This window comes from Trichomycterus rosablanca, chromosome 21 (genome assembly GCF_030014385.1).
Source record: "Trichomycterus rosablanca isolate fTriRos1 chromosome 21, fTriRos1.hap1, whole genome shotgun sequence".
NCBI lineage: Eukaryota > Metazoa > Chordata > Actinopteri > Siluriformes > Trichomycteridae > Trichomycterus > Trichomycterus rosablanca.
Window position 1 is genome coordinate 279,054 of NC_086008.1, and position 68,447 is coordinate 347,500.

The 68,447-nt window shown below is 41.3% G+C and overlaps 2 protein-coding genes across 2 annotated transcripts; one reads left to right on the top strand and one right to left on the bottom strand.

Annotated features, from left to right (window-relative positions):
• Positions 1–14,146: 14,146 nt before the first annotated feature.
• LOC134335432 (protein HIRA) lies at positions 14,147–48,124 on the bottom strand. Its single transcript, XM_063017957.1, has 25 exons — positions 47,825–48,124; positions 46,900–46,962; positions 45,737–45,847; positions 45,126–45,216; positions 44,057–44,151; positions 43,260–43,355; positions 42,491–42,651; positions 41,195–41,362; positions 40,491–40,604; positions 40,299–40,369; positions 40,109–40,214; positions 39,799–40,005; positions 38,739–38,824; positions 24,812–25,003; positions 24,387–24,554; positions 23,385–23,655; positions 22,562–22,660; positions 20,400–20,548; positions 20,154–20,315; positions 19,277–19,335; positions 18,744–18,846; positions 18,431–18,553; positions 18,183–18,346; positions 17,568–17,656; positions 14,147–15,100 (listed from the first exon to the last, which is right to left on the bottom strand). The coding sequence occupies exons 1-25, from the start codon at positions 47,859–47,861 to the stop codon at positions 14,984–14,986; spliced, it is 3,102 nt and encodes a 1,033-aa protein (XP_062874027.1). The 5' UTR covers positions 47,862–48,124; the 3' UTR covers positions 14,147–14,983.
• A 1,339-nt stretch (positions 48,125–49,463) lies between these two features.
• On the top strand, positions 49,464–59,611 carry slc2a11b (solute carrier family 2 member 11b). The gene is made up of 12 exons (XM_063018270.1): positions 49,464–49,526; positions 50,217–50,315; positions 52,877–53,037; positions 53,125–53,249; positions 53,561–53,690; positions 53,767–53,915; positions 54,004–54,191; positions 55,358–55,468; positions 55,561–55,662; positions 55,936–56,011; positions 56,117–56,244; positions 58,980–59,611. Exons 1-12 carry the CDS (start codon positions 49,464–49,466, stop codon positions 59,169–59,171), a joined length of 1,524 nt encoding a protein of 507 aa, XP_062874340.1. The 3' UTR covers positions 59,172–59,611.
• The last annotated feature ends 8,836 nt before the right edge of the window (positions 59,612–68,447 follow it).

The following is a 68,447-nucleotide window of genomic DNA, read 5'->3' on the forward strand; positions in this document are numbered from 1 at the left end:
GACACTGCTTTGGTGAAACAAGGGGTCTCGCAAGGCTCTGTACTGGGGCCTCTTCTTTTCATTATTTACATCTTTCCACTTGGTTCCATCATACGCAGACACGGTCTTAACTTTCACTGCTACGCAGATGATACCCAACTCTACCTTGCCTTCAAACCATCCATCTCTTTTCCTCCCTCCTCGCTCACCTCGTGTATCCAGGAACTTCAATCCTGGCTGCATTCAAATTTCTTGCTGCTTAATCCCCTTAAGACTGAGCTTCTTTACGTGGGCACTAAAACTTCACTTTCCTCTTTCACAAACTCTCCCCTCCTCATTGGGAATGTTTCCATCACACCTTCCAGCTGTGTACGCAATCTTGGTGTTCTGTTTGACCCTCTGCTTTCATTCGGTCCTCATGTGAAATCACTATCCAAATCAGCCTTTCTTCAGCTTCGCAATATCCCTCGTCTCCGTCCCTATCTTTCATTTGAGGTGGCGGAAACACTGATACACGCTTTTGTCACCAGCCGCTTGGACTACTGCAATTCCTTATTGCACGGACTTCCCGCCAAAACCCTTCGTCCCCTGCAAACTATACAAAATGCAGCTGCTAGGGTTGTGACATTTACCCGAAAGTTTGACCACATCACCCCTGTTCTGGAAGAACTACATTGGCTGCCAATTTCCATGCGCACTAAGTATAAAATTCTGGTCTTGACTTTTAAAGCACTTCATGGTCTCGCTCCCGCCTATCTTACTAAACTCCTCACACGTCACACACCATCACGCAGACTAAGGTCGTCAGACACAAATCAACTCTTTGTTCCTAGATTTAGGATGTCCACTATGGGTGGCAGGTCCTTCAGCGTTGCCGCCCCAACACTCTGGAACTCTCTGCCCTCGACTCTTCGCTCTATTTCTTCTCTTTCTGCTTTCAAGGTGTCTCTAAAAACCCATCTCTTCTCACAACATTTTCATTCTACTTCTTGAACTTATATCTCTAACCTATCCTTACACTATCCTTTGTTTTTGTTTTGTTTTGTCTTTTTTTGCGTGTTGTCGTTTGTTTTCACTTTTTATTACTGTACAGCGACCTTGAGCTTGGTGAAAGGCGCTATATAAGTTGAACTTATTATTATTATTATTATTAATGTTTCCTTAAAGTGTTTAGCTAATCCTAAAGTAGTTAATATGTTTTAGTTTTGGTTATTGAAGCGCATTGTTGTTGCCATCTGTGAGATGACTTACATAGGTGTCTGGCAACCATACTCCCATTACACTGACCATAGACCTGGCATTACACACATCTGACAGTGATTTATCATAAAATAAATACAGTAAAATGTCATGGTATCATGTTATCGGCTATATAGAATGCCAGTTATATTGTCTGTAATCTGTATTTTGTCAAATTCATGAGATGACTTGAGACCTTTACCATAAAGCACCATTATATTCACTGTGGTGGCTATATCACATGGACACAATTAAAAATCTGTACACTATTTTGTTCAGGATTTTCGTCTCTTACAGTGTATATAGGGCTTTTAAAACTAAGAACCAGGAGGAGCTGAGGAGCGTACAGAAGGAGCTCAAAGTCTGCTGGAAAGTGGAGCGGAAGCTGCAGGAGAACAACATCAGGGAGGTCTGGGATGGTATGAGGACCATTACAGGTTATGGGCGAAGTAATGACCGAGCATCAGATGGTAACGTGGAGAAAGCGAACGAGCTGAACCTCTTCTTTAATCATTTTGACTGCTCTGTTCCAGCGCTAACCGCTAGTAACTGTCCAGTCCTCAACACCTTACCCTCCCCCTGCCTGACGACTGCTCCAACTACTACAACTACTCCAAATGATACAGTCAGTAACCCCTCACTTCCTGAAACGGCTATGGAGGCACCCCCCCCTCAGGACACCATCACAGCTCCCCCTCCTTCTATCATTACTGCAGACCAGGTTAGACGTGAGCTGAGAAAAATCCGCACTAGAAGATCTGCGGGCCCAGACAAAGTATGCCCAAGACTTCTGAAGTCCTGTGCTGCTGAGCTGGGTGAACCCCTTCAGCACATCTTCAACATGAGTCTGCGATTGGGAAGAGTTCCTACACAATGGAAAACATCATGCCTCATCCCACTGCCAAAAAAGAGGTGTCCAAGTGAGATGAGTGACTTCAGACCTATCGCACTCACTTCACACATTATTAAAACCATGGAGCGACTGCTACTTCACCTACTTCGACCCCAAGTTCAACATGCACTGGATCCACTTCAGTTTGCCTATCTGGAAAAGATTGGTGTTGAAGATGCCATCGTGTACCTTCTTCACAGGACCCACTCTTATCTGGACAAAGGAAGCTGTGCTGTTAGAATCATGTTTTTTGATTTTTCCAGCGCTTTTGACACCATACAGCCTCTCGCACTTAGAGATAAACTGACCAGTATGGAAGTGGACCCACACCTGGTATCATGGATTACTGACTACCTCTCTGGCAGACCACAGTTTGTGAGGCTAAGGAACTGTACATCGGAGACTGTTGTCAGCAACACAGGAGTACCACAGGGGACTGTACTTTCCCCTTTCCTTTTCACAATCTACACATCAGACTTTAACTACAACTCGGAAACCTGCCATATGCAGAAGTTCTCGGATGATACTGTTATTGTTGGGTGTGTTAGAGATGGACAGGAAGAGGAATACATTAACCTGGTAAGAGACTTTGTTGGATGGTGCGATGTGAATCATCTACAACTCAATGCATCAAAGACAAAGGAGATGGTAGTGGACTTTCGCAGGTCAGATTGGCCTACGCAACCAGTATCCATCGAAGGGAATGCTGTGGAAGTTGTCAGGAGCTACAGATACCTAGGGGTGCAACTGGATGACAAACTGGACTGGTCAGTGAATACTGACACTCTATACAAAAAGGGACAGAGCCGGCTCTATTTTCTTAGAAGGTTAAGGTCCTTTAATGTATGCAACAAACTCCTGAATATGTTCTACCAATCTGTTGTAGCCAGTGTTCTTTTTTATGCGGTGCTGTGCTGGGGTGGCAGCATTAAAAAGAAAGACGAAGCAAGACTGGACAAACTGATTAGACGAGCTGGTGCAGTGGTAGGCATTGAACTGGAACCACTGGTAACAGTGGCAGAAAAGAGGACACTGTGTAAACTCTATTCTATCATGGACAATGTCAGTCACCCACTGTATACAGTGATTATTAAACAGAGGAGCATGTTTAGTGACAGGCTGCTGTCTCAGAGCTGCTCCACGGACAGGCTTAGAAAGTCATTCGTACCCAGAGCCATTAGGCTCTACAACTCCACCAGGTAGGGACGGCTGACTGTAGCTAAAGACTGAGGGTTTCTAGTGTAGCCATGTGTGTACGTACTCGTATGCACTTGTATGCACTTGTGTGCATGTGCAGGTGTATATATATATATATGTATGTATATATGTGTGTAGGTATTTGCATATGTGTACATGAGTATATATGTGTATGTATTTGCATGTGTGAATATGTATGTATATGGGTGTATATGTGTATGTATATATTTGGCTATATTGGCCTCATTGTGCAATATTGTCACATGTCACTTTACTATTTAATAATTTAATTACTATTCAATTTTTACACTAACAATATACCTCATGCATCATTACAGTTACCAGTTATTCATTTTATGTTAATCACAAGAAAGACTCTGTTCTATTTTTACTTTTCTGTTTGCTTTTGTTTTGTTTTGTACTGTTAATTATTTGTTGTATTATGCTACTGGGGCTTTAATTTCCTTCGGGATCAATCTATCTATCTATCTATCTATCTATCTATCTATCTATCTATCTATCTATCTATCTATCTATCTATCTATCTATCTATCATCTATCTATCTATCTATCTATCTATCTATCTATCTATCTATCTATCTATCTATCTATCTATCTATCTATCTATCTATCTATCTATCAATCATCTATCTATCTATCTATCTATCTATCTATCTATCTATCTATCTATCTATCTATCTATCTATCTATCTATCTAATCTATCTACAGTGTATCACAAAAGTGAGTACACCCCTCACATTTCTGCAGATATTTAAGTATATCTTTTCATGGGACAACACTGACAAAATGACACTTTGACACAATGAAAAGTAGTCTGTGTGCAGCTTATATAACAGTGTAAATTTATTCTTCCCTCAAAATAACTCAATATACAGCCATTAATGTCTAAACCACCGGCAACAAAAGTGAGTACACCCCTTAGTGAAAGTTCCTGAAGTGTCAATATTTTGTGTGGCCACCATTATTTCCCAGAACTGCCTTAACTCTCATGGGCATGGAGTTCACCAGAGCTTCACAGGTTGCCACTGGAATGCTTTTCCACTCCTCCATGACGACGTCACGGAGCTGGCGGATATTCGAGACTTTGCTCTCCTCCACCTTCCGCTTGAGGATGCCCCAAAGATGTTCTATTGGGTTTAGGTCTGGAGACATGCTTGGCCAGTCCATCACCTTTACCCTCAGCCTCTTCAATAAAGCAGTGGTCGTCTTAGAGGTGTGTTTGGGGTCATTATCATGCTGGAACACTGCCCTGCGACCCAGTTTCCGGAGGGAGGGGATCATGCTCTGCTTCAGTATTTCACAGTACATATTGGAGTTCATGTGTCCCTCAATTAAATGTAACTCCCCAACACCTGCTGCACTCATGCAGCCCCAGACCATGGCATTCCCACCACCATGCTTGACTGTAGGCATGACACACTTATCTTTGTACTCCTCACCTGATTGCTGCCACACATGCTTGAGACCATCTGAACCAAACAAATTAATCTTGGTCTCATCAGACCATAGGACATGGTTCCAGTAATCCATGTCCTTTGTTGACATGTCTTCAGCAAACTGTTTGCGGGCTTTCTTGTGTAGAGACTTCAGAAGAGGCTTCCTTCTGGGGTGACAGCCATGCAGACCAATTTGATGTAGTGTGCGGCGTATGGTCTGAGCACTGACAGGCTGACCCCCCACCTTTTCAATCTCTGCAGCAATGCTGACAGCACTCCTGCGCCTATCTTTCAAAGACAGCATTTGGATGTGACGCTGAGCACGTGCACTCAGCTTCTTTGGACGACCAACGCGAGGTCTGTTCTGAGTGGACCCTGCTCTTTTAAAACGCTGGATGATCTTGGCCACTGTGCTGCAGCCCAGTTTCAGGGTGTTGGCAATCTTCTTGTAGCCTTGGCCATCTTCATGTAGCGCAACAATTCGTCTTTTAAGATCCTCAGAGAGTTCTTTGCCATGAGGTGCCATGTTGGAACTTTCAGTGACCAGTATGAGAGAGTGTGAGAGCTGTACTACTAAATTGAACACACCTGCTCCCTATGCACACCTGAGACCTAGTAACACTAACAAATCACATGACATTTTGGAGTGAAAATGACAAGCAGTGCTCAATTTGGACATTTAGGGGTGTAGTCTCTTAGGGGTGTACTCACTTTTGTTGCCGGTGGTTTAGACATTAATGGCTGTATATTGAGTTATTTTGAGGGAAGAATAAATTTACACTGTTATATAAGCTGCACACAGACTACTTTTCATTGTGTCAAAGTGTCATTTTGTCAGTGTTGTCCCATGAAAAGATATACTTAAATATCTGCAGAAATGTGAGGGGTGTACTAACTTTTGTGATACACTGTATCTATCTATCTATAAATCACTGTCATGTAAAACACTGAGAATCAGGAGCTTTGTCTTAAACAGGCATTGCAAGTGATTGGAAATCAAATGTAATTATCAATCATTTACTTTAATTAAAAAAATTCTCCCATATGTTTATTTCACAGTATTGACATCTAAGATCTGTTTTCCCCCCCTAAAATAATCATCATTAAAAAAGGAATCAAATGAATCTGTATTTATTTAGTAGACCGTTCAGTCTCTGGTTTCAAAAGGCTTTTATTCTCAAATCTGTTTCCAAGCGCCGTCTACTGAACCAAGACTTTACAAAAGAAATGTGGTTTAACACTGATATGTAGATTACACGATAGAGCTTAGATTTAAGGATTAGATATATTTTCACTCTGCAGTTTTTAAACATGTTTATTTTTTAATGTAAATGCTCGAGTATGCTGCAAAATCTGTGATGTACAACCTTTTCTATTTTGTTTACAACTTGCAGTTACATGTGGTTCATGATGTTCTCTTTAAGAAAAGCACAACCCAAATTAGCCCCGCCTTTGAATCCACATGCAAATCAACTCATTATCATTAGAACATGTAATAATTCAATTCTTGATATCAAGAAAAGGAGGATTAAAAGCTAAAACGGCTTGCCATACTTGTGGGACATTAAATATAGCGTTCTCGTTGGAACGCAACATCTATATCGATATAGACGATATTGTCTTATCCTTATATCGTGTATGAAAATATATCGATATTTTATAAAATAATACAGGTATATACAGGTATATACAGATATATATATATATATACACACAGATACATACAGGTATATACAGGTATTTACAGGTATATACAGATATATATATATATACACAGATACATACAGGTATTTACAGATATATATATACAGGTATATACAGATACTGTATATACAGGTATATACAGGTATATACAGATATGTATATACTGGTATATACTGGTATATACTGGTATATACTGTTAGGGTACCTGCGGCGTCTGGTGAACGCACCACCTGTTCCTAGCGTAGCAGGTGTTACAGAGCACAGAATAGCAAGGCCTCTAATAGGAGGCCGCCTAATTAGTGCAACGACCTGCAGCTCTGCTCGCTCTATTCAAACGAGCCTCGCATGACTGCAGGCGTCGCACCTTCTCTCTTGTTTGTTCATGTATGGCTGTGCAGTAGCACCCTTTATCAGGGCCAGTTCGGTATCCCCGAGCATTCCTATGATGTTTGGTGTGTATGCTGAAAGGCAGAGGTAAATAGGGTTTTCTTTTCCTGATAGGGAAAGATCAGTGCGACTCCGCGCAGCCCTCGCGCTGCTGTTTCGTTCAGCGTTTTTACCAGACCTCCCCTGTATCCGTTAGCCTAGCCGTCGGTACAGCGGAAAGGTCTTATCCGCTAACATAGGCGGACCCTTCAGTGCCCGTTTAGCCTAGTGGGCTAAGCGTCTGCTGGTTGCGCTGTCTGCACCGGTTTGAATCCGCGCAGTAAAATATTAAATTTGTGCTCTCTTTTTTTTCTTAACAGATCGGCTTCCTCCCAGCTCAGCGGTGCGAGGCTGGTGACAGCGCTGATCCGGGAAACTACCGCTACCGATTTCGGTTTCTCTTTTTCCCGTCTCCGTTTTCCGGGACTTTAGTCCTCTGCGCCTTTTAAGCCTCTTTTTTCCTTTTCAGTTGCCTGCGGCATCAATTCTCCGATGTGTTTTTTGTTATTCTTTTCCATTTTTGTGTTTTGTAACTAATATATATATATATATATATATATATATATATATATATATATATATATATATATATATATATATATATATATATATATTTATATATATATTGTAAAATAAAAGATATTTCTCTGCATTCTTGGGTCCTCCTCTCCTTATAACATATACAGGTATGTACAGGTATATACAGATATATACAGGTATAGGTAGTATACTTTAAATATTACACATTTTGGTACAGCTAGTAATATTATAAATAAAAATTATTAAATACTTAAAAACTTTTAAAACTCTGTAGAAATCTCTGTAAAACAGCTGATTAATTCTACAGTATAATTCTGTACTGAAATATTTTATTAAATATTTTCAAACAACAAAAAACTAACAAAAAAAAAACTAATTTAAAAAACACGTTCCTACGAAACTACATCCAGCTTTAGTACTAAAATAAAAATAATGCTCACTGATTTTATTACATATTCATTGTGTTTTCTGCTCTCAGAATTAATTACATCAAATAATTACATTAAATCCACTTAAACCACATTTAATTTATTTGTAAAGAAGAAAATAAATAAATTTAAAACACTTTAACCTAAAAATGTAAACAAAAAAACTTTACTGCCTTAAATAAAGCCTTAATAATTATTTATAATTTATAATACAGAAAAGTACTTTATTATTCACTTCCTGTTTTTATTGTTTCTCTTACCTGTAAGCAGCAGGAGGATGAAGAGTCTCGTCTCCATGTGATATTAAACTGTTGGTGTTAGTAAAATGTTGGTGATGAAGATGTAAACGATAAAGGTGTTGGTGATGGAGAGGCTGATAGTGTCGGCTAATGTTGTAAATGATGTAAGATGAAGTAAATAATAATTATTAAATGGTAGAAACAGATAAAATGCTGCTGTATATGAAATATTAGTTAAATGATAAGAGAAGTATGAACTGTAAGGTACCTGTAATTAGAAGGAGAAAGAAGAAGGACGTCTCTTTGTTTCTTCTGATTTCTGACCAGTTCAGCTGCTCTTCAGACCATTAAATATTTTACTTTCTCCATTTTATACAGGCAGCTGATTGGATAGCACAGATTTACATTCACATTTTCATGAGCATCATCATCATCCTTTAAGACTTTAAGTGCAACATCACATATTCAACAATCTATTAACCATCACATTTACTGACCTCATGACCACTGGGTTTAAATAAAGACGTGTCACTGCACCTCTCTCACTTATTACACTGTTTTATTATTTATGCTGATCAGAATGATTTAGGGTGATCAGGGTCTGGGTTCTGGTGAGAGGTTTGGGTTTGTTTTGACCTGTAAATCCTGCATGCTAAGCAGTTTTTTAAGTAACACTCGGATGAAATGAAGACGCTTGTTGCATCACTATTTAAATAAAATAAAGATTATGTTTCATGATTAAAGCTGAATTTTATAAACTCGTTACTGTAAAAGATGTTGAGGAGAAATGTACAGGTAATGTGATTAATGATGTGAAGATACAGACGTGTTTGTGCTTTTAATATCTGATAAACATTAAGCAGCGTTTATTTCTTGAACTGAGTTCTTTCTATTTTACATTTTGCTGAACCGACTCTTTTTCTCTTTAGATTCTCTCAGATTCTTACGGAGTTCCCTCGCTCTCCTTTCTGCTTTTACCAGTAGTCTGGATCACCTGATTGTAGTACCGAGTGTAGGAAACCTAATTTTAATGTCCTACACCCTGCTTAGCAGATGATTTCATACTTTTCTTTTACAATCCCTTACTCCCATAGTCCAAAGACATGCAAGTGAGGTGAATCAGAGACAATAAATAGTTAATGACTGTGTTGAATATAACCTTGTGACCTGATGAATCTTGTGTGATGAGTAACTACCGTTCCTGTCATGAATGTAACCAAAGTGTACATGACGTTAAAATCCTAATAAACAAACCCTTCTTCACTCTCTTCTCTCCGTCCTGCTCCTGGGTTCAGACACCCTGAGTAACCAGTCCTCACATTACAGAAGGACAGGGTTTCTTTCTGGAAGCAGCATAAACAAATCCTAAATCAGATCCTCATTTAGCTGCAAATATTGTCAGACTGATTTGATTGCAGCTGCTTTTCTGGAGCCCTCATCCACCAGTGAGCTTCTAGGACCAGAATTATTCCACTACCATCCCAAACCCCACCTACACACACCTGAGTGCTTTAGTGAAGATCCAGCTTATTTAAGGGACTCACTAGCATTTGAGCTTCGGCCCTCAGGGTTTATGAATGAGCAGTTGAATGTAGTCCAAAACATCACCCATCTATCGGGTCAGGTTCAGACCTGGGAGACCACATTTTGGGAGAAACAAATCTCAGAGAACACCCAAGTGTATGGCGTCACATCAATGTCAAAACTAGAGGGCGCAACTTTGAACATTTCGCGTGTGTAAATATCCCTCTCGCGAGCACAAAAAGAGGAATTGCGTGCACACTGATCATAAAATCGCTCTCAAACTGTCTTTTTCACTCTCCTCTTTTTGACTCCGCCCCCAAACTGTCAAAACCGCCCCTTTGATAACGCGAGCGCAAAATCTTCTCTCGCGCAGAAAGAGCAGCCGAGCGTAATTTGCTTTCGCGCGCGCGCACAACAATGAAATCGAGCAGAAAAACAACATTCGAGAGTGAAAAAGACAGTTTGAGAGCGATTTTATGATCAGTGTGCACGCAATTCCTCTTTTTGTGCTCGCGAGTTTCACATTTGCACTCGCGAGAGGGATATTTACACACGCGAAATGTTCAAAGTTGCGCCCTCTAGTTTTGACATTGATGTGACGCCATACAAGTGCTTCTTTTCCAGCTGAGAGGCCCTCAGAGGTGGTCAACCTGTTTACGGTCCACCTGGAGTCCCACCAAACCCTGGTCCTAGGCTTTACCAATTCCTCAGGCGTTTTGTCAGAACTTTAGTACCATGGCTTTGCTGCTCACCACCTTCACAAAAAAGGCATCTGGTAGCTTTTGATGGATGCCAAGGCCCATGATGCCTTTGATGAACTCAAGAAACGCCTTATGACCTCTCCAGTTCTATAACAACCCGACCCAAATTTCCCTTTCATCAACGTAGCAGTTGGGGTAGTTTTCTCCCAATGTGAGGATCCTAACAACACCCTGCACCGCTGTACCTATTTCTCTTGTAGATTTACTCTGTCCAGCAAAAAAAACATGATGTTGGGAACAGAGAATTGTGATCTTTTAAGCTCACATTGAATGAATGGAGACACTGGCTAGAGGGCACCAAACATCCTCCTCTGATTTGGCTGGACAAAATTAAAAAGCTTAATGCTAGTCAGACCAGATGAGCCCTGTTCCTCTGCTGCTCCAATTTTTTCATGTCTTACAGAGTCGACATTAATCCTGACACCCTATTCAGGCAGTGGGAGTCTCCAAACCTCTCCCCCCTAGCAAGCCCATCATTCCAGGATCCTGTATCCTTGCCCCTCTTTGATCAAGGCCTCAAAGAGACTATATGGGAGGTGTAGGACCCCCCGTGAACTATTTGTTCCAACCTCAATCCATAAATGAATTCTACAGTAGAGCTACTCTACCCCTCAACAGAACACACAAGTTCTGCACTGACAATTTTGGAGATGTCGATGGATCGGGAAGTACAGGAGTACTTGCATCCCCTTCTGATTTCTGTCCCGTCCCTAATTCCAGCTGTCCCTTGACTTTGTGATGAGACCATCATCCTGGTCATTGTGGATAGGCATTCAAGTTTATCACCCTGCCTAAACTGCTCTCGGCCTAAGAATGAAAGTAACGGCAGCCATTCTGAGAAATGATGGAGCAGAACCTGTGGAGTGACACTGATTAATCATGTCAGCTTCAGGAGAAGAGATAACAGAAACACAGGACTTCATAAGAACTGTAGGAGCAGGGTTGGGAGAGCAGGAGGTGGAAGATTATTTTGAAATTGTGTAATATGGACGGTCAGACTCAGTGTTATTAGGGAAATGCTAATGGATGTTAATTTTTCCCCAAAAGTAGTGCTAAAATGACCCTGAATAGAGGGAATGGGGGGTAAATACTTTGTGAGGTTGAGGAAGTTTATTGTTTGATAATGGTTGAGTAATAGACAGAAGGGCTTTGATTAGGGCGTCCAGGTACAAGTAGCTCCCCGAGTGATGGAAGTCCTGTTCTCAGTAAAAGCACACAGGATGCCAAACATTGGGCTCTGGGATCAGGGTGAGGCAGATGCGCTGCAGTGAAGCGTACATGCAAAGTCTTTTAAACAAACACTGAACCTAAATTCAGGCTCATTGTTTTAACAAATGAGCCACAATCTCATTTACGCTCATTTACATTCATCTGATGGATTTGTTTCCTCACCTGAGTGAAATCCTGACGAACCCACAGTGTGATTAGCACCGTGTACTTTAGTGGGCTCAGTATGCTCGGTTGTTTTCAGACTGTAATTCGTCAATACATTTTATGACATGAGCCGAGTTAAAAGTTTCATTAGTGAAATGAAAATAATAAACAAATTTACTCAAATCAGTGTTTATGAGGTCCAGGTGTTTTTGTGCACAGAACCCTGACATCAACCCACCAAAACCTTTAAGATGAACTGAAATATTGGCTTTATACGCTTTCTAATTCAGCATCAGTATCTAACCTTATTAAGGCTCTTTCCACAAAATGGGTACAAATTCCCACAGACACACTCAAACATCTTTTCTGGATAAGTGAAGATAATAGGTGCAAAAACTGATGAACTCTGATATATTAACTGACTGTAATAACTGTTATTACACTGGGGGGGTCTGAATCACTACCCACAGTTTGGAATGGGATCTCTGATAAGCTCATGGTCTGGTGTCCACATACTTGTGACCTTCCTACAGCTTAGATGTCAGTCAAATACTGAGCTCCATCAGGGAAAAGCTGATAGATTTCCCACAGTAGTGGTGTAATGTGTGACGCTGGATAGAGGAACCAGGAGTAGATACCTCCAGAGATTAAAGAACTTTATGGTCCTGAGCTGCAGCCTTTAATATTGTTTCTTTTATAAAATGTTTTAAATGATTTTTAATTCTTGCTCAATTAACGTTTATAATCTACAAACAGACTGAACAGTGCACCTTATGTTGTGTGTGTGTGTGTGTGTTGATTGATGATCTATTATTTGTGTAGTAAACACCACGTCTGGAACAGGATGTGACTGTGTGTACCACGCTAGCTGAGATCCATTTGCATAAACAAGGCAGAAGCTAATGAAGTCCGAAACAGGGTCAGTAATTAATGAAAACTTATGCAATATAAACATGAGAAAGGCACGAGGAGAGCTTTATTAAGATTGTCTGAGTTTAAAATGGAATTAACAACAAATTTAAGTTTAAATATGAAAATTTTTACAAATGTGCTTACAAATGTGGACACATGCAAATAAAGCAGCTTAAATTAAACTGATAGAGACGTTCAGATGAGAAGCGTTCAGCAAATAAAAAAAACATTAAATCCTCACTGAAAGCATCGACTTGAATGTACGTGTAGCTGCATTTTTCCTCACTGTGTGGTGGTTTCACTTTCAACGTGTTAAGATAAGATTCCTTTATTGATCCCCATGGGGAAAATTCAAGTGTTACAGCAGCTCCAGTACAGTGTGAATACAGTAAATAAAATAAAAATAAGAAAATGTAAAAAATTTTAGCTATGAGATGAAATTACTATTTTACGTCTATATTGTAAAACAGCATAAATTCTATACAGCAAGAAGGTCCAGGGTTCGATTCCCAAATAGGGCAGTCCGGGTCCTATCTGTGTGGAGTTTGCATGTTCTCCCCGTGTCTGTGTGGGTTTCCTCCGGGTGCTCCGGTTTCCTCCCACAGTACAGAGGCGTGTAAGTGAGGTGAACTGGAGACACTAAATAGTTCATGAGTGTGTTTGATATTAAACCTGAACTGATGAATCTGGTGTGAGCAGTAACGACCCGTCCTGTCATGATGGAACCACAGTGTAAAACATCACGTTATAATTATAATAAATAAACAAACTTATTCGTTCGTACCCCCTCATATCAAACAGTTTGTCTCATTGGAGGCTCAGTAAAAAGGTCAGCGGTTGGTCAAAGTTCAATTAGATTGAGCAACCCAGCGAGCCAATAAGGCGCAGGGGCTGAGGGGCACCAGCACACGCCATTCTTTTCTTTATTGTAAGTGCTCAGTGGTCCATATTTACACTAAGCAACTTACAGGACTGTGACAGTATACGTACAGTCTAAACAATTTAGGATTAAGGGCCTCGCTCATGGGCCCAACAGTGGCAACCTGACAGTTGAACCAGCAACCTTCTGATTACTAGTCCAGTACCTTAACCACTAGGCTACAACATCCCTGGTCCAGTAAAACCAGCTTCCTTCCTCTCAGAGTTTGTGTGTAAAACTCCTGAAATGTGGAACATCTGTCCTCACTGCACATTTAACTCTCAGTTCAGCTTCACCAACACCAACGTACTCCAGTACTGACGCTTCTTACAGCACAGACGAAAAGTGTCATTAATTATAATTATTATTATAAATACAGCAGGGTATTTTATTGTTTAGGTACAGACCTCAGAAAACACAGTGGACCAACACCAGCAGATGACATGGCACTCCAAACCATCACCGACTGTGGAAACTTTACACTGGACTGGGTTTATTATAATTATTAATATTTATAATTACTGTTAGAATGTGAGTGAGACGTGAACACGTGATTGCAGAATTATGTATCACTTTATTTCATTCATTTCATACAAATTAACAAAAATGAAAAAGTTTACAAATATGTACAAAAGAGACGCGGAGCTTCAACAACCAATCAGCACTCAGATGCTTCCCTCCATCCATCCCAAACCTGTCTGTCTCACGACGTGTATGTCTGTACTGTTTTAGCATTTAACTGCTACCCAGTGGTACTGCAATTTATTTAGTGTATAATTATACATGAGACAAAGAGTGACACAGAGGGTGAGACAGACTGTAATAGAAGGTGAAACAGGGGGTGAGACAGAGGGTGAGACAGGGGTGAGACAGAGGGTGAGACAGACTGTAATAGAAGGTGAGACAGGGTGAGATGGGGAGGGACAGGGGGTGAGACAGAGGGTGAGACAGGGTAAGACAGACTGTAATAGAAGGTGAAACAGAGGGTGAGACAGAGAATGAGACAGAGGGTGAGACAGACTGTAATAGAAGGTGAGACAGGGTGAGATGGGGTGAGACAGGGGGTGAGACAGAGGGTGAGAGGGTAAGACAGACTGTAATAGAAGGTGAAACAGAGGGTGAGACAGAGAATGAGACAGAGGGTGAGACAGACTGTAATAGAAGGTGAGACAGGGTGAGATGGGGTGAGACAGGGGGTGAGACAGAGGGTGAGAGGGTAAGACAGACTGTAATAGAAGGTGAAACAGAGGGTGAGACAGAGAATGAGACAGGGGGTGAGACTTTAGTTACTTCTCTTTGTAAATCTGTATTGCTACTCTCACATCTACACTACAGAGCCCGGGTGAGTGGGCGGGGTTATATCAGGTCAGGGCGTGGTCATGGGGGCGTTACTATTTAAGGCGGAGCAGCTCCAGTTGGTCCTGATACTCAGTGAAGAGACGCTGGAATCTCAGGTTCTGTCCCACCACAGGAAGCACGTCCATCAGCAGCTCCCTCTTCCTCAGACCCTAAATATATACACCCTCGTTATATACACCCTCGTTATATACACCCTCGTTATATACACACCCTCGTTATATACACCCTCGTTATATACACCCTCGTTATATACACACCCTTGTTATATACACCCTCGTTATATACACCCTCGTTATATACACCCTCGTTATATACACCCTCGTTATATACACCCTCGTTATATACACACCCTCGTTATATACACCCTCGTTATATACACCCTCGTTATATACACCCTCGTTATATACACCCTCGTTATATACACACCCTTGTTATATACACCCTTGTTATATACACCCTCGTTATATACACCCTCGTTATATACACACCCTTGTTATATACACCCTTGTTATATACACCCTCGTTATATACACACCCTTGTTATATACACCCTCGTTATATACACCCTCGTTATATACACCCTTGTTATATACACCCTCGTTATATACACACCCTTGTTATATACACCCTCGTTATATACACACCCTTGTTATATACACCCTCGTTATATACACACCCTTGTTATATACACCCTCGTTATATACACACCCTTGTTATATACACCCTCATTATATACACACCCTCGTTATATACACCCTCGTTATATACACACTCGTTAATACACCCTCGTTATATACACGCTCTTTATATACACACCCTCGTTAATACACCCTCGTTATATACACCCTCGTTATATACACGCTCGTTATATACACGCTCGTTATATACACGCTCGTTATATACACCCTCGTTAATACACCCTCGTTATATACACCCTCGTTATATACACCCTCGTTATATACACACCCTCGTTAATACACCCTCGTTATATACACCCTCGTTATATACACCCTCGTTATATACACCCTCGTTAATACACCCTCGTTATATACACCCTCGTTATATACACCCTCGTTATATACACACCCTCGTTAATACACCCTCGTTATATACACCCTCGTTATATACACCCTCGTCATATACACCCTCGTTATATACACACCCTCGTCATATACACCCCCTCGTCATATACACCCTCGTTATATACACACCCTCGTCATATACACCCTCGTTATATACACACATATACTATTTACTATTTACTACATTAAAAGCAAAGAGCTCTCTCAAGACCTTCGCAACCTTATTGTTGCAAAACATACTGATGGTATTGGTTACAGACGTATTTCTAAACTTCTGAATGTTCCAGTGAGCACCGTTGGGGCCATTATCCAGAAGTGGAAAGAACATCATTTCACCATAAACCGGCCACGACCAGGTGCTCCTCGCAAGATTTCTGACAGAGGAGTCAAAAGAATAATCAGAAGAGTTGTCCAAGAGCCAAGGACCACTCGCGGAGAGCTTCAGAAAGACCTGGAATTAGCAGGTACAGTTGTTTCAAAGAAAACTATAAGTACAATGCACTTAACCGCCATGGCCTTTATGCACGCTCACCGCGCAAGACTCCATTGCTGTAGAAAAAGCATGTTGAAGCTCGTTTAAAGTTTGCTGCACAACATTTGCACAAGCCTATAAAATACTGGGAGAATATAGTCTGGTCAGATGAGACCAAAATACCAACTCTTTGGATGTCATAGCACACACCATGTTTGGAGGGGAAATAGAACTGCACATCACCCCAAAAACACCATACCAACAGTGAAGTTTGGAGGTGGGAACATCATGGTGTGGGGCTGTTTCTCAGCATATGGTGCTGGTAGACTTCATGTAATTGAAGAAAGGATGAATGTAGAAATGTACCGAGACATTCCTGATAAGAATCTGCTGCCATCCACCAGGATGCTGAAGATGAAACGAGGGTGGACATTTCAGCAAGACAATGATCCCAAACACACAGCCAAGGAAACTCTCAAGTGGTTTCAGAGAAAGAAAATAAAGCTGCTAGAATGGCCCAGTCAATCACCCGACTTGAATCCAATTGAAAATCTATGGAAAGAACTGAAAATCAGAGTTCATAGAAGAGGCCGCCAGAACCTTCATGATCTGAAGACAGTTTGTGTTTGTAGTTTGCGTTTGTTTGGGGGGTCGCGGACTTTAACTAACAGATGAGTCCACGGTTCAGCTTGTAAAAGACAAAAAGGACCATCCGGACTTTTATCAGTGAAAGGTGCAAAGCACCGTCAAGTCATGGCAAGAACAGAGAAAAATTCCACTTACAAACCTGCAACCATTAGTGTCCTCAGTTCCTCACACATTAAAAAGTAGAAATTAATAGGAACGCTGATGGAACACAGGGGGGAACACAGGGGGGAACATGCCCTCATCCTGACTTTTTTGGAGTGCATTACAGGGATCAAATTCTAAACGTGATTCTATTTACAAACTACAGTGAAAGAGAATGAAACACATCACACATTCTTCTTTTACTGCCTTTAACTAAACGCCCCAACTTTTACTGGTAATGTGGGTTTATTACAGTTTACATTCTAAACTTACCAGTACAGTCGGATTCCATGACGTGTTGCTGGATTTATGAACTGGACCGAGTAAATCCTTACACAGCTCCCTCAACCTCTGTTCATAACCTACACACACATTATACACACACACATTATACACACACACATAATAAACATGCTGCGAGGACTGGGGGTCTGTATGGGTCTGTAACATGGTTCTTCAGTGTTGCCCCAAACAGCCCTGACTGAGCCCATCTCACTCTGAGCTGCCCTATATTACACACCAGGTGTCCAAACAGTGGTGTGCTTTACACCGGTGTTGTGTAACGTTAATTTTCTATCCCTCCACCTTCCATCCATCATCCATCCATTACACCCATCATCATTTACTCTAGCATTCATCCTCAACTTACTGTCAGTCCATTCATCCACGCTTACTTATCCCACCACCCTCCCAAACCCCCTTTACCTCCATTTCTCCATCCTTACTCCACCTTCCACTTTCCTCAAAATCTCATTACCTCTGTACATCATTCCTTATATATCCTTTAATTTGCATTCCATCCATCAGTGGTCCATAATAATTCTTTATTCTCTTGTTATTAATCAATCATGCATCACGTCTTCCTGCTCACTCTCCATCACTTCTCACCTTCGTTAACCAGGAAGCGGGTGTAGATGAGGAGCCAGTGTCTGTACTCGTTGGCAGACTGCAGGATGAGGGTGGAGGAGAGCTGGTTCTCCAGGAACGAGAGCGTCATCAGCTTCTGGATGTTGTGTGGGGTGGAGGAGAGACCGCACGCTAACCTCCCCGCACTGAAATACACAAAGAGACGCAGTTACATCAGTTTCACCTGACCAATGGGTAAGCATACTCTAGCCCAATCAGAGAGCTCGTACCTAAGATTACGTCCCTGAGTGGTGGCGAGAGGGCCGGAGGAGACCAGTGGATCATGGGAAGAAACACAGTTACTGAAATCTGCACACTGAACCAGAGAGTCCTGCTTATCCACAATCAGGTTCCTAAAGGAGACCCACAAATATCCATCAATGTTTACAGCAGGGTCAAAAGTTTACATACACCTGTAATAAACAATGGCTGGGATAATGATCTGTTCTTCTCTGTGGATTATAAAAGCATGTTAATGGGGGGTTGGGGTTAGAATGGGGGGGGGGGGGGGGGGGGGGTAATAATGATCTGGAGGGGGTGTACCAGGTCTCCATGCTGGAACTGTAGCAGTAAGATTTCCCATTCGAGAGAGAGACGACAGGAACTCCACGATCAGTTAATAATGAAAACACCACCGTATCAGAACCTGAGAGACACAGACACACACAAACAAATCAATCAATACATACAGACAGGTACAGGTACAGACAAATAAATAAACAAATTAATAAATACAGGTACAGACGGACAAATAAATTCAGGTACAGAGAAACAGAGACAGGTAGAAACAGACAGAGACAGACAGGTACAGACAAATAAATACAAATACAGACAGACAGAGACAGACAGACAAATGAATACAAATACAGACAGACAGAGACAGACAGACAAATGAATACAAATACAGACAGACAGAGACAGACAGACAAATGAATACAGATACAAACCTGTACAGATAGAGACAGACAGAAATAGAGATAGAAATACAGACAGGTACAGACAGAGGTACAGACAGAGGTACAGACAGGTACATCCTTTGTGGATTAACACGGGTTACAGTATATTAATACATTTACCTGCTAAGATGCAGCTCAGAGATTCATTTTTCACCAGAACCACCTGATTCTGTACATCCCTACACACACACACACACACACACACACACACACACACACACACACACACACACTTAACACTGTGTACAAGCTCTCTTTGATAGTAAAGCAGCTCTTATTCTTCCCCTATAACACCTAATAAGTTTGGAGAATACACAGCAAGAAATTTGAGACCCTTCCTCTACACAGTCTCTCCACAGATCGACCAGGGTCCAAGTTCCTCTCCTGTACATGATCCACTTTAGCTGAGGAGAAGGAGACTGAGCAGCCCTACAGCATCACAGACCCTCCACCATACTTCACAGAATGTGTCAGGTTATTTTTAGTGTAGTTGTCTGTTTTATGCCAAACCCACACTGAGTGTTTTTCTTTTTATCTGACCGTAGAGCGTAGTGTTACTCGACTCCAGGTTCTCAGGTTTGTGCTTTTATACAGGAAAGACTTTTTCCAAGCAAAAAATAATCTGTTGGCATGAAGGTGGCATCTGAGGGTGGTTTCAGAGACCTGGTGACCCCAGGTTTTCTGTACCTCTTAGTGATTTTTGGGGATGATTTTTGGGATGATGTGTAGAATAATCCCAGTGTTTCCTCTGCTAGTAAAAGTTTGGTTTTATAAAGAAATGCTGACCGAATTATTAGGGCGTGTTTTTAAAATTGTAATATTCTGTAGCATTATTAATAATAAAACTTTTAAAATAAGAAATACATTAGATCATCTCTTATTCATTAATCCCATTTACAGTTGCTATGGTAACCGTGTGCATCATGTGAACATAACCTAATTTAATTTGAATAAAATCCACACAGTGATGTCATGTAAAAGTGGGCGTGGTCGGTACCAGACGGAAAGCGTGGCCGAGGCGCTCAGCGCCATCACGTAGTGGGTGGAGCAGTGCAGGGCTGCGATTGGTGCAGACAGCATGATCGGCGGGACCAGTCTCCGCCCACAGCACGAGAACACCGTCAGGGTCCGATCCTCGCATGCCACTGCAACCACGTCACTATGACAACAGAAAAGCACCACGATGAAGTTTGGGCTGATTATGACGTCACAACGTAATGCAGGTGTGTGTGTGTGTGCGTACCTGCTGGCTGTTGCTATGACGACACGGCTAGTGAACACCGTGTTCCAGTCACGGCCGGACGTGTTGTAGCGGAGCTGACTGATCCGAGAACCGGCAACCACACACACCTCGTTCTCCACCTCCAGGTACACAGTGGGGTCCGAACCCACCTACACAAACACACACACACACACACACACACACACATAAGTCTCTGATGGATTATTACATAAACAACAACATGTACGCACAAACCTCAATTCCAAAAATATTGGGACGCACAGGGTTCTATCCAATTTGTTTAGACAACATTTACAAACAACATGATGGTTTACAGACTGAGAGCACCACACTGATCCTGTACCGGGTTGAGTAATTGATGAATGAGTGTGTGTGTAGTTGTTGAATGTGTGTGTGTGTGTGTAGTTGATGAATGTGTGTGTGTGTGTGTAGTTGATGAATGTGTGTGTAGTTGATAAATGTGTGTGTAGCTCTTGAATGTGTGTGTGTGTGTAGTTGATGAATGTGTGTGTGTAGTTGATGAATGTGTGTGTGTGTGTGTGTGTAGTTGATGAGTGTGTGTGTAGTTGTAGAATGTGTGTGTGTGTGTGTAGTTGATGAATGTGTGTGTGTAGTTGTAGAATGTGTGTGTAGTTGATGAATGTGTGTGTGTAGTTGATGAATGTGTGTGTGTGTGTAGTTGATGAATGTGTGTGTGTGTAGTTGATGAATGTGTGTGTGTGTGTGTAGTTGTAGAATGTGTGTGTGTGTAGTTGATGAATGTGTGTGTGTAGTTGATGAATGAGTGTGTGTAGTTGATGAATGTGTGTGTAGTTGTAGAATGTGTGTGTGTGTAGTTGATGAATGTGTGTGTAGTTGATGAATGTGTGTGTGTGTGTGTGTGTGTAGTTGATGAATGTGTGTGTGTGTGTAGTTGATGAATGTGTGTGTGTGTAGTTGATGAATGTGTGTGTGTGTGTGTAGTTGATGAATGTGTGTGTGTGTGTGTGTGTGTAGTTGATGAATGTGTGTGTAGTTGTAGAATGTGTGTGTAGTTGATGAATGTGTGTGTGTAGTTGAATGTGTGTGTGTGTGTAGTTAATGAATGAGTGTGTGTGTAGTTGTTGAATGTGTGTGTGTGTAGTTGATGAATGTGTGTGTAGTTGATGAATGAGTGTGTGTAGTTGTTGAATGTGTGTGTGTGTGTAGTTGATGAATGTGTGTGTGTAGTTGATGAATGTGTGTGTGTGTGTGTAGTTGATGAATGTGTGTGTGTGTGTGTAGTTGATAAATGTGTGTGGTTGATGAATGTGTGTGTAGTTGATGAATGTGTGTGTGTGTGTGTGTGTGTGTGTGTAGTTGATGAATGTGTGTGTAGTTGATGAATGTGTGTGTGTAGTTGATGAATGTGTGTGTGTGTGTGTGTAGTTGATGAATGTGTGTGTGTGTGTAGTTGATGAATGTGTGTGTGTGTGTGTAGTTGATGAATGTGTGTGTAGTTGATGAATGTGTGTGTGTAGTTGATGAATGTGTGTGTGTAGTTGATGAATGTGTGTGTGTAGTTGATGAGTGTGTGTGTGTGTAGTTGATGAATGTGTGTGTGTGTAGTTGATGAATGTGTGTGTGTAGTTGATGAATGTGTGTGTGTGTAGTTGATGAATGTGTGTGTAGTTGAATGTGTGTGTGTGTAGTTAATGAATGAGTGTGTGTGTAGTTGTTGAATGTGTGTGTAGTTGTTGAATGTGTGTGTAGTTGATGAATGTGTGTGTGTGTGTGTAGTTGATGAATGTGTGTGTGTGTGTGTGTAGTTGATGAATGAGTGTGTGTGTAGTTGATGAATGTGTGTGTGTGTAGTTGTTGAATGTGTGTGTAGTTGATGAATGTGTGTGTGTGTGTGTAGTTGATGAATGTGTGTGTAGTTGATGAATGTGTGTGTGTGTGTGTAGTTGATGAATGAGTGTGTGTGTAGTTGTTGAATGTGTGTGTGTGTAGTTGTTGAATGTGTGTGTGTGTGTGTGTAGTTAATGAATGAGTGTGTGTGTAGTTGTTGAATGTGTGTGTGTGTGTGTGTAGTTAATGAATGAGTGTGTGTGTAGTTGTTGAATGTGTGTGTGTGTGTGTGTAGTTAATGAATGAGTGTGTGTGTAGTTGTTGAATGTGTGTGTGTGTGTGTGTAGTTGTACCTGAGTGCTGAATGATTTCTGTAGTGCAGGTTTAGGCAGTTTCAGGGTGGTTACAGGTGCTGGAGCTCCTGATGGTTCCTTCTCCACCGGTACTGAAGTCTGAAACACAAACACAGCATTTAATGGCAGTTAAGGGCAAGCAGTAGCCTAGTGGTTAAGGTACTGGACTAGTAATCCGTAGGTCACTGGTTCAAGTCCCACCACTGCCAGGTTGCTGCTGTTGGGCCCTTGAGCAAGGCCCTTAACCCTCAATTGCTCAGATTGTATACTGTAATAGTAATGTAAGTCGCTTTGGATAAAGGCGTCTGCTAAATGCTGAAAATGTAAATGTAATGCCCCGCCTTTCATTTACCCCCACCTAATCTACCCCCGCCTTTCATTTACCCCCACCTAATCTACCCCCGCCTTTCATTTACCCCCACCTAATCTACCCCCGCCTTTCATTTACCCCCACCTAATCTACCCCCGCCTTTCATTTACCCCCACCTAATCTACCCCCGCCTTTCATTTACCCCCACCTAATCTACCCCCGCCTTTCATTTACCCCCACCTAATCTACCCCCCCCTTTCATTTACCCCCACCTAATCTACCCCCGCCTTTCATTTACCCCCACCTAATCTACCCCCACCTTTCATTTACCCCCACCTAATCTACCCCCGCCTTTCATTTACCCCCACCTAATCTACCCCCGCCTTTCATTTACCCCCACCTAATCTACCCCCGCCTTTCATTTACCCCCACCTAATCTACCCCCGCCTTTCATTTACCCCCACCTAATCTACCCTCACCTTTTATTTACCCCACCCCTCTGTGTGTGTGTACCTGTGTGTAGACCTGCGGTACACTCATGAGCAGCTTGGTGTCCTTCCTGGGTCGCCCCTTTTTCCTCTTCTCCACCACCTCTAGGGTGGAGGCGTCCAAGTCGTTTCTGCGCTTGACCAGAGTGGGCATCATTTTCAGCACCATTTTATCTTCACTGTCACTGCTGGAGTCCTCCCTCACCTTCAGCTCCTTTATACCACTCCCACCAGCACCACCAGCACCAGCTCCAACAGCTCCACCAGCAGCAACCACACTAGTGCTGTCCTTCACCCTGAGGACCAAGACACAACAGTAAAGCCTGGTGAACATCACCTACACACCTCCGTCAGGTCCACCTACACCATCATCACCAGATCACAGGGTGGTGCCAACTCTGATCTTAGCTACTCAGGTAACAGACACCCAACTCCGAGTCTTCAATAATCAATCAATCAGGATCTAACAGTGGAGTACAGGCGTGTAATAATTCAGGGCTGGGTCTCAAAGCACACACTACTGACTACACAGTGTGCCCAGTGTAGTAACCTCACCATAAGTGGGGATCTAATTCAGGGTGTATATAGAGTATACGATGATATTTGGGACACAGCAACTTTCAGTAATATACAAACATAATTTTGGTAAAGCAGCAAACACACACACATGAATACACACACAGACACACGAATGACTACACACACACACACACACACACACACACAAACAAACAAACAAACACACATACACACAAATGAATACATACACACATACACACACGAATGACTACACACACACACACACACACACAGACACAAACACACATACGCAAACACACACACATAAATACACACACACATACATACACACACACACACAAATACACACATAAGTTCATACACACACACACATATGAATATCTTATACACACACAGTACAGAAATCCGTTGATGATCAGATTCTGTGTGCAACAATCAGACTTTTTAAACCAATCAGAATGTGAACCTGCAGTGACATCATCAGTACCTGTCCAGGGCGGGGGCGCTGGAGGCTGCAGGTGAACCGCTGACCGGTGGCGTGACCTTGGAGCGCTCAGTAAAGCGTGAATCCAGAGCTCTCATTGGTTCGATTTTGGAGACGGAGGTGAGGAGCAGGACGGGCTTCAGACCAGCTGAATTCACTGATGGAGAAACGCTGAGGGACAGAGAGACACAGGAGGTGAGACAGGTCAGAGGATACGTCACTCCTTCATCTCCACCTGCTGTAATGGTGAGGTCCACATCCTCACACCCTCATCATCAGTGAGAACATCAGAACTGCTGCAGTATTGAATGTTTAATGTTACTGAACTTCAGCAGTTTGAGGGTTTACACCACTGTTGGACCCCTGAGTAAGAACTAAGAACTGGTTGAAAGGGGTCGAGTCTCAGTACAGATATATTAGCGCAGTACCTGTCCTTTATGTCGGGTGTGGTTTTGGACTGGGGCGTGGTGACTGGTTCCTGTGATGGTTTGGGTTGAGCTGCTGGTTCATGTGAGACTCTGAGACTGAGAGAATTGGTCGTGTTGGAGTCAGATGAGAGCTGAGTGGACGACGAGCCGGGCATGATGGGGGTACTGTTAAAGAGAGCGGGCGAGAAATCCCTAAAAACACACACACACACACACACACACACACAAACACACATGTAATGTATACAGTGTGTGTATATAGTGTGCATAACGTATGTCTGTGTATGTGTGTGTGTTGTGTGTGAATGAGTGTGAATACTGTGTGTATATAATGTGCAGGTGTGTGTGTACGTGTGTGTATATAATGTATAGCTGTGTGTGTGTGTGTATAATGTATAGCTGTGTGTACGTGTGTGTATATAATGTATAGGTGTGTGTATATAATGTGCAGATGTGTGTGTACGTGTGTGTATATAATGTATAGGTGTGTGTGTGTGTGTACGTGTGTATATAACGTATAGGTGTGTGTATATAATGTTTAGGTTTGTGTGTACGTGTGTGTATATAATGTTTAGGTGTGTGTGTACGTGTGTGTATATAATGTATAGGTCTGTGTATATAATGTATAGGTGTGTGTACATGTGTATATAATGTATAGGTGTGTGTGTGTGTACGTGTGTGTATATAAAACATAGGTGTGTGTATATAATGTATAGGTGTGTGTGTGTGTGTACATGTGTATATAATGTGCAGGTGTGTGTGTACATGTGTGTATATAATGTATAGCTGTGTGTGAGTGTACATGTGTGTATATAATGTAAAGGTGTGTGTGTGTGTGTGTATAATGTATAGCTGTGTGTACGTGTGTGTATATAATGTATAGGTGTGTGTACGTGTGTGTATATAATGTATAGGTGTGTGTGTGTGTACGTGTGTATATAACGTATAGGTGTGTGTATATAATGTTTAGGTGTGTGTGTAAGTGTGTGTATATAATGTTTAGGTGTGTGTGTACGTGTGTGTATATAATGTATAGGTCTGTGTATATAATGTATAGGTGTGTGTACATGTGTATATAATGTATAGGTGTGTGTGTGTGTACGTGTGTGTATATAAAACATAGGTGTGTGTATATAATGTGTACGTGTGTGTATATAATGTATAGGTGTGTGTGTGTGTGTGTACATGTGTATATAATGTGCAGGTGTGTGTGTACATGTGTGTATATAATGTATAGGTGTGTGTGTGTGTACGTGTGTGTATATAATGTATAGGTGTGTGTGTGTGTGTGTGTACATGTGTATATAATGTGCAGGTGTGTGTGTACATGTGTGTATATAATAAATAGGTGTGTGTGTGTGTGTACGTGTGTGTATATAATACATAGGTGTGTGTATATAATGTGCAGGTGTGTGTGTACGTGTGTGTATATAATGTGCAGGTGTGTGTATATAATGTATAGGTGTGTGTGTGTGTACTTATGTGTGTATATAATGTTTAGGTGTGTGTATGTGTGTGTATATAATGTATAGGTGTGTGTGTACGTGTGTGTATATAATATATAGGTGTGTGTATATAATGTACAGGTGTGTGTGTGTATGTGTGTGTATATAATGTACAGGTGTGTGTACGTGTGTGTGTATAATGTATAGGTGTGTGTATGTGTGTGTATATAATGTATAGGTGTGTGTGTGTACGTGTGTATATAATGTGTAGGTGTGTGTGTGTACGTGTGTGTATATAATGTATAGGTGTGTGTATATAATGTATAGGTGTGTGTGTACGTGTGTATATAATGTATAGGTGTGTGTGTGTGTACGTGTGTGTATATAATGTATAGGTGTGTGTGTATGTGTGTGTATATAATATATACAGTAGGGGTGTGTATGTGTATGTGTGTGTATATAATGTATAGGTGTGTGTGTATATAATGTACAGGTGTGTGTACGTGTGTGTGTATAATGTATAGGTGTGTGTGTATAATGTATAGGTGTGTGTATGTGTGTGTATATAATGTATAGGTGTGTGTGTGTACATGTGTATATAATGTGTAGGTGTGTGTGTGTACGTGTGTGTATATAATGTATAGGTGTGTGTATATAATGTATAGGTGTGTGTGTGTGTGTGTGTACGTGTGTATATAATGTATAGGTGTGTGTGTACGTGTGTGTATATAATATATACAGTAGGTGTGTGTATATAATGTACAGGTGTGTGTGTGTGTGTATGTGTGTGTATATAATGTATAGGTGTGTGTGTATATAATGTACAGGTGTGTGTACGTGTGTGTATATAATGTATAGGTGTGTGTATGTGTGTGTATATAATGTATAGGTGTGTGTGTACGTGTGTGTATATAATGTATAGGGGTGTGTGTGTACGTGTGTGTATATAATGTATAGGTGTGTGTATATAATGTATAGGTGTGTGTGTACGTGTGTATATAATGTATAGGTGTGTGTGTGTACGTGTGTGTATATAATGTATAGGTGTGTGTGTACGTGTGTGTATATAATATATAGGTGTGTGTATATAATGTTTAGGTGTGTGTACATGTGTGGATATAATGTATAGGTGTGTATATAATGTTTAGGTGTGTGTGTACATGTGTGTATATAATGTATAGGTGTGTGTGTACGTGTGTATATAATATATAGGTGTGTGTATATAATGTTTAGGTGTGTGTACATGTGTGGATATAATGTATAGGTGTGTATATAATGTTTAGGTGTGTGTGTGTACGTGTGTGTATATAATGTATAGGTGTGTGTGTACGTGTGTGTATATAATATATAGGTGTGTGTATATAATGTTTAGGTGTGTGTACATGTGTGGATATAATGTATAGGTGTGTATATAATGTTTAGGTGTGTGTGTACATGTGTGTATATAATGTATAGGTGTGTGTACGTGTGTGTGTATATACTGTATAGGTGTGTGTATATAATGTTTAGTTGTGTGTGTACATGTGTGTATATAATGTATAGGTGTGTGTATATAATGTTTAGGTGTGTGTATATAATGTTTAGCTGTGTGTGTACGTGTGTATACAACCCCTGGCAAAAATTATGGAATCACCACTCTTGGAAGATGTTCTTTCAATTGTTTAATTTTGTAGAAAAAAAAGAAATCACAGACATGCCACAAAACTATCATTTCTCAAACTGTCAACCCTCTGGCATTAAGAAACAATAAAAAAAGAAACAAATATAATAGTTGTGGTCAGTCACAATTGCTTTTTTTTAGATCAAGTAGAGGAAAAAAATATGGAATCACTCAAATCTGAGGAAAAAATTATGGAATCATTAGAAAACACTGCACCATTATTACTTTGTTGCACCACCTCTGGCTTTTATAATGGTTTAAACTCTCTGAGGCATGGAGTTAACTAATGACAAACAGTATTCTTCATCAATCTGCCTTCAACTGTCTCTTGCTGTTGCCAGATCAGCTTTGCAGGTTGGAACCTTGTCATTGACCATTTTCTTCCATTTCCACCAGAGATTTTCAAATGGATTGAGATCCGGACTATTTGCAGGCCATGCCATTGACATTATATGTTTTCTTGAAGGAAAGTTTTCACGTCCTTTGCCCTATGGCAAGATGCATTATCATATTGAAAAATGAAGTCATCATCACCAAACATCCTTTCAACTGATGGAATAAGAAAAGCGTCCAAAATTTCAATGTGGACTTTGGCATTTATTGAAGACCATCTCCCCTGTGCCTTTACCCGACATGCAGGCCCATATCATCAACAACTGTGGAAATTAACATGTTTTCTTTAGGCAGTTATCTTCATACATTTCATTGGACAGACACCAAACGAAAGTTCCAGCATCATCACCTTGCCCAATGCAGATTCGCGATTCATCACTGAAGATCACTTTTATCCAGTCACCCACAGTCCACGATTGCTTTTCTTTAGCCTACTTTAACCTTGTTCTTTTCTTTTTAGGTGTTAATGATGGCTTTTGTTTGGCTTTTCTGTATGTAAATCCCATTTCTTTTAGGTGATTTCTTACAGTTCAGTCACAGACATTGACTCCACTTTCCGGCCACTTGTTTCTCATTTGTTTTGTTGTGCATTTTCTGTTTTCAAGACATATTGCTTTAAGTTTTCTATCTTGATGCTTTGATGTCTTACTTGGTCTACCAGTATGCTTCCCTTTTACAACCTTCCCATTTTGTTTGTACTTGGTCCAGATTTTAAACACAGCTTACTGGGAACAACCAACATCTTTTGCGACATTCCACAATGATTTATCTTCTTGAAGGAGTTTTATAATCCTCTCATTTGTTTCAACTGACATATCTTGTGTTGGAACCATGATTCATGACAATCTGCTTTGTGCAACAGCTCTTCGAGGTGTAAGCACTCTTTTTAAACTGAAGAATAATTAGCAAATCTAATCTGCTGCAGATGTTTTGTTTTTAAACTGCAAATTACAGAGTGATTCCATAATTTTTTCCTCAGATTTGAGTGATTCCATATTTTTTTCCTCTACTTGATCTAGAAAAAGCAATTGTGACTGACCACAACTATTATATTTGTTTCTTTTTTTTATTGTTTCTTAAAGCCAGAAGGTTGACATTTTGAAAAATGATAGTTTTGTGGCATGTCTGTGATTTATTTTTTTTCTACAAAATTAAACAATTGACAGAACATCTTCCAAGAGTGGTGATTCCATAATTTTTGCCAGGGGTTGTATAATGTAAACGTATGTGTGTAGGTGTGTGTATATAACAAATAGGTGTGTGGATATAACATTGTTGTGTGTAGGTGTGAATATACTATATGGGTGTGTGTATATAATGTTTAAGAGTATGTGTGGGTATGTGTATGATGTGATATAACATATAGGTGTGAGTATATAACTTATAGGTGAGTGTATATAACATATAGGTGTGTATATAACATATAGGTGAGTGTATATAACATTATAGGTGAGTGTATATAACACATAGGTGAGTGTATAGAATCATAAAACACAGGACGTGATGGTAAACTTGTCCATTGTGCCAATAAATGGTATGCACATGAGGTTTGCCTTGGTGTTGAGAGTGGTGTGAGAGCTATATCTCAGACATGGAAAGATGTAAATTTCAGGACACATCATCAGTAGTGTACCTTTGAATCAAGGGGTGCTTCGGCCTTTCAACCCTAAACACCCTCATCAAAGGTGGCCAGCTACAAGGTGATCAAACCTGAGCTTGTGTCCCATGTCCAATCATGAGAATTGCCTGGTTATTTAGTCCACGGGACTATGCAAGGCAGGGGGGTGTCCACTTCCCTGAGTCAAGCCTAGCGCTAATCTCATACCTTGTTCATTCTCCTCCTAGAGGCTTGTGACCTGGGTTCTCTAATGGGATGGGGTGGGATTAGTGAGCGGGTCCTGTCGATGCTCTTTGAGCCCAGCAATGGTCCTTCCGCTTGATCCATATCCACTGGCTGCTTCTTTCGGCCGCTTCAGAAACTGATCTAATTGTTTGTCGCAGAGCCTGTCCATGGATGCCAAGGTCTTTTAGCAGCCTGATGGTGGAGGAAGCTACAAAACCTCTGCATCCCACTTCAACCGGATAGACTTTCGTGTTCCATCCTCGTTGCTGAGCATGTGCTGCCAGTTCTGTGTAGCGCAGTTTCTTGCGCTCATAGGCCTCTTCTGTTAAATTCTCCCATGGGACTGTGAGCTCTATGATGTAAACAGACTTCAGTGAAGGGGACCAGAGTACCAAATCTGGCCTAAGGGTGGTGTCTGCAATCTCAGGTGGAAAAATTAGTTGCTGGCCAACATCGACTAGCATCTTCCAGTCCCGGGCCATGGCTAGCTGTCCAGCTTCTGGTTTCGTAGGGGGATGGTTAGACTTTGTCTGTCCCTCCCGAATGAAGATTGGGGCTGTAATGAAATTGGTTGCTCTCTGGGGCAAGGAGTTGATGGTATTCCTCTTGCTCTCAAGAGCTGCTGCCAGACTCTTGAGGACCTGGTTGTGCCTCCATGTATAGCGGCCTTGTGTGAGGCTGGTCTTACAGCTGGTCAAGATGTGTTTGAGAGTCGCTGAAGTTGGGCAGAGGGCACAGGTTGGATCCTCACCATACCACTGGTGGAGGTTTTTTGGAGATGGGAGCACATCATATGTGACTCTGATATATATACAGTGTATCACGAAAGTGAGTACACCCCTCACATTTCTGCAAATATTTCATTATATCTTTTCATGGGACAAAACTATAGACATGAAACTTGGATATAACTTAGAGTAGTCAGTGTACAGCTTGTATAGCAGTGTAGATTTACTGTCTTCTGAAAATAACTCAACACACAGCCATTAATGTCTAAATAGCTGCAACATAAGTGAGTACACCCCACAGTGAACATGTCCAAATTGTGCCCAAATGTGTCGTTGTCCCTCCCTGGTGCCATGTGTCAAGGTCCCAGGTGTAAATGGGGAGCAGGGCTGTTAAATTTGGTGTTTTGGGTACAATTCTCTCATACTGGCCACTGGATATTCAACATGGCACCTCATGGCAAAGAACTCTCTGAGGATGTGAGAAATAGAATTGTTGCTCTCCACAAAGATGGCCTGGGCTATAAGAAGATTGCTAACACCCTGAAACTGAGCTACAGCATGGTGGCCAAGGTCATACAGCGGTTTTCCAGGACAGGTTCCACTCGGAACAGGCTTCGCCAGGGTCGACCAAAGAAGTTGAGTCCACGTGTTCGGCGTCATATCCAGAGGTTGGCTTTAAAAAATAGACACATGAGTGCTGCCAGCATTGCTGCAGAGGTTGAAGACGTGGGAGGTCAGCCTGTCAGTGCTCAGACCATACGCCGCACACTGCATCAACTCGGTCTGCATGGTCGTCATCCCAGAAGGAAGCTGACGCACAAGAAAGCCAGCAAACAGTTTGCTGAAGACAAGCAGTCCAAGAACATGGATTACTGGAATGCCCTGTGGTCTGACGAGACCAAGATAAACTTGTTTGGCTCAGATGGTGTCCAGCATGTGTGGCGGCGCCCTGGTGAGAAGTACCAAGACAACTGTATCTTGCCTACAGTCAAGCATGGTGGTGGTAGCATCATGGTCTTGGGCTGCATGAGTGTTGCTGGCACTGGGGAGCTGCAGTTCATTGAGGGAAACATGAATTCCAACATGTACTGTGACATTCTGAAACAGAGCATGATCCCCTCCCTTCGAAAACTGGGCCTCATGGCAGTTTTCCAACAGGATAACGACCCCAAACACAACCTCCAAGATGACAACTGCCTTGCTGAGGAAGCTGAAGGTAAAGGTGATGGACTAAACCCAATTGAGCACCTGTGGCACATCCTCAAGTGGAAGGTGGAGGAGTTTAAGGTGTCTAACATCCACCAGCTCCGTGATGTCATCATGGAGGAGTGGAAGAGGATTCCAGTAGCAACCTGTGCAGCTCTGGTGAATTCCATGCCCAGGAGAGTTAAGGCAGTGATAATAATGGTGGTCACACAAAATATTGACACTTTAGGCACAATTTGGACATGTTCACTGTGGGGTGTACTCACTTATGTTGCAGCTATTTAGACATTAATGGCTGTGTGTTGAGTTATTTTCAGAAGACAGTAAATCTACACTGCTATACAAGCTGTACACTGACTACTCTAAGTTATATCCAAGTTTCATGTCTATAGTGTTGTCCCATGAAAAGATATAGTGAAATATTTGCAGAAATGTGAGGGGTGTACTCACTTTCGTGATACACTGTATATATAACATATACAGTAGGTGTGTGTATATAACATATAGGTGAGTGTATATACCATATAGGTGTGTGTATAACATATAGGTGTGTGTATATAACATATAGGTGTGTGTATAACATATAGGTGTGTGTATATAACATATAGGTGTGTGTATAACATATAGGTGAGTGTATATACCATATAGGTGTGTGTATAACATATAGGTGTGTGTATATAACATATAGGTGAGTATATATAACATATAGGTATGTATATAACACATACTGTAGGTAAGTGTATATAACATATACTGTAGATGAGTATATAACATATAGGTGAGTATATAACATATAGGTGTGTGTGTATAACATATAGGTGAGTATATAACATATAGGTGTTTATATAACATATAGGTGTGTTTATATAACATAGGTGTGTATATAACATATAGGTGAGTATATATAACATATAGGTGTGTATATAACATATAGGTAAGTGTATATAACATATAGTTGAATGTATATGACATATAGGTGTGTGTATATAACATATAGATGAGTATATAACATATAGGTGAGTATATAACATATAGGTGTGTATATACAACCCCTGGCAAAAATTATGGAATCACCACTCTTGGAAGATGTTCTGTCAATTGTTTAATTTTGTAGAAAAAAAATAAATCACAGACATGCCACAAAACTATCATTTCTCAAACTGTCAACCCTCTGGCATTAAGAAACAATAAAAAAAAGAAACAAATATAATAGTTGTGGTCAGTCACAATTGCTTTTTTTAGATCAAGTAGAGGAAAAAAATATGGAATCACTCAAATCTGAGGAAAAAATTATGGAATCACTCTGTAATTTGCAGTTTAAAAACAAAACATCTGCAGCAGATTAGATTTGCTAATTATTCTTCAGTTTAAAAAGAGTGCTTACACCTCGGAGAGCTGTTGCACAAAGCAGATTGTCATGAATCATGGTTCCAACACAAGATATGTCAGTTGAAACAAATGAGAGGATTATAAAACTCCTTCAAGAAGATAAATCATTGTGGAATGTCGCAAAAGATGTTGGTTGTTCCCAGTAAGCTGTGTTTAAAATCTGGACCAAGTACAAACAAAATGGGAAGGTTGTAAAAGGGAAGCATACTGGTAGACCAAGTAAGACATCAAAGCATCAAGATAGAAAACTTAAAGCAATATGTCTTGAAAACAGAAAATGCACAACAAAACAAATGAGAAACAAGTGGCCGGAAAGTGGAGTCAATGTCTGTGACTGAACTGTAAGAAATCACCTAAAAGAAATGGGATTTACATACAGAAAAGCCAAACAAAAGCCATCATTAACACCTAAAAAGAAAAGAACAAGGTTAAAGTAGGCTAAAGAAAAGCAATCGTGGACTGTGGGTGACTGGATAAAAGTGATCTTCAGTGATGAATCGCGAATCTGCATTGGGCAAGGTGATGATGCTGGAACTTTTGTTTGGTGTCTGTCCAATGAAATTTATGAAGATAACTGCCTAAAGAAAACATGTTAATTTCCACAGTTGTTGATGATATGGGCCTGCATGTCGGGTAAAGGCACAGGGGAGATGGTCTTCAATAAATGCCAAAGTCCACATTGAAATTTTGGACGCTTTTCTTATTCCATCAGTTGAAAGGATGTTTGGTGATGATGACTTCATTTTTCAAGATGATAATGCATCTTGCCATAGGGCAAAGGACGTGAAAACTTTCCTTCAAGAAAACATATAATGTCAATGGCATGGCCTGCAAATAGTCCGGATCTCAATCCATTTGAAAATCTCTGGTGGAAATGGAAGAAAATGGTCAATGACAAGGTTCCAACCTGCAAAGCTGATCTGGCAACAGCAAGAGACAGTTGAAGGCAGATTGATGAAGAATACTGTTTGTCATTAGTTAACTCCATGCCTCAGAGAGTTTAAACCATTATAAAAGCCAGAGGTGGTGCAACAAAGTAATAATGGTGCAGTGTTTTCTAATGATTCCATAATTTTTTCCTCAGATTTGAGTGATTCCATATTTTTTTCCTCTACTTGATCTAAAAAAAAGCAATTGTGACTGACCACAACTATTATATTTGTTTCTTTTTTTATTGTTTCTTAATGCCAGAGGGTTGACAGTTTGAGAAATGATAGTTTTGTGGCATGTCTGTGATTTCTTTTTTTTCTACAAAATTAAACAATTGAAAGAACATCTTCCAAGAGTGGTGATTCCATAATTTTTGCCAGGGGTTGTATAACATATAGATGAGTATATAACATATAGGTGAGTATATAACATATAGATGAGTATATAACATATAGGTGAATATATAACATATAGGTGAGTGTATATAACATATAGGTGAGTGTATATAACATATAGGTGAGTATATAACATATAGGTGTGTATATAACATATAGGTAAGTGTATATAACATATAGGTGTGTGTATATAACATATAGGTGAGTATATATAACATATAGGTGTGTGTATATAACATATAGGTGAGTATATATAACATATAGGTGTGTATGTAACATATACTGTAGGTAAGTGTATATAACATATACCTGTAGGTGTGTATGTAACATATAGGTGTGTATATAACATATAGGTAAGTGTATATAACATATAGGTGTGTGTATATAACATATAGGTGAGTATATATAACATATAGGTGTGTGTATATAACATATAGGTGTGTGTATATAACATATAGGTGAGTGTATATAACATATAGGTGTGTGTATATAACATATAGGTGAGTATATAACATATAGGTGTGTATATAACAAATAGGTAAGTGTATATAACATATAGGTGTGTGTATATAACATATAGGTGAGTATATATAACATATAGGTGTGTGTATATAACATATAGGTGAGTATATATAACATATAGGTGAGTGTATATAACATATAGGTGTGTGTATATAACATATAGGTGTGTGTATATAAAATATAGGTGAGTATATAACATATAGGTGTGTATATAACATATAGGTAAGTGTATATAACATATAGGTAAGTGTATATAACATATAGGTGTGTGTATATAACATATAGGTGAGTATATATAACATATAGGTGTGTGTATATAACATATAGGTGAGTATATATAACATATAGGTGTGTATGTAACATATACTGTAGGTAAGTGTATATAACATATACCTGTAGGTGTGTATGTAACATATAGGTAAGTGTATATAACATATAGGTGTGTGTATATAACATATAGGTGAGTATATATAACATATAGGTGTGTGTATATAACATATAGGTGAGTATATATAACATATAGGTAAGTGTATATAACATATAGGTGTGTGTATATAACATATAGGTGAGTATATATAACATATAGGTGTGTATGTAACATATACTGTAGGTAAGTGTATATAACATATACAGTGGGGAAAATAAGTATTTGATCCCCTGCTGATTTTGTAAGTTTACCCCCTTACAAAGACTTGAACAGTCTATAATTTTTATGGAAGGTTTATTTTAACAGAGAGAGACAGAATATCAACAAAAAAAAACATTAAATAAAAGTTATAAATTAATTTGTATTTAATTAAGGGAAATAAGTATTTGATCCCCTACCAACCAGCAAGAATTCTGACCCCCACAGACCGATTATGTGTCCATGAGGCTACAAATTAGTCCTGTCCCTGTATAAAAGACTCCTGTCACAGAATCAGTTTCTTCTGTTCAAATCTCTCGACCACCATGGGCAAGACCAAAGAGCTATCAAAGGACGTCAGGGACGAGATTGTAGACCTGCACAAGGCTGGAATGGGCTACAAGACCATCAGCAAGAAGCTTGGTGAGAAAGAGACCACTGTTGGTGCGATCATTCGAAAATGGAAGAAATACAAGATCACAGTCAATCACCCTCACTCTGGAGCTCCATGCAAGATCTCACCTGGTGGGGTAAGAATGATTCTGAGAAAGGTGAGGTCAGTCCAGAATTACACGGGAGGAGCTTGTCAATGATCTCAAGGGAGCTGGGAGCAATGAAATGCTGGATATGACCCCAAGAACACCATCCCCACCGGGCATTTCTCTGCCTCCAAACACGGCGAGTGGAATTGATGCCAAAGAGCTCAATTTACGTTACGGCGAAGTGTGTTACTAATGGTTTTCTTGGTGACTGTGCTCCCAGCTCCCTTGAGATCATTGACAAGCTCCTCCCGTGTAATTCTGGACTGACCTCACCTTTCTCAGAATCATTCTTACCCCACCAGGTGAGATCTTGCATGGAGCTCCAGAGTGAGGGTGATTGACTGTGATCTTGTATTTCTTCCATTTTCGAATGATCGCACCAACAGTGATCTCTTTCTCACCAAGCTTCTTGCTGATGGTCTTGTAGCCCATTCCAGCCTTGTGCAGGTCCACAATCTCGTCCCTGACGTCCTTTGATAGCTCTTTGGTCTTGCCCATGGTGGTCGAGAGATTTGAATGGAAGAAACTGATTCTGTGACAGGAGTCTTTTATACAGGGACAGGACTAATTTGTAGCCTCATGGACACATAACCGGTCTGTGGGGGTCAGAATTCTTGCTGGTTGGTAGGGGATCAAATACTTATTTCCCTTAATTAAATACAAATTAATTTATAACTTTTATTTAATGTTTTTTTTCTGGATTTTTTGTTGATATTCTGTCTCTCTCTGTTAAAATAAACCTTCCATAAAAATTATAGACTGTTCAAGTAGGGCTGTCGCGGTGAAAGAATTTCCCCCTGCGATATTCAACCTGTCTCAATATCGCGGTATGCGGTGATATCGCCAATTTATTTATTAATTTTTTTTTTTTTTTTGAAAATTACTTAATTAATCTGGATTTTAGAGCTATATAAACAAGCTGTATTGTTAGGCTATGATTCGATATATTATTGCTTTATAATGACAAAGATGAGACAGCTTTAAGACCAATGAAATGTGTGTTTAATGTTAAATACAGAACAGAGCAGGGATGCGCGTCTTTTCTCTATTAAAAAAGGTTTAAATTTAGCTTCTAGGCTAGATATACACTGTGAAACAAAAGGCTAAATATTTTAAACGAACATCTAATCAAAATATGGTAAAAAAAAAATAGAATAAAGAATAAAGTCTGTAAGAGTTTAAACCTGCGTTATCATGCGCGCTAGAAGAACCAACACGTTCACCTGATGTGGTTTAGAGAGGATCTGAGTGAGGGAGTGATGTTCCCGACGTTACCGATGTTACACTAATACACACGTGTACTGATCCTGCATGCGACTTTACAGATCAAAGCAAATCTAGCCCGGTTATTAATGCGCCACTATTAACTATCTATTTAGTAGATATAATTAACATAACAATATACGTATACTACATTTTAAGTTATTATTCGTTTCAATACATTTTTATTCAACGAAAAAATACATTTAAATAATTCCAGCAAGAGAATATTTGCAGGCTGCAATGCCATATTAACCCTCATTAAGTGTTTAGTACACCGAGGCTGTTTAAATATAGTCTAAATTACAAGTATTTTATTGAGTGTGAACTGAATTTGATCATTAATAAACTTGCCTATAATTCCTGTTGCGATTGTTTACATTTTAAAACACAAAGCCTGACACTCAGCAGCAACGCATGAGAACAGGTTGCGGGAAAATGTCGCTCCTAGCTCATTTTCATTATGAATTTATTTAACATTTATTACGCCCGTGAATATCGCGGTGTTGCGGTTGCTTGGCACGCCCTGCGGTTGGCTGGTCTATACCGCGATATTTCAAAATTGCGGTTAGCGCGACAGCCCTATGTTCAAGTCTTTGTAAGGGGGTAAACTTACAAAATCAGCAGGGGATCAAATACTTATTTTCCCCACTGTAGGTATATATAACATATAGGTGAGTGTATATAACATATAGGTGAGTGTATATAACATATAGGTAAGTGTATATAACATATAGGTAAGTGTATATAACATATAGGTAAGTGTATATAACATATAGGTAAGTGTATATAACATATAGGTGAGTGTATATAACATATAGGTAAGTGTATATAACATATAGGTAAGTGTATATAACATATAGGTGAGTGTATATAACATATAGGTGAGTGTATATAACATATAGGTAAGTGTATATAACATATAGGTGAGTGTATAGTATATAACATATAGGTATAGGTGTGTGTGTGTGTGTGTAGGTGTGTATTACCCAGTATCCAGCTGAGCGATACACAGCGGTGTGATTCTTCTCCGGCCGTCAGCGGTTCTCGTTTCAACCTGCTTCTTCAACAGATTCTGTACCAAACATCACATCCACATACCATAACATCACCATAACGACATCAACCAATGACAGTGCTCTATATACTCTACATCACTTCCTGTACACACACATTACATCCAACTACACACACTATACACACCCATTATACACACACGTTATACATATACACACATTACAAGCCTGCAAAAACTACATACTATACACATACACACACATTATACATGTACACACTCTCTACATACACACCACACTCTCTATACATACACACTACACACACTATACCTATACACATTATACATATACACACACACTACACACACTATATACACACACCATACACAACTACACACTCAGAACTAGTTCTCGTAATCTAGATGAATAGTGAAAAAAAAAAGTGCCACACACTCTGTATACATCACTGATGTGTGTGTGTGTTTTTTTGCGTGGCTGAATGTGTGTGTGTGCACGTGAGTGCGTTTGTATGTTTTTGCATGCTTGAATGTGTGCGGGTGTGTGTTTGTATGTTTTTGCATGACAATGTGTGTGTGTTGTGTGTGTGTGCGTGTGCACGTGAGTGTGCATGTGTGTGTGTGTGCACGTGAGTGTGTTTGTATGTTTTTGCATGACAATGTGTGTGTGTTGTGTGTGTGTGCGTGTGCACGTGAGTGTGCATGTGTGTGTGTGTGCACGTGAGTGTGTTTGTATGTTTTTGCATGACAATGTGTGTGTGTTGTGTGTGTGTGCGTGTGCACGTGAGTGTGCATGTGTGTGTGTGTGCACGTGAGTGCGTTTGTATGTTTTTGCATGCTTGAATGTGTGCGGGTGTGTGTTTGTATGTTTTTGCATGACAATGTGTGTGTGTGCATGTGTGTGTGTGTGCACGTGAGTGTGTTTGTATGTTTTTGCATGACAATGTGTGTGTGTTGTGTGTGTGTGCACCTGTGTGTGTGCACGTGTGTGTGTGCGTGTGCATGTGTGTGTGTACCTTCCGAATGTCCTCCAGTGACTCCCCGTTCACCACGCTGCTCAGTTTGGGGGTGGGACTTTCCATGCTGGACCCCAGGGTTGCGCTGGTGGTTCGGGTCTCCTGCTGGTACTTGAGCATCTCCGGATTCTCGATAATGGTGGTGGAGAGCTGCGTTTCCATAGTGATGGCCAAGCTTTTACCATACAGGTTCTGGTGAATGGCATTCTGGGAAAAATGATTGTTTTTGTGCTCAGTCAATGTTTTAAACTGCTGCTCCACATCTAGTGGTTCTGTATAACGTGTGTGTGTGTGTGTGTGTGTGTGTTACCTTCTCCTCTTCATTGAGGGCGTCCCCAAGTTCATCCTGAGAAAAATCCAAAAATGCCACGGTGCCATCCATCGAACACACCAACAAGCCCAAACCATTCAGAGTCCTGTACACACACACACACACATACATGAAACACACACGTACACTACTGCACACACACGACAAGGAAATAAGAGAAATTTCTTACCATGTGATGTCCATGATGGATTTATCAAAAAGATCATGAATGACCACCAAAGGACGCTTCAGAGACGTCAGCTACACACACACACACACACACACGAGCATTTAACCAATCAAAATATTAAATGAAACAGAAGCTAGTGCAGGGTGAGGAGGGGTGTCGGGGTGTGAATACTTATTCCCAGTAGAAACGTACCCAGACTGAGAGGGATCGATCTTTACTGCCCACAGCACAGCAGCAGTACGGACAGCTGGATTTAGATGATCCGCCATTCTTCTGCTTCTTCTTAAAGATCTTCGGATTGAACTTCTACACACACACACACACACACACACACACACACACACACACACACACACACACACACACAGTCACATAAAGCTGCAGAAATGATTGAAGTAATTAAACATGATCAGTTCAGGTGTCTCTAAACTTTTGAACGTTACAGTGGAAGTAATAACCATCAGGACTGAGGGGGGCGCTGATCCTGACGGAACGCTCGCGTGTGTGTGTGTGCGTTTCTGTGTTTATCACACTTAGACTGAGTGTGTATGTGTGTGTCTATCTGTGTGTGTGTATTACAATGAGACTGTGTAGGTGTGTGTCTATCTGTGTGTGTGTGTTTTACACTGAGACTGAGTGTGTGTGTGTGTGTATCTGTGTGCGTGTGTATCACACTGAGAATAAGTGTGTATGTGTGTGTGTATCTATGTGTGTGTGTGTCACAATGAGACTAAGTATGTGTGTGTCATACTAAAACTGAGTGTGTGTGTGTGTGTGTGTGTGTGTGTGTGGATCTGAGTGTGTGTGTATCACAATGAGACTGAGTATGTGTGTGTCATACTAAAACTGAGTGTGTGTGTGTGTGTGTGTGTGTGTGTGTGTGTATCAGTCATTACCACCACAGTCACGGCTTTGCGATGCCCCACAAAGTCCATGTTGGTTTTCCAGCCGTGCCGTTCGATGATCTGCGCGGTGGGGCCGGAGTTGTTCATGGCGTGAGCAGAGACCAGGTACTGACCGTCAGGTGACCAGCTGAGACGCAGAACATGAGTGGTTCCTCCACACTACACACACACACACACACAAAGCGTGGATTATTCTCATTGTTCTCTAGTAATATAAGGCTTTAGCTTTTATTAGTGCATGTCTATACTCGATGTAGTTGCTCCGCCACTTGCGCTCTAATTTTCATGCTGCTTGTTTTAGCACACGTGTGTGAGCAGCTTTTTCTCCCTGATCAGCTTCATTTTAACTGGAGCTACACTGTCTAAGGTTGTGCAGAATACGGACTCTAAATGTACACCGAGCAGGTAGAACATTCTGAGCACTGAGACGTGGAGTGAATAACACTGATTATCTCTTCATCACGGCACCTGTTAGTGGGGGGGGGGGGGGGCAGTATATTCGGCAGCAGTTGAACATTTTATCCTCAAAGTTGATGTTAGAAGCAGGAAAAATAGCCGAGCGTGAGGATCTGAGAGAGTTTCACAAGGGCCAAATTGTGACAGCCCAGACGACTGGGTCAGAGCATCTCCAAAACTGCAGCTCTTGTGGGGTGTGCCCCGGTCTGCAGTGGTCAGTATCTATCAAAAGTGCTCCACGAAAGGAACAGTGGTAAACCGGCGACAGGGTCATGGGCGACCAAGGCTCATTGATTCACGTAGGAAGCGAAGGCTGACCCGTGTGGTCTGATCCAACAGACGAGCTCCTGTAGCTCAAACTGCTGAAGAAGTTCATGCTGGTTCTGATAGAAAGGTGTCAGAATACACAGAGCAGCACAGCTGCTGATCGGTGTAGAGTTGCCCGACCTAGATCGTTAGGCTCTGATGGAGGCAGATCTGATCATTCTGGTGGGCTGTTTATGAAAGTTATCGTGCGCACAGATTTATAACCATGTGGTCGCTGTACATTATCAGATAGGGACACTTCATATATTGGGGGGAGTGATCAGAAATCAAACCAGGTTGTCTGTGTCCGTACCATAAGTAAGTATTAAGTCTAAGGTGTGTTTACAGCAGTGAGTGAGTCCTGTTACATTTTGAGTAACCCAGATTCTACCTATAGAAGAAGAGAGGAACTTTAAACTAATAATCCAGCGCCGCTAAACCACCTCAGCTCTCTTATCAGTGTGTGTGTGTTATGATGTGTGTGTATATATGTATAATGTGTGTGTGTGTGTGTGTGTGTGTAACCTCAGTGAAAGGTTTGGTGATGTTGGCCTCCAGCTGCCAGTCGATGGTTCTCCAGACCTTCAGACTTCGATCATCAGCCTGAGAGGCGACGTATTTCCCTACAGGATCCCAGGATAAACCCTTCACCAACCCCGAGTGTCCTGAGAGAGACGCCACCATCTCTGTACCAACACACACACACACACACACATCATACACACATTATACACACACACTATACACACATCACATTACTACACTATTGCTTTGTGATGGTTGGCTGCACAGACGGGTCAGCTCTATACAGCGCCCTCTGTCTCGTGTCGTCCCTGATAACACAGTCCATACTGTGATGTCATCAATCCAGCTTATCCTTGACCTTCCACAAATCCTGTTATACAGTAACGCCGCCTTCAATGTCCTCATGTGGAGCCTCATCACACGCCCAAAATACCAGAACCTGCAGAACTTAATGTGGTTCAGGTGCTCCTTTTGTTCTGGCCGTCTCATACACTCACTCAGTGGTGATCATATTCCTCCATGAGATTTTCTTATTAGCCTTATTATTATTATATTTATTCATTTATTTATTTTATTGTTTTCCTCTTATTTTGCTCACTCAGCACATTGTTGATTTTCTCCTCAGTGCCTCCTGGAGGAGACTACTGTTCCACAGATGAAGAACCACTCATGATGTAGACCCATCACATCTGAACCACATCATGTGTGAGAGCGCTAATGCTAACCCGGTGTCTGAACGGGGCGTGGGTGTGAGGGCGGTTCAGCTCACCTGGAAACTTCCGGGCGTTCCAGATGACGACGGTGTTGTCCACACTGCAGGAGGCCAGCCAAACATCATGAGGAGACCAGGCTACATCCATCACATCTACTCACAAACATAAACACACACACACACACATTAGAAACCAGCAGCAGAGTTCAGGCATCTGTGTGTCTGTGGGAATTTGTGCCCATTTTAAAAGGGGGATTTGTGTCACTAAATCACAATCAACGTTTGTTCAAACCAAACTCACCAGATCAGATCATCCATGCTGGAACAGAAAAGGGTTTCCCCCACACTTCATTTAAGCTAAATGGGCACAAATTCCCACACACACTTATAGTGAGTAAGGGGGCGGGCCTCAATCAACCTGCTCCCAACACATCCAGTTCAATAACTGACTGTATGTGTGTGTGAGGAAGTGTGTGTGAGGAAGAGCTGCTGACCTCCAGTGTGGTTCCTGAGGATGGTGAATGTGTGTGTGTGTGTGTGAGAGTGAGAGAGAGTGTAAGTGTGTAAGAGTGTGTGTGTGTGTGTGTGTGTGTGAGGAGGAGCTGCTGACCTCCAGTGTGGTTCCTGAGGATGGTGAATGTGTGTGTGTGTGTGTGTGTGTGTGAGAGTGAGAGAGAGTGTGAGTGTGTAAGAGTGTGTGTGTGTGTGTGTGTGTGTGTGTGAGGAGGAGCTGCTGACCTACAGTGTGGTTCCTGAGGATGGTGAATGTGTGTGTGTGTGTGTGTGTGAGAGTGAGAGAGAGTGTGAGTGTGTAAGAGTGTGTGTGTGTGTGTGTGTGAGGAGGAGCTGCTGACCTCCAGTGTGGTTCCTGAGGATGGTGACACATCTCCACTGCTCCACGTTCACCAGTTTACTGCTGGAACCAAACACGGTACTGGGTCCAATAAACCTGCCCCCACACACACACACACACACACACACACACACACACACACACACACACACACACACACACACACACACACACAGACAAACATGATCATCATTCAGTTCCTGCAGGTATCTACAATTACATCAGTACAGCAAATTTAACCAATCATCATCATTGTGAGTGTGGGTGTGTGTGTGTGTGTAAGAGTGTGTGTGTAAGAGTGTGTGTGTGTTACTCACGCTGCTTTCTTCCACACCATGACCAGTTACCATCATGCGTGTGTGTGTGTGTGGTGTGTGTGAGAGAGAGAGTCCTGGCTGCCCCGGGAGGAGAGGTCGTGTCAGCACTGCACTCTCAGTACAGTAGAGACGGAGCTGCACTTCCTCACCCGGTGTACCAAGTACCACCACGTCCGCTCCCAATTCTTCCCTAAATTTAATAACATCATCCCCAACTTCACCTCCCTCCCAGACCCCGACACACTGCCCCACCTACTGGGGGAGCACAGAGAGAGCTGCACACTAGCAGCACTCTATACTCACACCTGCCACCAGGTGAGGGACAGTGGGTGACCATGTCTCATACACACATACACACACACACACACACACACACACACACACACACACACACACACACACACACACACACACACACACACACACAAACTGATTGTTTTACTACCTCATTATTGTAAATATTATACTTTTTATTGTTATTATTTTGCACTGTTTTTATTAATATTTTATTCTATTCTATAGTTTTTGCACATGTAACTGTTCTGTATATTTTTGTTCTTTCTTATTTTTATTGTTTATATTTCTCTGTAACTTGCTTTGGCAATACGAATGTCATTATTTGTCATGCCAATAAAGCTTCTTTTGAGTTTGAGTTTGAGAGAGTGTGTGTGTGTGTGAATGTGTGTGAGAGAGAGTGTGTGTGTGTGAATGTGTGTGAGAGAGAGTGTGAGAGAGAATGTGTGTGTTACTCACGCTGCTTTCTTCCACACCATGACCAGTTTATCATCTCCTCCTGATGCCAGGTACAATCCGTTATTGGACCATCGGACACAGTTCACACACGCTGAAACACACACACGCACACACACACACACACACACACACGCACACACGCGCACACACACGCACACACACACAGATTACACAGATTACACAGGAGGCACAAATTCCAGTCCTTTATGAGCAGTGATGGGGTGAAAAATCCAACCAGTTACACACATTTACATTTACAGCATTTATCAGACGCTTTTATCTAAAGTGACGTACAGAACTGGGACAGTATACAGTCTGAGTAATTGAGGGTTAAGGGCCTTGCTCAAGGGCCCAACAGTGACAACCCAACAGTGGTGGGGCTTGAACCAGCAACCTTCTGATTACTAGTCCAGTACCTTAACCACTACAGCTGCCCAGAAAGTAAATATGGTTCATCAAAATGAAACTACAGTGTAACTGATTATTATTTTGCTGCGGAGGGTGTGTTTACTTCAGTTAAAATGCATTATTTAATCAGGGGGGCACAAACTTTCTACAACCCCCAGATAATCTGAACCAGCAGTGCTGGCTGAAACAGGAAGTGCTCGTACCCAAGTGATTGTCCATCTGACAGAGTAATTTGGGAACGCTCTCGTTCTTCTCATCTTCCTCTCGGAGAACCGGAGCCATGTTCCAGATCACCACCTTCCCAGAATCCTCACCTGTCAATCAATCAATCACTTAATCAATCAATCAAATCAATCAGTGCATACTGAAGCACCTCATCACGCACTATATGAGCAGAAGTATGCAGACACCTGATCATACAGTTACAGGACGTCTCGTTCCGGCTATTCCAGTGCAGCAGGTGCAGCAGTGTTGTTGGGATGTTTAAATCCTCTTTATTAGGAACACAAACCCTGTCAGTGCTGGTGATAGGGGACAGTCAGAGACACGACATGTGTTCGTCTTCATCTAGTCATTGATCAGCGGCACGTTCTGATCACACCACACCGCCACTGCTGCTGCTGCTGGATCTACATTTCTGTCTGGAGCTTCATTCTTCTCCCAACAACACTGCTGCACCTGCTGCACTCATACCAGAACAAAGCTGCTCTCCTAAACCAGGGATGGTGTGGTGCAAGTGGAAGGGAGAGTGCACAGGGGAACTGAGCATATCTAAACTGGGACACTGAAAAGTGCTCAAATCTGAATATGATCAATATAAAATATAAAAAAAATTACAAATAATACAGAAACATCATCCAAGTTAAGAAATAGCATAAATATAATTTAAAAATAAACATAATAAACATATAAGGTAAATAATAATAAGTAAATAATAAAATAATTAATAAAAAGAACTATAAACTATCAAAAATAATAAACATTAATATTACATTTATAAAATTATAATAAATACTGTAAAAAATGTTCAATACAAAATGAACATAATAAATATAAAAAATATAATCTATAATAAAAGCTATAAACTATAAAAAATAATAAAAATAATAAACATAAATATTACATATATAAAGTAATATAATTATGAAAGTAATAAAAAGATCATAAATATAAATAAATAATAAACATAATAAATATATTAGGCAAATAATATAAATATACAAATAAATAAAATCAATAAAAATAATAACTATAAGATATCAAGACTATAATAAAAATAAACATAACATAATACATATATACAATTATAAATATAAATATAATAATAATATAAATATAATAAATATAAAGCTTATGAGTTTTTTACCTTGGCCGCCGGTAGCAAACTTGGTTCCATCTGGATGAATATCAACCGAAAATATCGGCTTCCCTAAAAATAATCCATAAAAATTAATCTATTATTAATTAATTAATTTATTCATTTATTCATGTGATCATCACAACACGTGATTCTAATAATCCTGCATGTGTTCAGTTATATAATACATACATCATGTGATCATACACACTCACTCACTCACTCACTCAGTCTATCATTAGTCAGGAGGTTTTAATCATGAGAACAGATAAACACGCTGCTGTATTTTATTACTCAGCATTTAATATATTATAAATAAATCATGTTTATTTTATTACTCAGAATTAAATATGTTATAAATAAATCATGTTTATTTTATATTTTTGCTGTTTAATTGAAGGTAAAATATCTTTTTGTTAAGAGTTTCTATAAAATCTGGGCTGTTTGATCTTTATATGAATGTAAAAGTGGAATCAGTGTAAGATCTGATTCTGCTGTAACTTTATCATCATAATAACAGAATTTATTTTATTATATTATTATATCGTTATTGTTGTTGATTCGCGCATGCGCAGTTAGAGTAACCCGTCAGATTACAGTGAATAAATGCAGGTATTTTCTTAGATTGATTAGATCTGAATCAGATTATTAAACAAACTCACTGTCTCATTCCTTTAACGTGTGTGTGTGTGTGTGTGTGTGTGTGTGTGTGTGTGTGTGTGTAAACTGAAGTGTCTGTGGTCTGTACGGAACACCGTGATGTTATGTGATCGTGACAGTAGTATGACAGATAACAGTCCTCCGTACAGCAGCGTGAGTTTAGATAAACTGTCTGTATTATAATATTAGGTAGATAAAGGTTCTATAGGGAGATCTCTGATGTAGTTATAACAATACTAATGTATACATAATGAATAATGATGTGATTTATTACCGTTGTGACTGATCCAGTGAGGTTTCAACAGCTTCATCTTTAACTCAACACTCTTTTATCTTTAATTAATTACAATTCAATATCTACAACTCTTTATTCCTTATTGAGTATTTTACTACCATTTTACTTCATCTTCACTTTTTATCTCTATTTATTCTCTATTTATTCATTTAATCCCTTTGTTGTTTTTTAAAAGCGCCGATTCGGCATCCACTAGCGCTTTGTCCGACTTCTCCAAACGTCCCCGGAAACACACTCCAAACGATAGTTCCGCCTGTAGCTACACTGACTCAGTATCTGGATTCACTCAGTCACCACTTCATCCTGGTCAGGGTCGCTGTGGAGCTAATGTACATGTATTCATTTTTTACAAATCATAAATCCACCTTCTGTATATTTTAGACAGATTGTACCGTTGATAAACAAATGTGCAGGGTGGCACCACAGGAACAGCAGCAGCGCTGTGCCATCCTGCTTTGTTCATCAGGGTCAGGGTCACAGTGGGTCCAGTATCAGCCAGAAACACTGGGGCAGAGCGATGACTTTGACTCACCTATCCATCACAGACTATCCTCAGTAAATGCTCGAAGAGAAATTCTACAGGAGGAAGTTCTGGCACGGCAGCTGTGAGGTGGATGGTGCAGTAAAGCTCGCTCGATCGTGGACAGTCACATGTTTCAGCGGAGCTTTAGGCAGAACCATGTGATTTTATAACGTCCTGTTTTACTGTATCAGAGCCGGAGCATGAAGATCAGCTGAACTACACACACACACACACACACACACACACACGTTCATACACACACACACACACACACACCCTGGAGCTCTTACACACACACACACACACTCTCTCTCACACACACACACACACACACACACACACTCATGTTCATACACACACACACACACACACACCCTGGAGCTCTTACACAGACACACACACACACACACACACACACACACATGTTCATACACACACACACACACACCCTGTAGCTCTTACACACACACACACACACACACACACACACACACTCAAACTTAAACTCGTGTTCACACACAAACACACACACACAAACACACACACACACTCGTGTTTATATATATACACACACACACACACACACCCTGGAGCTCTCACACACACACACACACAGTCGTGTTCACACACACTCTTGCTCCTTCACACCCCGATTACAGCAGCAGAATTAAAACTGCTTCTGCTGCCAAAGCTTCACATGCTCCTGCAGCTCCTGCCAGACCAGCACCGGCGCACCATGAAGGAACGTGATGGATCACACACACACCAGGTGGAAGGAGGAAGGTGAGCAGGTCCAGCTACACCTCACAACATCTCACAGTGTGTGTGTGTGTGTGTGTGTGTGTGTGTGAGCTTCAGATGGATTACAGCAGTGTGTGTGTATGTGTGTGTGTGAGTGTGTGTGTGTGTGTGAGAGGGAAACATGCTTCAGAACTGCAGAAGAGCAGCTGTGCGCTTGTGCTCCTTAAATTAGACACACACACACACACACACACTCATACACACACACACACACACACACACACACACACACACACACTCATGTCCTGTCGATGGTTGAGGATCCTGCTGTTGAATAGAGGAACTAAAGGAACGATGAATGACAGAAGAGATGAAGAGTCTCAGCCGTTACTGACCGGACGAGCTCAGCAGATGAAGGTACGAGATGAAGGTCAGAGAGATCTCCTCACACTGAGACTGAAGCTCTGAGGTGTGTGTGAGCAGATACAATCAGTGGATTCAGTACGATGGTGAATGTTTGTGCATCCTGATAACAGGTTTGTTCAGGTAAAAGTAAGTGAAGGTTCTTTACAGGAAATAAAACGTTTATAAAACGATCAATTTTATTTTCTCTCACTAAAACCAGAAGATAAAATGTGAAACGTACAAAACTTACAGAACCTTTAATCTTTTATATTTCATTCTTTTTACGATGTTAAATTCAAGTAATAAAGTCATCATGCAGATAAAAACACTTTTAAGTTTCATTCCTGTCATCTTCGATTAACAGAACAGGGGTGCACAAACTTTTGCACACCGCTGTATGTACTGTCAGTGCAGGATTCACCTCCTCAGGTACTCGATCGATAATTAAACCGAGTCAGTTTGATTTTGGGGCGGCACGGTGGCTCACAGCAAGAAGGTCCAGGGTTTGATTCTCAGGTGGGGTGGTCCTGGTCCTTTCTGTGTGGAGTTTGCATGTTCTCCCTGTGTCTGTGTGGGTTTCCTCCGGAAGCTCCGGTTTCCTCCCACAGTACAAAAACATGCAGTCAGGTTAACTGGAGTGGTGTGTGTGTGTGTGTGTGTGTGTGTGTGTGTGTGTGTGTGTGTGTGTGTGTGTGAGATCAGGTACCCAGTGGAACTCTCCTCATGGTGGTTTGGGCTGCAGGTATCGGAGGAACGTTCCAGTACGGCTACAACGTCTCCATCATAAACACTCCGACCAAGGTAAGAACAGAACAGTGTGTGTGTGTGTGTGTGTGTGTGTGTGTGTGTGTTGAGTTGGTGGTACTGGGCGGGTCACGTCTGATCCCACTGAGTCTCCAGGTGAATCTCCGTACCTGCAACACATGAAAATGAACCCAGTGTGACTGAAGCTTAATCAGATGTAGAACAATACAGCAACTAAACACCATAAACAAAAAGAATAACGGGGGAATAGGAGCGGTGCCCACTGTCGCCCTCGGCTGCTCAACAGGGATTTTAATCTGTCGGTCCTGGATTCTGTAAAGTTGCTTTGAGACGATGTTCATTGTAAAAAGTGCTACATAAATACACCGATCAGCCATAACATTATGACCACCTCCTTGTTTCTACACTCACTGTCCATTTTATCAGCTCCACTTACCATATAGAAGCACTTTGTAGTTCTACAATTACTGACTGTAGTCCATCTGTTTCTCTACATGCTTTGTTACCCCCTTTCATGCTGTTCTTTAATGGTCAGGACCACCACAGAGCAGGTATTATTTAGGTGGTGGATGATTCTCAGCACTGCAGTGACACGGACATGGTGGTGGTGTGTTAGTGTGTGTTGTGCTGGTATGAGTGGATCAGATACAGCAGCGCTGCTGGAGTTTTTAAACACCTCACTGTCACTGCTGGATTGAGAATAGTCCACCAAAAATATCCAGCCAACAGCGCCCCGTGGGCAGCGTCCTGTGACCACTGATGAAGGTCTAGAAGATGACCGACTCAAACAGCAGCAATAGATGAGCGATCGTCTCTGACTTTACATCTACAAGGTGGACCGACTAGGTAGGAGTGTCTAATAGAGTGGACAGTGAGTGGACACGGTGTTTAAAAACTCCAGCAGCGCTGCTGTGTCTGATCCACTCATACCAGCACAACACACACTAACACACCACCACCATGTCAGTGTCACTGCAGTGCTGAGAATCATCCACCACCTAAATAATACCTGCTCTGTGGGGGTCCTGACCATTGAAGAACAGCATGAAAGGGGGTAACAAAGCATGTAGAGAAACAGATGGACTACAGTCAGTAATTGTAGAACTACAAAGTGCTTCTATATGGTAAGTGGAGCTGATAAAATGGACAGTGAGTGTAGAAACAAGGAGGTGGTGTTAATGTTATGGCTGATTGGTGTATATCTGACTTGACTTGAGGTAACAAAGACAGAACACATCCACAGCAGTGATGGAGACGGTGGACAGAACAGGGATGGAGCAGAACAGGGACGGAGCAGAACTGAGGGTCACTGTGTGGACGTTTCTCTCTTGCAGGGGGGTGAAAACTTAACTTCATATTAATGTTTTATCCTCATAAAGAGCTAAACACGTTCAGACTGTTTAAATCTGCAGTGAAAGAAACTCTTATGTGATTTTTGAGTAAATGTGTGTGTGTGTGTGTTGTAGTCACATGATGTATAATCACTCATGAGGATCAGTATCAGCGGTCACTCTCATTTCATGTGAGCTCAGATTTGGCATGAACACACACACACACACACACACACACACACACACACACACAGTGGATTTAGACCCCTTCAGGTTCCCCACAGTTTCCCAGTGTAAACACACTCAGTGGATCCACAATGACGAATGTGTCGCCTCACAGCAAGAAGGTCCAGGGTTTAATTCCCAGGTGGGGCGGTCCGGGTCCTTTCTGTGTGGAGTTTGCATGTTCTCCCCGTGTGGGTTTCCTCCGGGTGCTCCGGTTTCCTCCCACAGTACAGAGGCGTGTAAGTGAGGTGAACTGGAGACACTAAATAGTTCATGACTGTGTTTAATATTAAACCTGAACTGATGAATCTTGTGTAAGCAGTAACTACCGGTCCCGTCATGAATGTAACCACAGTGTAAAACATCACGTTATAATTATAATAAATAAACAAACAAACAAGCCCCACCAATGCCAGGTTGCCACTGTTGGGCCCTTAATTATTCATAATTGCTTAGACAGTATACTGTCACAGTGCTGTAAGTCACTTTGGATAAAATCGTCCGCTAAATGCAGAAATGAAAATGTAATATTTTTATATTAATTATTTATGTGTCATGTTTAAACAGTTATAATGGTGGAACATTTCTGACTAAAATCCATCTATTAGCACTTTTAAACACTTTCACAAAGGTAAAACATGCAGCAGGTCTTTCCTCTTAAAGAACATGTCATTATTTTATTCTGTTGCTGTTTTGTTGAGTGTTTTTTACAGTCGACACTTCTTGCTCGTACCGTTTGCTGTGGTTCTTTGTCACTTCCTTTATCACTGTGCTCTTGGTGTAGTCTTTTCAGAAGGTTCAGCCCTAGGACGAGTGGCAGAGATGCTAAATTTTCTCCATTTGTTTAAAACAGCTTTTGCAGTTTTGCAGTTTGTCCATCTCTCTGATTTCTCTGAGCGTCTCCGGGTTTGACTGGGCGATGGCGCCTCTATAACCCACACATCTAGATTTTTCGACCTCCTGACTTCTGAGTTTATGAGGAATAACAGCAGAACTCGTGAGGGGTTCACTAACTTATGCTGTGTGTGTGTGTGTGATCAGGCGATCCAGAGCTTCATTAATCAGACGTGGATCAGGAGGTTTAACGCTCAGATTTCTCCGGACCTGCTCACCCTGCTCTGGTCCACCATTGTCTCCATCTTCACCATCGGGGGGATGGTAGGAGCTTCAGTTGGAGCCACACTGGCGGTCAGGTTCGGCAGGTGAGCGCTGATAACACACACATAATAAAATAATAAAATAATAAAAGTGTTTTATGTAAACCAGTTTCTGCTCCTCCTGTGCCTTAGAAAACCGACGCTGCTGATGAATAACATCTTTGCACTGCTGGCGGGCGTGTTAATGGGTCTGAGCTACTTAGCTGGAGTGTTTGAGCTGCTCATCATCGGACGTTTCCTGTCCGGAATAAACGCAGGTAAATAAATAAATAAATGAATGAATAAATAAATCAAATAAATAAATGAATAAATAATTAAATAAATAAATAAATGAATAAATGTATAAATGAATAAATGAATAAATGAATAACTACCACACGTTCAGTCTGGGGAACAGAGACTGGTATCTGTACACCAGTAACCTTAGATAAGATCTGGAACTGGGGTGATACAGGAGAACAGTGACTGGGATTTGGATTGGGAGCTACAGAAAGGTCAATAAAGGTCACTGACAGGTTCATGTGTGTGTGTGTGTGTGTGTGTGTGTGTGTGTGTGTGTGATTGACAGGTGTGGGGATCTGTGTCCAGCCCCTGTATTTGGGCGAGGTCGCCCCCCGTGCTCTGCGTGGTACCATGGCGATGGGAACCTCCATTTTCATTACAGGAGGGATTCTGACAGGACAGGTGATGGGACTCAAGTAAGTGTCCTCAGTTTACCAGATGTTGTTTTTACCAGCACATCTGTGTGGTTGACGTTAGTGTGTGTGTGCTCAGTGAGCTGCTGGGGGCCCCGGAGTATTGGCCCCTCCTCCTCACCGCCACGGTTCTTCCTGCGATCCTGCAGCTGATTTTCCTGCCCTGGTTTCCTGAGAGTCCTCGATTCCTGCTGATAGACCGAGCCAATGAACCCGCCTGCAGCACCGGTACTGAAACCCACACACACCTCCATTACATTCAGTACTGGATTAATGAGTGATACATGTGTGTGTGTGTGTGTGTGTGTACCCTCAGCATTAAAGCAGCTCCACAGTGGTGACAGTTACCATGGAGAATTGGACGACATGCAGCGAGAGCGAATCAGCGCCGCCGGAATCAAACCCAAAAAACCCTGGCAGCTCTTCACTGACCCCAACCTGCGCTGGCCACTCATCACCATCATCTTCATCTGCACTGCTCAGCAACTCAACGGAATCAACGCTGTACTGACTCAACACACTCAAAACACACCTCACACATTCAACACACACTCATCAGTCACCTCACACACTCATCACACACTCATCACACACTCATCACACACTCATCACACACTCATCACACACTCATCACACACCTCATATATTTATCACACACCTCACACACTCAACACACTCAAAACACACCTCACACATTCAACACACACTCATCACACACCTCATATATTTATCACACACCTCACACACTCAACACACTCAAAACACACTCATCACACACCTCACACACTCAACACACTCAAAACACACTCATCACACACCTCACACACTCATCAGTCACCTCACACACTCATCACACACTCATCACACACCTCATATATTTATCACACACCTCACACACTCAACACACTCATCACACACCTCACACACTCATCACACACTCATCACACACCTCATATATTTATCACACACCTCACACACTCAACACACTCAAAACACACCTCACACATTCAACACACACTCATCAGTCACCTCACACACTCATCACACACTCATCACACACTCATCACACACTCATCACACACTCATCACACACTCATCACACACCTCATATATTTATCACACACCTCACACACTCAACACACTCAAAACACACCTCACACATTCAACACACACTCATCACACACCTCATATATTTATCACACACCTCACACACTCAACACACTCAAAACACACTCATCACACACCTCACACACTCAACACACTCAAAACACACTCATCACACACCTCACACACTCATCAGTCACCTCACACACTCATCACACACTCATCACACACCTCATATATTTATCACACACCTCACACACTCAACACACTCATCACACACCTCACACACTCATCACACACTCATCACACACCTCATATATTTATCACACACCTCACACACTCAACACACTCAAAACACACCTCACACATTCAACACACACTCATCAGTCACCTCACACACTCATCACACACTCATCACACACCTCATATATTTATCACACACCTCACACACTCAACACACTCATCACACACCTCACACACTCATCACACACCTCACACACTCAACACACTCATCACCATCATCTTCATCTGTACAGCTCAGCAACTCAACAGAATGTTTGTGTCAGATTTATTTTTATGCAGAGTACGTCTTCAGTGAGGCAGGAGTTCCAACAGAGAAGATTCCCTACGCCACGGTGGGAACCGGAGCGTGTGAATGTTTAACAGCGCTCACCTGTGTACGTACCACACACACACACACACACACACACACACACACACACACACACACACACATATTTCACCATGTGTGTGTGTGTGTTGGTTACAGAGTTTGCTGATCGAGCACTGGGGACGACGAGCTCTGATTATTGGAGGATACTCTCTCATGTGTCTCTGGTGTATCTGCTTCACTGTCAGCCTCACGTTCCAGGTACCGACTCACTCTTCTTCTGTAGATAGGTCAGGGTCCTGATGGGTCCAGAGTCACCAGCAACTCCAAACAGGGTGTCGATCACAGACACACATGGACCAGCAGTTCAGAGGAATCAATCCACCTTTTGCATGTTTTGGATGGTAAAAGGAAACTGGATTTATAATTAATCTGGAGGAAACTAGTAATGTATAATATAATGATGTAAAATATCACACACTTCATTAATAAAACCTCACGTTTATTTAATTTGCTCTTGTGTTTGTGCTCCAGAGCTCCAGTTGGTGGGTCCCGTATCTCAGCATGCTCTGTGTTTTCGCCTTCATCCTCAGCTTCGGTCTCGGACCAGGTACAACCCAAACCTAAACCAGTCATCATCTAGTAACTAATGTTCATGTCGTGTTTATAACCTGTATTAGTGATTCTGCAATAATGTAAACATTCTGTTCTGCAGGGGGCGTAACTAACATTCTGATCACAGAACTGTTCACCCAGACCACCCGGCCTGCAGCGTACATGATCGCCGGGTCAGTCAACTGGCTCAGCTTCTTCTTTATCAGCATGGTGTTCCCCTTCATAGTGGTACGATCAGTAAACGTTACTCCTCAACACAGTGAGAGTTCGTTATTATCGGTGCCGGGTCTGGAAGTTTTACATTAAATTACTGCATAGAAATATTAGAAAATCACTGAATAATAAAATAAACCAGATCAACCGTCTCACCATAACTACCATCACTAACCCTACTCAAACCCTACCCCAGAACACTGATATAACCTGTTATAAATGATCTGATCCTGTTATAGCAGCTGATATCAGATATAATAATAATAATAATAATAATAATAATAATAATAATAAATAATAACAAAATAATAATATAATTAATAATAATAATAATAATAATAAAAATAGGGCAGTTGTAGCTTAGTGGTTAAGGTACTGGACTAGTAATTTGAAAGGTTGCTGGTTCAAGCCCCACCACTGCCAGGTTGCCACTGTTGGGCCCTTAACCCTCAATTTCTTGGACAGTAAGTCACTTTGGATAAAAGCCTCTGCTAAATGCCAAAAATATAAATATTAAATGCTTTATTTATTTGACTCGTTTCCTTTGTGCGCTTTGGCTATGTAACATCCAGCCAAACCACTAGAGGGCGACCTCACCTGAATACAGAACAGTTCACTTTTGCTTGTGCTAGTGACCAGACCAGATCTCCTTCCGGCCTTCCCTCCCTCAGACACAACCAACTGTGCCTGTTAAGCGCCCATCCAGCCCAGTGGCTCCACCGAAACTCAAACTAGAGACGTGGGTGCCATAACAGTGTATTATTCATTATTATTTATACATTCATTGTCTATTTTAACACCACTTTATCCTGGTCAGGGTCACTGTGGGTGTGATTCACTGGGTAAAAGGCAGGAAACACCCCGGACAGGTCGCCAGCTCATCACAGGGCATGAGAAGGATTACTGTTACTAATAAAATTACACTGTTAGAGCTGACGTGTTTAATTCACACTCACACCAGTGTAGCATAACATGGTTATAACATTTTAATATCAGTACTGTGACTGATCATTTCAGTAAAATATTATATTATTATTTTAAAGCAAAAAGAACAAAAATGGCAACAAAAAAGATAAACAAAATAACACAAATCATCAAATCATCACATCAGTTTTAATTTTTAAAGTTTCTGCACTTTTTTTTATCTAAATTTATTAAGAATTTAAAAACAAACTCCATCACTTTTCTACACCGTCTCCTTCTGATGCATTTTTCCAGCGTTGTACCAACTTTTTAATGCGCTCGTAACCGCTGATGCGCCGGTGCTTTCACATCATCATCACATGAAAATCTTCTTCCCCTTAAAGCTTCTTTCAGCGTCCAAACAGGTGTAAATCAGATGGAGCTAAATCAGGACTATAAGCGTCTCTCAGTCTCTCAGGCACGAGTGATTACTACAGAACAGAACCAAACAGAACAGAACAGAACAGAACAGAACAGAACAAAACAAAACAGAATAGAACCAAACAGAACAAAACAGAACAGAACAGAACCAAACAGAACAGAACAGAACCAAATAGAGCACAATAAAACACAACAGAACCAAACAGAACTGAACCAAAAAGATGGAAATCAGATGGAGCTAAATCCTGTCTCTCAGACACGAGTGATTACTACAGAACAAAACAGAACAGAACAGAACCAAACAGAACAGAACAAAACAGAACAGAACAGAACCAAACAGAACAGAACAGAACAGAACAGAACAGAACCAAACAGAACCAAACAGAACAGAACAGAACCAAACAGAACAGAACAGAACAGAACAGAACCAAACAGAACAAAACAGAACAGAACAGAACCAAACAGAACAGAACAGAACAGAACAGAACAGAACCAAACAGAACAAAACAGAACAGAACAGAACCAAACAGAACAAAACAGAACAGAACAGAACCAAACAGAACAGAACAAAACAGAACAGAACAGAACCAAACAGAACAGAACATAACAGAACAGAACCAAACAGAACAAAACAGAACAGAACAGAACCAAACAGAACAGAACAGAACAGAACAGAACAGAACCAAACAGAACAAAACAGAACAGAACAGAACAAAACAGAACAGAACAGAACCAAACAGAACAGAACAAAACAGAACAGAACAGAACCAAACAGAACAGAACAGAACAGAACAGAACAGAACCAAACAGAACAGAACAAAACAGAACAGAACCAAACAGAACAGAACAGAACAAAACAGAACAGAACAGAACAGAACAGAACCAAACAGAACAGAACAGAACAACAAAACAAAACAGAACAGAACAGAACAGAACCAAACAAAACAAAACAGAACAGAACAGAACCAAACAGAACAGAACAGAACAGAACAAAACAGAACAAAACAAAACAGAACAGAACAGAACAGAACCAAACAGAAGAGAACAGAACAGAACAGAACAGAACAGAACAGAACAAAACAAAACAAAACAGAACAGAACAGAACAGAACCAAACAGAAGAGAACAGAACAGAACAGAACAGAACAGAACCAAATAGAGTACAATTTTATTCTTTTAAAATTAATCAGCAAATGAACCAGCTAGACAGCTTAATGACTCTTGGAATTGTGGGTAGTGTAGTACCCAAACGTTTGATGGTTTCTACAGGATCGTCTACTATCATTTAATAATCTGAAGGTAAATCTGATCAGATTTAAACATGATTAATACAACATGTCATTTTTCCTCTCAGAGCTTCATCACCCACCTGAGCAGGTATGTTTCTCTCTCTCTCTCTCTGTACAGAACAGGCTGCAGCAGTTCTGTTTCCTGGTGTTTTTGCTCATCTGTCTCCTCGTCGCCACTTTTATTTTCTTATTCGTTCCTGAGACCAAGAACAAGACGTTCCTGGAGATCCAGGCTGAGTTCAGTAAAGACAGGACAGACACGTCCATGATGAACGGGGACGACGAAAGTCAGGCATCCACGCCAATGTGAGACGCTCACCTGTCACATTCACCTGTCTGTCTCTCCTCCGCAGATCTCCACTCTCACCACTTCATCTGTGATACAGTTATTAGACACTTCAGCTCAGTTCTGGATTCTAATCAGGTTTAAAGACTGAAATCTGATTGCTGGATTAAATTGAACCCACAGAACAAATTATGACATCATAAACTTCCTGTTGCACCTTCTAACAGGTATCTGCTGTATAAGATGGGTGTGGTGTTTTGGATCTGCTTTTAGGGGCCAGATTTATGAATTAGGGTTTGGGTGACACCTAGACTGAATGTTCTGGGTGGGAGTTTTGGCTCCTAGATGTACCGTTCTAGTGACAAATTAAAGGAAATCAACAGTACTGGTTCTTCAGGTCATAAGGACTTAAATGCAGGATGTAATCAGAATGTCCACATGGAAGATCCATCCATCCACATAAACAAGGAAAGTCTTATTATAATTAAATATTTCATTAAAGTTAATGTCAAATAAAGAAACGGACTCTTCTTTTTAAGACTTTATCCTGAAATGGCCAACAAGACAAACACTAGATAAATTATTTAATTAAAAGAAAGTATAAAACTACATATGATCCATGTTTCTGATAGTATTTAAGTCAGACATTTAGTCAGATTTTGTATTTTGTATAGCTATTACATTTCTGATCGAATCTTAAGAGTCGATTCTCTGATTCACACACCCACACTTAAAGAAATCAGCGTCGTGTTTAATAATGTTTTTTTTTACACCACACACTTTTGTTATGTTTTACTGCAGAGAGACATTAAGCGAAATTAAAACTCTTCTAGCAGAGAAAGACGATCAAAATCTACAAAATTCTGATTTATAACCGAACATGAACAGTGAATCACATGAGGAAGAGAAAAGAGTCGGTAAGTCTGATTACAGCTTTAATATTGTTAGGGGGTCTGCGGCGTCTGATGGACTTACCACCTGTCCTCGGCGTCGCAGACATTACAGAACAAAGAGCAGCGTGGCTTCATATAGGAAGCCCGCTGATTAGGGCGTACGACCGGCACCTGCGCGCTTACTATATAAGTGGGCGTCGCCAGTGTGCCGGCGTCGCACCTTTTGTTCTCATGCCGGCGTTTGGCTGCATTGCTCCAGCCGCTTTTTCTTTCCTTTAGTCTAGTGGGTACCTCCAGGCGCCGTAGGCGGTTGGAGGAGTAGGGTCAGGAGGCCCGAGGTACTAGATCAGTTTTGGTAGATTGGCTGGTGCGACTGGGTGCAGTCCTAACGCTGGATTTTCCTTTCCGGCTCTTGCCGTCTAGCTTTCGGCTAAAGCTAACGCCGGGGTATTCGCTTCCCCGTGCCGGGGATCTTTGTAGCGCTACTGGCGCTTCCCTTGTGAGCCGCGCCCCCACCGGAGCGACCAGGGTTCGCGTCCGGAGTTCGCTACTTTATTGCGAACTAGTTATATTATATGGTCACTTCCCAGCTGCGCTGGTGACAGCACCGTCGAGCTTTTTAGAACCTGTGTTCCCTTCCTCTGTTTTGGTTTTGCCTCGTGGTTTTTTTTTCCCCGAGCTCGGCTGAGCGCGGTGCCTCGTTTTAGCGCCGGTGCTATTACTTTCTGCAGCCTTGCCAGCGACCAGGGTTCGCGGCTCGCTTCCAGTACAAGTTGTTTCCGGTTTTGTTTCTCTTTTCTTTTCAGAGCCAGAGTCTTCGGCAGCGTTCGGGGTCCCCGAATAGTTTTATGTTATTCCTTGGTCTGTTTTCATTTATTAAATAAAGAACCTTTATTTTCTCTTATCTCCGCGTCTTGGGTCCTCCCTCTCCGCTACTCATAACAAATATCTCACGTTTTTAACTTTGTTATATTAATTCACTGTATTAAATCACTCTTTATTTTATAATTTATAATGCGTTTTCATATTTGCTTTATTGTTGTCTGAAAATATATATATAATACACATCGATTCATGGAATCGGTTTCAACCTAAAACACTTTATATGGGAGTTGACTTCAAATTTTGAGGAATCGAACAGTCTCGTTTATGAAGCATTCATTTATTTGGCGATTAATGACACTTTTTTCATTATTAATTATGATGGGCTGGTTTTAATAAGTTAAAATCTAAAGCTACTAGAAATAGTCAGATCTGAAAGATTCTTGTCCTAATTATTATAGTATTTTTTTCTGATTTGAAAGAAGATATAAACGAAGCATATAATGTATGTAATAGAATTGATTTTTTACACTGAGTAGTAGTAGCCAGGTTAAAATACCTGCAGTCAGTAATTAGAAAATGTGCCCATAAACTTCAGTTCATTTGTGTTTATGAGAGAAATCTTAAATCTTTATTTTAATAAAAAAGTAGAAACACGTGTAGAATCACTCACACTGCTGAGCTGTTGCTGCCCTCTAGTGGTTCCGCCTCACATTACAGCACCTACAGATACTGAGCAGAGAGGATTAGAACCTGACCTGACGGTGATGGTGCCGCCGTGGATTTCTGGTGTAGACGGTAATTGTAAAGCCACGACCTGTTCAGGTTCATTACATTCACATTTACATTTTCTGCATTTAGCAGACGCTCTTATCCAGAGTGACTTACAGAAGAGCTTCTATAGTAAACATTTCATTTCTCAAGTTTTAGTAAACAACAGTCGAAGACACAAATCTGCTGAAACCTGTTAGTTTTTGAAATGGAAAAAAATGAATTACATCTTTATATTAAATACATAATAACTCTACACCTACTGTAGTCCTGATGTGTGTGTGTGTGTGTGTGTGTGTGTGTGAGTGTGTGTGAGAGAGTGTGTTTAGTGTGTGTGTGTAGTGTGAGTGTGAGTGTGTGTGAGAGATTGTTTAGTGTGTGTGTGTGTGTGTGTGTGTAGTGTGAGTGTGTGTGAGAGTGTGTGTGTGTGAGTGAGTGTGTGTGTAGTGTATGTAGTGTGTGTGTGTGTAGTGTGTGAGCATGTGTGTGTGTGAGAGTGTGTGTAGTGTGTGTGTAGTGTGTGAGCGTGTGTGTAGTGTAGGTAGTGTGTGAGAGTGTGTGTGTAGTGTGTGAGTGTGTGTGTGTGTAGTGTGTGTGTGTAGTGTGTGAGAGTGTGTGTGTGTGTGTAGTGTGTGAGCGTGTGTGTGTGTGTGTGTGTGTAGTGTGTGTGAGCGTGTGTGTGTGTAGTGTGTGAGCGTGTGTGTGTAGTGTGTAGTGTGTGAGCATGTGTGTGTGTAAGAGTGTGTGTAGTGTGTGTGTGTGTAGTGTATGTAGTGTGTGTGTGTGAGTGAGTGTGTGTGTAGTGTATGTAGTTTGTGTGTGTGTAGTGTGTGTGTGTGTGTAGTGTGTGAGCATGTGTGTGTGTGAGAGTGTGTGTAGTGTGTGTGTAGTGTGTGAGCGTGTGTGTGTGTGTGTAGTGTGTGTGTGTGTGTGTGTAGTGTGTGAGCGTGTGTGTGTGTGAGAGTGTGTGTAGTGTGTGTGTAGTGTGTGTGTGTGTGTGTAGTGTGTGAGCATGTGTGTGTGTAGTGTATGTAGTGTGTGTGTGTGTGTGTGTGTAGTGTTTGTAGTGTGTGAGTGTGTGTGTAGTGTGTGTGTGTGTAGTGTATGTAGTGTGTGTGTGTAGTGTATGTAGTGTGTGAGTGTGTGTGTAGTGTGTGTGTGTAGTGTATGTAGTGTGTGAGTGTGTCTAGTGTGTGTGTGTGTGTAGTGTGTGTGTGTGTGTGTAGTGTATGTAGTGTGTGAGTGTGTGTCTAGTTTGTGTGTGTGTGTAGTGTGTGAGCGTGTGTAGTGTATGTAGTGTGTGAGTGTGTGTGTAGTGTATGTAATGTGTGAGTGTGTGTGTAGTGTTTGTGTGTGTAGTGTATGTAGTGTGTGAGTGTGTGTGTAGTGTATGTAGTGTGTGTGTGTGTAGTGTATGTAGTGTGTGTGTGTGTGTGTGTGTGTAGTGTGTGTAGTGTATGTAGTGTGTGTGTGTAGTGTGTGTAGTGTATGTATTGTGTGTGTGTAGTGTGTGTGTGTGTGTTTGTGAGTGTGTGTGTAGTGTGTGAGTGTGTGTGTAGTGTGTGTGTGTGTGTGAGTGTGTGTGTGTGTGAGTGTGTGTGTGAGTGTGTGTGTGTGTGTGTGTAGTGTGTGAGTGTGTGTGTGAGTGTGTGTATGTAGTGTAGTGTATGTAGTGTGTGTGTAGTGTGTGTGTGTGTGTGTGTAGTGTATGTAGTGTGTGTGTGTGTGTGTAGTGTATGTAGTGTGTGTGTGTGTAGTGTATGTAGTGTGTGTGTGTGTGTTGTGTGTGTAGTGTGTGAGAGTGTGTGTGTGTGTAGTGTATGTAGTGTGTGTTTGTGTGTAGTGTGTAGTGTATGTAGTGTGTGTGTGTGTAGTGTATGTAGTGTGTGTGTGTAGTGTGTGAGTGTGTGTGTAGTGTGTGTGTGTAGTGTATGTAGTGTATGTAGTGTGTGTGTGTGTGTGTTTGTGTGTTTGTAGTGTATGTAGTGTGTGTGTGTGTATGTAGTGTGTGTGTGTGTAGTGTGTGACAGTGTGTGTGTGTAGTGTATGTAGTGTGTGTGTGTAGTGTGTGTGTGTGTGTGTGTGTAGTGTTTGTAGTGTGTGTGTGTGTAGTGTGTAGTGTGTGTAGTGTAAGTAGTGTGTGTGTGTATGTAGTGTGTGTAGTGTATGTAGTGTGTGAGTGTGTGTGTAGTGTGTGTGTGTGTAGTGTATGTAGTGTGTGTTTGTGTGTGTGTAGTGTATGTAGTGTGTGTGTGTGTGTAGTGTATGTAGTGTGTGTGTGTATTGTATGTAGTGTGTGTGTGTGTGTAGTGTATGTAGTGTGTGTGTGTGTAGTGTATGTAGTGTGTGAGTGTGTGTGTGTGTGTAGTGTATGTAGTGTGTGAGTGTGTGTGTTGTGTATGTAGTGTGTGTGTGTGTGTGTAGTGTATGTAGTGTGTGAGTGTGTGTGTAGTGTATGTAGTGTGTGAGTGTGTGTGTGTAGTGTGTGTGTGTGGTGTGTAGTGTATGTAGTGTGTGTGTGTGTAGTGTGTGAGCGTGTGTAGTGTATGTAGTGTGTGAGTGTGTGTGTAGTGTGTGTAGTGTGTGAGTGTGTGTGTAGTGTGTGTGTGTGGTGTGTGTGTGTGTAGTGTATGTAGTGTGTGAGTGTGTGTGTAGTGTATGTAGTGTGTGAGTGTGTGTGTAGTGTGTGTGTGTGGTGTGTAGTGTATGTAGTGTGTGTGTGTGTAGTGTGTGAGCGTGTGTAGTGTATGTAGTGTGTGAGTGTGTGTGTAGTGTATGTAATGTTTGAGTGTGTGTAGTGTATGTAGTGTGTGAGTGTGTGTGTAGTGTATGTAGTGTGTGTGTGTGTGTGTAGTGTATGTAATGTTTGAGTGTGTGTAGTGTATGTAGTGTGAGTGTGTGTGTAGTGTATGTAGTGTGTGTGTGTGTGTGTAGTGTATGTAGTGTGTGAGTGTGTGTGTAGTGTATGTAGTGTGTGAGTGTGTGTGTAGTGTGTGTGTGTGGTGTGTAGTGTATGTAGTGTGTGTGTGTGTAGTGTGTGAGCGTGTGTAGTGTATGTAGTGTGTGAGTGTGTGTGTAGTGTATGTAATGTTTGAGTGTGTGTAGTGTATGTAGTGTGTGAGTGTGTGTGTAGTGTATGTAGTGTGTGTGTGTGTGTGTAGTGTATGTAGTGTGTGAGTGTGTGTGTAGTGTATGTAGTGTGTGAGTGTGTGTGTAGTGTGTGTGTGTGGTGTGTAGTGTATGTAGTGTGTGTGTGTGTAGTGTGTGAGCGTGTGTAGTGTATGTAGTGTGTGAGTGTGTGTGTAGTGTATGTAATGTTTGAGTGTGTGTAGTGTATGTAGTGTGTGAGTGTGTGTGTAGTGTATGTAGTGTGTGTGTGTAGTGTGTATAGTGTATGTAGTCTGTGTGTGTGTGTGTAGTGTGTGTAGTGTGTGTAGGGCCAGTGATAGCTCAGTGGTTAAGGTACTGGACTAGTAAACAGAAGGTTGCCGGTTCAAGCCCCGCCACAACCAAGTTGCCACTGTTGGGTCCCTGAGCAAGGCCCTTAACCCTCAATTGCTCATCGTGTTCAGCTCACTGTGTAAGTCGCTTTGGATAAAAGCGTCTGCTAAATGCTGAAAATGTAAATGTAAATGTAGTGTGTAGTGTGTAGTGTATGTAGTGTGTGTGTGTGTGTGTGTGTGTGTGTGTGTAGTGTGTGTGTAGTGTGTGAGTGTGTGTGTGTGTGTGAATCTGAATTATTGGGAAACTGAAACTAAAACTCAAAGTAAAATGCAGTGTTATTTGGCCCTAAACAGACACTACAGTGCAGCAGACTATCTGAGCACAGTATCCGACCCTAAATTAAGAAACACCCTGACGAGGTACAGACTGAGCGCACACGACCTGGCCGTGGAGACGGGGCGACACACCCGGTCCTGGCTGCCCCGGGAGGAGAGGTCGTGTCAGCACTGCACTCTCAGTACAGTAGAGACGGAGCTGCACTTCCTCACCCGGTGTACCAAGTACCACCACGTCCGCTCCCAATTCTTCCCTAAATTTAATAACATCATCCTCAACTTTACCTCCCTCCCAGACCCCGACACACTGCCCCACCTACTGGGGGAGCACAGAGAGAGCTGCACACTAGCAGCACTCTATACTCACACCTGCCACCAGGTGAGGGACAGTGGGTGACCATGTCCCATACACACACACACACACACACACACACACACACGCACACGCACACACAAGCACACACACACGCACAAACTGATTGTTTTACTACCTCATTATTGTAAATATTATACTTTTTATTGTTATTATTTTGCACTGTTTTTATTAATATTTTATTCTATTCTATAGTTTTTGCACATGTAACTGTTCTGTATATTTTTGTTCTTTCTTATTTTTATTGTTTATATTTCTCTGTAACTTGCTTTGGCAATACGAATGTCCTTATTTGTCATGCCAATAAAGCTTCTTTTGAGTTTGAGTTTGAGTGTGTGTTTGTGAGTGTGTGTGTGTGTGTAGTGTGTGAGTGTGTGTGTGTGTGTGAGTGTGAGTGTTTGTGAGTTTGTGTGTGTGTGTGTAGTGTGTGAGTGTGTGTGTGTGTGTGTGTAGTGTGTGAGTGTTTGTGTGTGTGTGAGTGTGTGTGTGTTTTTAGTGTGTGTAGTGTATGTAGTGTGTGTGTAGTGTGTGTGTGTAGTGTGTGTGTGTGTAGTGTGTAGTGTGTGAGTGTGTGTGTGTGTGTGTGAGTGTGTGTGAGTGTGTGTGTGAGTGTGTGTGTGTGTAGTGTGTGTGTGTGTGTGTAGTGTATGTAGTGTGTAGTGTGTGTAATGTGTGTAGTGTGTGTAGTGTGTGTGTGTGTGTGTGTGTGTAGTGTATGTAGTGTGTGTGTGTAGTGTATGTAGTGTGTGTGTAGTGTGTGTAGTGTGTGTGTGTGTGTAGTGTGTGTGTGTAGTGTGTGTAGTGTGTGTAGTGTATGTAGTGTGTGTGTGTAGTGTGTAGTGTGTGTAGTGTGTGTAGTGTGTGTGTGTGTAGTGTATGTAGTGTGTGTGTGTGTGTGTAGTGTATGTAGTGTGTGTGTAGTGTGTAGTGTGTGTAGTGTATGTAGTGTGTGTGTGTAGTGTGTGTAGTGTATGTAGTGTGTGTGTGTAGTGTGTAGTGTGTGTAGTGTATGTAGTGTGTGTGTGTAGTGTGTGTAGGGTATGTAGTGTGTGTGTGTAGTGTGTGTGTAGTGTGTAGTGTGTGTGTAGTGTGTAGTGTGTGTAGTGTATGTAGTGTGTGTGTGTGTACTGTGTGTAGTGTGTGTAGTGTGTAGTGTGTGTTGTGTGTAGTGTATGTAGTGTGTGTGTATGTAGTGTGTGTAGTGTGTAGTGTGTGTAGTGTGTGTGTGTGTAGTGTGTAGTGTATGTAGTGTGTGTGTGTAGTGTGTGTAGTGTGTAGTGTGTGTAGTGTGTGTGTGTGTGTAGTGTGTGTAGTGTGTAGTGTGTGTTGTATGTAGTGTGTGTGTGTGTGTGTGTCTGATGGGACTGTAATCAGTGGAAGTGCTTTTACTGTTTAAACCCTTTTAAATGTGGATTTGGGGGGCGGGGTCGGAGGGACACAGGGCGTGACCCGGGGCCTATTAGATGGTAGCGTGTGATTGGTCGGCTCTCAGCGCGGCGCGTTTGTCACTGTAATTGGATTTGGCGGGAAGTTTTAGGACACGGGGAGACGGAGACGCTGATCCAGTTAAAGCTGCAGTCTGGAACTTTTCCAGTCCGTCAGAATCTCTCAGTCTGGAGTTTTAATCCTGGAGTCTGTCGATTCAGTCGCTCTGTATTTACTGCAGGAGGTTTAACTGGAAAGTATTAGTGTGTTGGTGGTGTTTATGGTTTAAAGTATTAGTGTGTTGGTGGTGTTTACGGTTTAAAGTATTAGTGTGTTGGTGGTGTTTACGGTTTAAAGTATTAGTGTGTTGGTGGTGTTTATGGTTTAAAGTATTAGTGTGGTGGTGGTGTTTACGGTTTAAAGTATTAGTGTGTTGGTGGTGTTTACGGTTTAAAGTATTAGTGTGTTGGTGGTGTTTATGGTTTAAAGTATTAGTGTGTTGGTGGTGTTTATGGTTTAAAGTATTAGTGTGGTGGTGGTGTTTACGGTTTAAAGTATTAGTGTGTTGGTGGTGTTTACGGTTTAAAGTATTAGTGTGTTGGTGGTGTTTACGGTTTAAAGTATTAGTGTGTTGGTGGTGTTTACGGTTTAAAGTATTAGTGTGTTGGTGGTGTTTACGGTTTAAAGTATTAGTGTGTTGGTGGTGTTTATGGTTTAAAGTATTAGTGTGGTGGTGTTATGGTTTAAAGTATTAGTGTGTTGGTGGTGTTATGGTTTAAAGTATTAGTGTGGTGGTGTTTATGGTTTAAAGTATTAGTGTGTTGGTGGTGTTTATGGTTTAAAGTATTAGTGTGTTGGTGGTGTTTATGGTTTAAAGTATTAGTGTGGTGGTGTTTATGGTTTAAAGTATTAGTGTGTTGGTGGTGTTTATGGTTTAAAGTATTAGTGTGTTGGTGGTGTTTACGGTTTAAAGTATTAGTGTGTTGGTGGTGTTTACGGTTTAAAGTATTAGTGTGTTGGTGGTGTTTACGGTTTAAAGTATTAGTGTGTTGGTGGTGTTTATGGTTTAAAGTATTAGTGTGGTGGTGTTATGGTTTAAAGTATTAGTGTGTTGGTGGTGTTTATGGTTTAAAGTATTAGTGTGTTGGTGGTGTTTATGGTTTAAAGTATTAGTGTGGTGGTGTTTATGGTTTAAAGTATTAGTGTGTTGGTGGTGTTATGGTTTAAAGTATTAGTG

Bases quoted from the DNA above. Each gene is read 5' to 3' on its own strand.
- slc2a11b (XM_063018270.1), top strand. From the start codon at position 49,464: ATGAATGACAGAAGAGATGAAGAGTCTCAGCCGTTACTGACCGGACGA. The intron at 53,691-53,766 runs GTAAGTGTCCTC...GTGTGTGCTCAG, and splicing joins GGACAGGTGATGGGACTCAA to TGAGCTGCTGGGGGCCCCGG. The intron at 55,469-55,560 runs GTACGTACCACA...TGTTGGTTACAG, and splicing joins GTTTAACAGCGCTCACCTGT to AGTTTGCTGATCGAGCACTG.
- LOC134335432 (XM_063017957.1), bottom strand. From the start codon at position 47,861: ATGAAGCTGTTGAAACCTCACTGGATCAGTCACAACG. The intron at 40,370-40,490 runs GTACGTTTCTAC...GTGTGTGTGTAG, and splicing joins ATCGATCCCTCTCAGTCTGG to CTGACGTCTCTGAAGCGTCC. The intron at 18,847-19,276 runs GTAAATGTATTA...TGTGTCTCTCAG, and splicing joins TCTGAGCTGCATCTTAGCAG to GTTCTGATACGGTGGTGTTT.